This window comes from Pseudochaenichthys georgianus, chromosome 4 (genome assembly GCF_902827115.2).
Source record: "Pseudochaenichthys georgianus chromosome 4, fPseGeo1.2, whole genome shotgun sequence".
Taxonomy (NCBI): domain Eukaryota; kingdom Metazoa; phylum Chordata; class Actinopteri; order Perciformes; family Channichthyidae; genus Pseudochaenichthys; species Pseudochaenichthys georgianus.
In genome coordinates this window covers 27,886,498-27,958,586 of record NC_047506.1, presented here as the reverse complement: position 1 = coordinate 27,958,586, position 72,089 = coordinate 27,886,498, and the positions used below count along the sequence as shown (strand labels likewise).

Here is a 72,089-nt window from a genome sequence, read left to right as displayed (position 1 = left end):
ACAAGGAAATAGTGCTGCTTGGTGATTTTAATTGGGACTGGTTAACTTCTGTGTCAGAGGATTTTAAAAACCTGTGTACCTCTTTGAATTTTACCCAGATTATAGACAGTCCTACTCACCCACATATTAAGTCCCCAAATAAATCCTCCTTAATTGATCTAATTTTAACAAAATGTTCCACATAAATACTTATCTGAGGGAGTATTTGCTAATGATGTGAGTGATCACTGTGTTGTAGCCACAATTAGGGACACTAAGGTCCAAAAGGTTAAACCACGTATCATCACAAAGAGAGACAAAAAACACTTTGTGGAGCAGGGTTTTTTACATGATCTGTTTGATTTTGATTGGGGTAAAATCAATCTGTGTGCTGATGTAGAAACTGCATGGTCTTATTTTTATCTTGGTTTTATGAAAATTATAGATAGACATGCACCTCGTAAATTTAGAGTGAAGGGACGAAACAATCCCTGGTTTTCTGCTAAACTGTCCAGTCTCCTTCATGAGAGAAATAATGCTTGGGCTAAGGCTAGGAAATCAGGCTCAGAGGTAGAATGGCTACGTTTTAGGCAGCTAAGAAATAGCTTCACATCTCAAATAAAAAGTGCTAAATTAAAGTACTATTTGTCGGTTACCACAGAAAACCTGAATAATCCTAGGACATTTTGGAAAGCCATAAAATCGATTTCCACTGGTGATATCCCAAATGAGCTACCTCCGTGCCTTACCACAGCATCTGGCACTATATCAGACAGGGCTACTATGCTAAATTGCTTTAATAAGCATTTTGTGTCTTGTGGCTCTATGTTTGATTGACTCTGAACAATGTGGTCTGGAAAACCCTTTCAGTTTTACTCCTTTAACTATTGGTATTGTTCATGAAGCATTATCCATGTTAGATCCTAGGAAACTGGCTCGCCCGGACAACTCATAACCTTTCTTTTTAAAGATAGCTGCAGATTTGATTGCTCCACCTCTCTTACTTCTCTTTTTAACCTCTCCCTCAGCACAAATGCAATTCCAAAAGTATGGAAGTCTGCTTATGTCTTGCCTTTACTGAAAGGAGGGGAGGCAACTCTTTTAAATAACTATAGGCCAATCTCTAAATTGTCAGTTCTGGCTAAGGTGCTCGAACGACTTGTGAGTGAACAAGTAAAGGAGTTTTTATCTATAAATGATATCCTGTCTAAACATCAGTCAGGATTCAGAAAGAAACACAGCACCATCACTGCCACAATGAAAGTGGTAAATGACATTACTAGTATTTTAGATAATAAGCAGAGTTGTGCAGCTCTGTTTATTGACCTTTCCAAAGCATTTGACACCGTTGATCATCGCATCTTAAAGCAGAGGCTAATCAGTATTGGCATATCCAGCCTTGCAGTGGGGTGGTTTGTGAACTACCTCTCTGAAAGGTCCCAATGTGTTCATTTTTGATGGACTGTCTTCTGAGTGGTTAAACATTTCTAATGGTGTACCACAAGGTTCTGTTTTAGGACCACTTTTATTCTCCATATATATTAACAGCGTAGGTGTTAATGTGGATGAAGCTACTTTACATTTGTATGCGGATGATACTGTGATGTATTGTGCAGGTCCCTCCATTAAAGAGGCTGTTGTTAAAGGGATAGTGGAAATTGAACCACAAATACTTTCGTTTTAACTTATATACAAGCATAATTACGTACCAAAACAATCACACCTGATTAAAAAAATATAATAATTGCCTTAGAAGCACTTTATTGCAGCTTCCCCGAACTTTTTTAGAAACGAAATGATGAGTCAGCCAAACCGGAAGTGAGGAAAACTCAGGAAGACGAAACAATAACAAACCACGGCGTCTATGCAGAATGAACGTGGAAGGGCAAATATACCAGACAAAGAAGAAGGATTGTACGAGGTATCCAGTGATGATAGCGAGTCAGAAACATCCTCTCGGCTTTCCTGCGAAAATGTAGTTTTAGGAACTGAATCTGAATCCGGTTCAGTAAGCGACGATGGTGAGAATATTGAGCCAGACGATGGACCATTACGTCCTTATTTGTTCGACCCCGAGGAGATGGAGTTAGTTCACGGCATGGGCAATGGCGAGGATGACCAGGACCAGGCGCCAGATGATGCACCCCTACGCACAAATAATCTTGACTGGTAGGTCCCTAAGCATAGCTCACGCTAGGCGCTATATTATATATTGCAAAAGTTGGCATGCATGCACTGTAGGCCTATGGCTATGCGCGAGGATGACTGCATGTAGGGTACATTTCATAACATACCAGGGTCAGGTTCACATAAATTATCTTGTCACATTTATTATTGTATATGTAACAGCCTTATGGGCATTAATTACATGAATAAATGTAAATGAATTGTATACTAGCATGATATACAGCTAGAGCCAATCGGTCTTTTGACGTAGTATGGTCCTAATCCTAGGCTAGCCAGGCTGCCTGTCAAGTGTAGGCTGTACTCACAGTACTGTTAGTCTATCATGTCTATATGATGACTGTAGTGTACACATTCGACACTGTGTACCGGATTATCGGATGACGAGGCCTCCGGTCGCCTAATCGACAGGCAATAAATGGCGTTGTACACAAATGGTACAGGCTAACGATGCATTAAATCAGCCAGAAAACATAATAAAATACTCGTGCCTCGTCCAATGTTTGTGCCCGTCTTCCTTTGTTTTCGTCATCACCCGAAGATTCCCGAAGTATTTCGTTTCATTGAGAGGGCGTGGTCGGGAGCAGTAAAATTGAAAATAAAATGAAACTAGGCGCATGAATAATAAAAAAATTGTTTATTATGCTTATTTTTAATTAAAATACATAAGTTAAACCCAAAATTCGCGGATTTCCACTATCCCTTTAAATTACAGGCTGTTTTTAACACTATTCAGACTCAGCTCTCTGAATTAAAGCTTCTTTTAAATGTGGATAAAACCAAGGTAATGCTCTTTTCAAAAGCAAAAAAGACACCAGAGCCTGTTTTAGATATTGTAACTACGCAAGGAACAAAACTTGAAGTTGTTGCCTGTTACAAATACCTTGTTATCTGGCTTGATGATTGTCTCACTTTTAAACTTCATGTCAATAACCTGCTAAAAAAACTGAGGGTTAGGCTAGGTTTCTTCTACAGGAACAAGTCCTGTTTCTCGCTTGAGGCCAGGAAAAGGCTAGTCACTGTGACCTTTTTACCTGTGCTGGACTATGGGGATCTGATGTATATGAATGCACATGCCAATTGCCTGGTCAAGTTAGATGCTGCGTATCACAGTGCACTAAGATTTGTGACAAACTGTAAAGCATTAACCCATCACTGTACCCTGTATGCAAGGGCTGGTTTGCTTTCACTAACTGTACGGAGGCTCAGTCACTGGTACATCTTTATATACAAAGCCATGTTAGGGAAACTTCCATCTTATATCTGCTCCCTGATCTCTCGGAGAATTGTAAGTGGCAACTGCCTGAGATCGAATGCAGTGGTTTTATTAAATGTGCCAACTGCTAGGACTGTCTTAGGGAAGACAGCTTTTAGATGCGCAGCTCCTCTGTCTTGGAATAGTCTGCAAATTAAATGGAAACTGAACAATCTGGTGCCATTAAATGTTTTTAAAGCTCGGTTGGATGCTAGTCAATCGGAAGCTATTGGTACCTGCTTATGTGGATAATTATGTAAATTATGCTGTATGATGTCCTTTTGTTGTTCTGTTTATGTTTTTATGTTTCATGTGTAACTACATGAGCAGGTCTCCCTTGAAAAAGAGATCAATGATCTCAATGGGATTTATCTGTATAAATAAAGGTTTGAAATGAAATGAGGTACGGTCTTTGAGGTATGAGATGAGGAGGGAAAGTGCAGAGCCTGAAACTCCAAGTTCTTGGAGAGTGCGAAGGAGGATCTGATGGTTCACCGTGTCGAATGCAGCAGACAGGTCCAACAGGATGATGACAGAGGAGAGGGATGCTGCTTTGGCAGTGTGCAGTTCATCAGTGACAGCAATGAGAGCAGTTTCTGTAGAGTGGCCTGCCTTGAAACCAGACTGGTGCGGATTGTTAGGAGATATGAATGTTAATTAGGCCGCATTTCCAAATCTCCTCGCGTCCCTACACAAGCCATTATCTTACAGGAAGGGAATCCAGATCATACAAGTAACCGTTAAACAATAAACCACTTTAATGGTAATATACAATGCAATACAATCAAGTACAATCAATACAGTACAAATTACATACAGTTCTGTGGGATCCCACATTTACCTGATACTCACGTGAGCCAGCCAGCCAGCCAGCCAGAGGAGAAAGAGGCCGAACACAGCGGGGTTTCTGTCTATATCCCTCGCTGACCCAAGGAGGAGTTATCTGCGCCTCCCTTCCAGACCAGTGATTGGCTGCCCAAATTATCATCAACACCCCACATCAGGGATGACTGTATGTTAACTCCTGACCTTCCCCCTCTTCCTGTGTCCTCTAAAAACCACATGTTAGCAGGCCCAAAACCAGCCCAGTTTTCTACACAAATCATTTTCAAGCTTCTTCACAGTTTGCATGAATACATACAAATATATCCTTACAATTCCCTCTTTTGCACTCTTAAAAAAGAGAGTGCAATTTATACAAGGCACTTGCAAAAAACTGCATCCTTGTCTGCTGAGTCTCCATACTTTGTATTCTCAGTGTCCACAGTGAAGGGCACTCCGTCCAGGCTCTCGTTGCAGATGACGCAGCGGAAGCAACCGGGGCGGTAAGACTTCCCCAGGGCCTGCATGTCCATGATTAGATGTCCACCTGCGTTGCACTTGTCTGCAGACTGCTGGAACCCAGAGTACAGAAAGTCCTCTTCACAGAAAACCCTTCCTGCGTCATAGTAGAACGCCTTCCCTCTCAGCCTTCGACTACAGGCGCTGCAGGTGAAGCAGCTGTCATGGTAGAGGCTGCCCATAGCTTGGCAGGCCTGGCTGGCTCCATACACCGTCTTGTTGCACTTATCCCACACTCCTGTTTCAGCGGAGAGTGGAGTCCCCTGTGCCATCCTGGATTGCTGTGTCTTTGTCCCCTCTGACCCGCTGACGGCGGCTTCCGAGTCGATGCTGAATAGATGTCCTCCCGATCTTCCTTCTCCGGTCCGATGATGATGCCTCCCGGGACGACTGCTGGATGGATGATGGATGTCCTCGAGGTCCTTCTCCTCCAATCCGCTGATGACAGCATCCGAGTCGACCTCCATGACGAGAGCCAGATCTGTCCTGATGTCGTCTAGGGTCCTCGCAGGTGTTTTCCCCGCCGCACACTGGCTCCCGTGGTACCAGTTGTCCTCCTTTCCTTGTAGGCGGACGGCACGGGATGTCCTCGGGGTCACTCGGTCGGGGCCGGAGAGCCTGGGGTTGACAGTCAGCCTCCTGCGTCTCGGGTCCCTCTTTCGGCATCCACAACCTGTGTGGAGAAATCTGATACAAATCCCTCAAGCCTACGCTCCGGGCTCTGGGGCCCTCGGCTGTTTAACCCACCAGTGCGTGGCAACTTGGAGCCTGTTGGTGGGGTGTCTTAAAACAACAGACGTGTGTGCACAGGTTTTCTAAATTAATTGTGCTGCTTCAGAATCTTGGACTGTGCCCACTAAATAAGAACCCCAACATCTTTAGGTAAACTAAATAACATATTTCAATAGCTCTGAATTTCTGACAAGCATCTGTATTTATTTTTTAAATGAAATCCCTGAGATCCCATTAAAAATCTAAAAATATGATTTGAACTGCTAATGTTTCTGGTAAAGAAACACACTAATCTTATGGATTCAAAAACAACCACAATCACAATACTAACAAAGTGAATGGCTTCCTGGTGATACTGCTTCTACCCGTCAGTGCTTAGATATTATCCCACTGAAAAAATGAATACAGAATTCCCACCAACTGTCATCAAATGTCTTTCTAAATGTAGATGAAATGTATATCCCCATAATGACCTAAACAATAAAGTCTATGGCTTTTACTTCTTTACCAGACTAGTTACATGATGTTGTCCAAATTACATTGTGTCTCATTACATTACTATGTTTTAGCTTAACTGTAAATATGTTCTTTCTACATTTCAAACCTCAGTTACTTTAATACCTGTTGAAACATTAGTTGACACATTACTCACCGGTCAGCCTCTCCAGTATTTCATTCTGGACTTACATCTCTCTGGTAGCCCATTGGCCACTGATTCTCTACCTGTGTTACCTGCTATAACTCAATCAATACTATATACATGTCAACATTCACCAAACAGCCTCTTATCCCCAAATATGGAGCAGGTCAATTCTAAAACTGTCAATCAATGGTCAGATTGAACAATGGAGTTGGGCAGCAGGTTCCTTTCAGTCCCTAAATGAAAAATGTACATTGTAAAGTTTACACTCCCCCTTTTTTACACATTCTCTCATGTGTAAACAAAAACCTGTATGAGAAGAAAACCTTCAGGTCATAATGGATTATAAGACAATACCAAACATTTTTCCCAGTAAACACTTGAGAGTGTTTCTCTCCATCATTCAGTCCTAAAAGAAACAGAATTCCAAATTTCATAGTTTGAGTTTCACATTCTTCAAACCGCCACCTCCTGTGGGAGTGAAACATCATGAAGCAGATTAGATACGGTTTCCCCTTGTGTGCAATGTTAGGAAACCTCTCATTTCACACATTATTATCACACAAAAATAATGTGTTAGTCCAAAACATGCTTGATTAGTCATCGTTTTAAATCATGCAGTTGCACTGATCAGGTGCAGACATACACACACTCACACTGTCAGGTTGTAAAGTCAGGTTTGGTCAGGTTCACCGCAGAGTCAGTCATTGACAGTGCCTTCCCAAGTTACCCTGTCGGTCAGTTGGTCTCAGTCTTTTTGGCCATGTGTTGTGCTCTGCAGAGACTTTGATGTTCCAGCACAGGCCAGCATCCTCCGTCTATACAAATCTGTATATATGGAGCGCCATCATTTATTAATTCACAATTACAACTATAATGTTCAAGATATCTCCAACCCCTCCTTGCTGTTTCCCACATTCCCTGAAAAGTGTCTAGCCAAAAAAATGTCACTTCCTTATTGTACTATTACTATTACTGCAATTCATTTACACCTAATTAGTATTAAAATGACTAATAGATCTATTTCAGAAACATGTGTTACATCACTATCTTGTGTCAAAACATTACTAGGATCTGTAAAGATCTGCTATTTATTCCATAACTCATTCTATCAATTTATCTTCAATTCTGGTGCACTTAAAGAACAATGTTACCCTCTTTCACAGTGCGTGGAACTCTGGGTGTCTGAACATGAAACCAGTACCTCAAATTGAAATACTATATTTTGTTTAGAACCAGCTTTCCCTTCAACATGACCTATATAAATAAATATTTATCTGATCTTATAGAGCTGTTACTAAAACTCTCCCTTTGAACTGATCAATACTGTAACAAATTAAAACACTACCAAATTCACACACGAATAAAAATCCAGTGCATACTTCCTTCATGCCCCCCCCTTTTTTTTTTTCTTTTTTTTTTATCAGTGTGTATTAGACTGATTTTCCACTTCCCTTTAATAGTTCCCCTCTTTTCCGCTATTTTTATTTACCTCTTGACTAATTTATGGTCCATACATCTTCTTATCTTCACTTATTTATCAAGTCAATTCAAGTTCTTTACAATAACTAATCCCCTCTAGGATATGAAATCCATTCATCTTCAAGCAGATACTATGTCCATATTTATGTTTTGTTCACGATAACAATGGTATAACAACCACATGTCATCCATTCTGGTCCACCTAAAAACCAATGTTAAACTCTTTAGCAGTGTGTGGAACCCTGGATGTCCGAACATGCAACCATTCCTCCCTCCTTTATCAAGGATTTAAAAACAGAAGTCATTTCATATTTCCTATGGTAATAACTATGCTACAATGGTGAAATCAATTATTTAGATTGGAATACTATATCTGGCTTGGCACCAGCTCTCCCTTTAACATTATCCATACAGATAAAGATTTGTCTTATAGAGTGGTTCCTAAAACTATCCCACTACTTTATTCACACGTGAATAAAAATGTCAAAGAATATTTTGTTAACCTGATGAAAAGATTGAAGAATATGGTTGTATTCTGAACCCTCAGTGTGTTCTCATTTTACTCTAATAGTTTACTGCTATTTTTAATTTAATAAATCTTTCTGCCTTTACGTATTTATGCTTTAAATGTGCGTTTTGTGAATAAGTGTGTTTATGTGCAAACTCACTCATTCCCGTTTTCCTTTTCTCCTCCTCTGGTTTTCTCAAGCCGTGACCCCGGCCTCCTCACTTCTAATCGACCATGCCAACTCCTCTGATTCTGTGTTCTCTTCAGTCCATCAGCTGTAACTTCATCCGCTGTCAGCCATTGGCCCAGTTACATCTGCATGCGCCCTCATGCCAATGTTCTTGCACTGCTTTACATTGTATCCCCTCCTTTACAGTCTCTCTGCTGTTTTTATGGAGGGCAGATTCTGCTCTCATCTCCCACACTTTGCTCTTGTGCTCAGCTTGGAACTTCATGGTCCTGTCTGAGGGACTGATGAGCGTAGATCTCTGCCCGTCAGCATGCTGTTTGGTTCTGGATGCCACAGGTGGAGATAGTTCTGGCTGCAGTCTTGTTGTTGTCGTTTCAGCTCTGGTTCTCTGTCTGTTCGATGGAGAAGGAGGAGTTTCCTGTTGGGTTAGGTCTTTTGTCTGCTTGGAGGGTCGGGATCATAGCCTTTTCTAACTCAGAGGGGGAGTCCAGGTCTCGGGACGCATTACCTATAAAAAATCTAGCACACTGAGGTTAAATAAATCCAACCCTTTCCACTCTGACTCTTTGTAATCATACTATCTGTCTTAATTGTTAAATGCCATCTAAACAACCTAATTGATGTCTACAAATGATATTACAAAAAACTCACTCTAAAAATTGTTTCATCCATTGCTACATATTTACCCAACATAACTCTTTCAGGAAACCATTTTCTCCTATACATTGAAAAACGTACATGTTTCCAGCATCACATATTCCACACACTACGAAAGAACATCCACATATTTTCTCCAATATTTTAAGCTAGTTTCTATAGCAAGATTATCATGTGTGACATAATAATCAGATGTCTTGTTTGCTAACCAAGAATATTAAACTTTAAAATGTCTTTTGGCCAGTTGAAGTCCTGCTTACTTCATCCTTAAACTATTCTTTAATTTGAAACCAAAAAAAAGGTCTTCCTTCTCCACCATGATCCTATCTCTATATCAAAGTCCAGACAAACTGATGATTTATCTTTATAAACCATGAGGAATGACTCATAAAACACTATTCTCCCTTACTTCAGTTCTAAATCAAATGAGCCAGACAGGAAACCCCCTTTAACCACTTGCTTATCCTATTATTTTGATCAAAGTTGTGTTACAAGCAGGTTAGATCTGTAATGAATTAAAATCAATATTTAAAGACGCAATATAAGTTAAATATATTGTTAAGGTAATTACTGTTTTATTGTGAAGGCCTCTCTGGCGAACAGCGGCCTTCGGCTTTTATTTTGAAAGGCCGTTCCGGAACAGCGAGTCCGATTCCTAGAAACACGGCAAATTGACAATCGTTCTAATACATTAACTATAGTCGTGAAAAAGACAAGGAGGGGGAAGGCGTGTGGAAGCAAGCAATGAACTGAAAATGCCACCAATCCTGTTTTAACGTGATGGCGCACATTGAAAACCTAAACGCCCTGTCATAACTGACAAGCGTTCAAAAACCTTTCTGCTTATCCCTTAGGCCACTACTTTTTGTCTTATTCATAACCTAAAAATACAATTGTGATGAATAGCTTGCTTTTGTATCATTACATTTACCAACATAAAACAAGGTCTGTACTAATCAACAATGACATCCCACAGACAGCTCATTTAGTTAAATATACGCAATATATTGACTTCGCTTTTATTTATCTGACTTAATTAACGTGCTTCCCCCCCTTTCAGCCACTAGATGGCAGCAGCAGAGCACAAATGAGCTTCACTCTTCTGACTCAATGTCTGATATCCATAGACAATGCTCCTACAGGTTATTTAGGTAAAAATCACACAGATTTATTCCCCGTACAGTTTGTCCGGCTTGATAACGTGCTTCATATGTCGTCACGCAGGACTCTCTGCCTACCTTGCGATCAACGTTATGTTTACGTCAGCCTTTCAAATTAATTTTTACAGACAAGGGAAACGGGAGCCGGTCTCGTCACAATGTAGGTGACGTTAGCGCTCTCTCCCAAGGATTTAACAGATAAAAGTCCGCTGACACTTTCGCTTATTTGGTCTTGTACTCTTATTTTACCCCCAGTTATAAACGGCGGACCGATCTGAAATATCGATCATCCAGGTTTCGCCGTGTGAGACTTACACTCACATCCCACGAACTGCACCGCTCCTACGCCACTTCAGGACTAAAATACCTGAGATCCACGCAAACTGCTCTAATTTCTCGTTACGCAGGACTCTCTATACCTGGCGATCAACGTTCACGTGTTATATATAACTTTCCTAACATGGTAAAAAAGATGCATTGTATACTCCATTCAAACTTCAAAAACACTCTGAAACGCCTACAGACAATCCCACAGGGCCCTGCTATTGTCCGAGGCGTCTAAAAGTGCTTGTTCCCGACCCAGTGTGGTCCTCTGAATCCTTCCACAGCTCATGTTTATTCAGCGTCGAGTCACCATTTGTTAGGAGATATGAATGTTAATTAGGCCGCATTTCCAAATCTCCTCGCGTCCCTACACAAGCCATTATCTTACAGGAAGGGAATCCAGATCATACAAGTAACCGTTAAACAATAAACCACTTTAATGGTAATATACAATGCAATACAATCAAGTACAATCAATACAGTACAAATTACATACAGTTCTGTGGGATCCCACATTTACCTGATACTCACGTGAGCCAGCCAGCCAGCCAGCCAGCGGAGAAAGAGGCCGAACACAGCGGGGTTTCTGTCTATATCCCTCGCTGACCCAAGGAGGAGTTATCTGCGCCTCCCTTCCAGACCAGTGATTGGCTGCCCAAATTATCATCAACACCCCACATCAGGGATGACTGTATGTTAACTCCTGACCTTCCCCCTCTTCCTGTGTCCTCTAAAAACCACATGTTAGCAGGCCCAAAACCAGCACAGTTTTCTACACAAATCATTTTCAAGCTTCTTCACAGTTTACATGAATACATACAAATATATCCTTACAGAAGGTTGTTCTGATGGAGATAACAGGAGAGTTGTTTAAAGACAGCACGTTCAAGTGTTTTAGACAGGAACGGGAGGAGAGAGACAGGCCTGTAGTTTATAACATCAGACGGGTTGAGAGTGGGTTTCTTTAGGAGAGGGTTTACTCTTGCCTCCTTGAGACTGTTTGGAAAGTGACCAGAAGTTAGAGAAGTGTTGATGAAATGGGTGAGAAAAGGTAGAATATCAGGAGCGATAGTCTGAAAGAGGTTTGAAGGGATAGGGTCCAGAGGACAGGTGGTAGGGCGGGCAGAGGTAATGAGGGTAAGAACCTCACTTGGAGAGAGAGAGGGGAAAAGGAGGTCAGTGTGTGGGTGAAAGGAGGGTCTGGTGACCCAGCGGTGAGTAGAGGTGAGTCAGAAAAAGAAGAGCGAATATCATCAACCTTTTTTTCAAAGTGGTTAACAAAGTCGCTTGACAGAAGTGAGGAGGGGGGAGGGGCTTTGGGAGGGTCCAAGAGGGTGGAGAAGATGGAAAATAGTTTTTTAGGATTGGAATAGGAAGATTGGATCTTATCTTGAAAGAAAGTGATTTTTGCCTGATAGATCGAAGCAGAGAAAGAGGAGAGGAGAGCCTGATAGGTTAGGAGGTCGTCGCGGTGTTTGGATTTCCACCATTTCCGCTCTGCTGCCCTAAGGACGGTTCTATTAGCACGCAGTGCGTCATTTAGCCAGGGAGCAGGAGGGGACTGACGAGCCTGCCGAGATGTGAGAGGACAGAGAGAGTCCAGAGAGGATGAGAGAGTAGAGAGGAGAATTTCCGCAGCAGAGTTTGGAGGCAGGAGTTGGAACGAGTCAGAGGAAGGGAGGGCTGAGAGCACCGATGAGGCAAAGGTAGAGGGGGAGAGGGAACGAAGGTTACGGCAGACAGGTGCAGGATGAGAAGAGATTAGCTTGTTATGTTTGGAAAAGGGGTAGAGAGAATGAAAAGAAGAAGTGATCGGAGGTGTGGAGCGGGTTTACAGAGAGGTTAGAAGTAGCGCAGTTCCTTGAGAATATGAGATCAAGGACATTGCCAGCTTTATGAGTTGGTGGGGACGGAGAGAGTGAGAAAGCAAAGGCGGTTAACAGAGATGTTAGTTTGTCTATCTTCCCCGTCTGGAGGTTGAAGTCTCCAAGAAGTACAGCGGGAGGGCCAGTTTCAGGGATGTATGAGAGGAGATTATCCAATTCCTCCAAGAAGTCCCCCAAGGCGCCTGGTGGACGGTAGAGAACAACAATGGTTAATTGTATAGGATGGGTTACTGTGACGGCATGGAATTCAAAGGTGGAAGGAGTGAAGTTAGGTAGCTTGAAGAGGGAAAAGCTCCATTTGGGAGAGAGCAGGAGACCAGTGCCACCTCCTCTGCCAGTGGGTATGGGTGTATGGGAGAAGGAATATGCTGTGGAGAGAGCTGCTGGGGTGGATGTGTTGAATGGACTAATCCAGGTCTCAGTGAGAGCAAGGAAATCCAGAAACTGCAGGGAAGCGTAGCCAGAGATGAAGTCAGCCTTAGGAACAGCTGACTGGCAGTTCCACAGGCCGCCTGAAACTAGATGTTGGATGTCAGTGGAGCACGTGGGTAGTGATGGCAGTTTGACACTGAAGCTTCGAACGGAGCTTCAACCCTGGACTTCCTATTCCATAGAAGCAGTGCTTCGAAGCTTGCTTCAAATCACGTGACATATGACGTCCGAAGCAGCAACTGCTTCAAAACACGTGACATGTGACGTCCGAAGCAGCAACTGCTTCATTTCCTGAATGAATCACTTGACTGGTTCGCGGTCCATTCACGCGATTCAATGCACTGCCTCGTCTCGATTCTGACAGGTGACAGGTTGAAACAGTTTCAAACTTGAGTGCTTCAACACTTTATGACCGCTCTAAACAATGCGCAATGTGTGGGTTGTTGTCGTAGTTTGCGTTGTTGCTGTTGAGTTGTTGTTGGTATTGCATTTGAAGTGTAGTATCATTATAGAGCAAGCCAGCAAGAAAGATAGGTCGTTCTGGCTCGGAAAACACTTCGAAATGTGGAGAAGTTGTGAACAAAAAGACAATTATCAGTAATATAAAAACAGTTAACTATTTCAAGGAATAGATAGCCCAGTGGGTACAGCCGGCGGCCAGGATGCGGCGATGTCCTCCGCGCAGCTGGTTCAAAGCCCGGAATGGACGTATTTTAATCATTGCTTTTCAACTTTAATAACTGATAAAAGGCCCTCTCCGCCCAAAAACATGTCTAGCACTCTCTATTCTCTTCTCAATAACCCAATACACACTATCAATCTTTAATTGCAAATATAACATGCTATTCAGTCTTAGTGTGTATGTACATCGAACATTTTTCAAGGCAAAGATACGTTAAACCCACTGCAGCCTTGGACTTCGCCAGGAGAGGTCGCTGTAACTGTAGCTTCGAGAAATGAACCTATTTCCGACACAATTGTCCAAGTGGTTCGACGCTTCATTCAAAGCTTAATTTTGCCATCACTACACGTGGAATAGACGAGAGCAGGCCGGTTATAGCGATTAGGCGATACACGGGGCCAGTGATAATTGCGAGAAGACACATGAACAGGAATGGAGAAAATACACATGATTATAGCATGAGGGGCTAGAAAGTAGTGATGTTACGTATTGCGCCGAAGCATGTATCGAGGCTTGTATCGTTTTGGGCCAGTGACGTCATCGATGACAAACGAAGCCTCGCTGCCTGTCGATACCACGTGACTGCTTCAGGAAGCGATTCAGATCGGTTGAACCGTTGAACCACAACACTCATAATACCCATGGATGTATAATAAGAATCACATTATCCTTCCTGTCCCGGGCCCGGTGACACGATGGAATCAAGAGGGGCCCTCACTTACATAGGTTGGAACATGTCAATAAGTAGCCTATAAATGGATGCAAGCATAAATAAATGTAGGAATAAAAACATAAATGAATAAATACAGGAATACATATGTGTCAATGTTTTCAGGAAGATTTAATGTGTGTGCTGTGGCTTAGCTGGAAAGCAGTTGACTCACGACGGCAGGGTCCCTGGTGACTGCCCAATACGTATTTGTTGTTGTTTATAAAAGCTACAGCTAAATGAGATAATGTAGTTAATAAATGTATTCTTTGATATGGTTTAGCCTTTCTCCGGCAACAACATGGTTACGTTTATGAATATTATTAAGGAATACAAATCCCTCTTTGCAATGTTTACCAGCCTCCTTAGGCTTTTCAATCACAATCATTCAACTGGAATAAATACAATATTGTTAACATGAAAATAGGATTTTATGTTCGTTGTTTAGAGTTATTATAAGGCTTTACTCATTGGGAACTCGGTATGAGATAGAGCACACTGTTGAGATGTCCAATCTGCCTGTTTTACACACTTTGACCAACAAGGGGGTTTGTGTTCAAATGAAGCCCATGATGAAGCCTCATGAGATGAACCCTTTTGCGAACCAATTGGCTGGAAAGCTTCAAAGCTTCATAAGGCTTCATCTCGCCATCACTACTAGAAAGCTAAAGAAAAGAAAAATAAGACACCAGCAATACTTAGCTCAATCAGAGTAGGATTTGCCTCCTCTTTGACACCCTCGTGACTCCCGCAGGACTCCAATGTCTTCGGCGGTCTGACGCTGACGCTCAAAGAAAGAGCTACCTAAATGGACACCTGATTGCTGAGTTCTCACAGCTGTGGTGCCACGCCCCTCTAATTAGTTAACTCTCTACAGCTGATGGGCGACAGCCGAGAGGCCCTGCCTATTTAAATGCAGCCTTGATTGCCTACTGAGAGCAGTTTAACAGGTTCACGTGATCAGATCTGAGATTTAAATTCTCTCAAAAGCGCCGTTTTAGCTACAATAACTACAGAACAATTATACAGAGTAGAACAACTGAAATAGAGAAGTCTAATTAAACAAGAATAGTACTTACAGTGCTTGCGGCGTCAATAGGTATTATAGGTCAAAATGGACACTGAAAGTGGAGATGGCATGTGGTTAAGATAATTACAATTCACGTGTTACCTTTAAACGTTAGACAATAGATGAGACGAGTTGGAGAAAAACTCCCAGGTGTGTTGGTAGCAAGGTTCAGGTGAAGGGTGGAACAGGAACAACACACACACAAACATACAAACAAATATAAAGGACATGGAGGCCACAGTAATGGTTTGTAACCCAAATAAATACAATGGAGATAAAAGGGGCTCTTCCTCACCACCTTTAACATTCATATTTGATAAAATGATAGCACGTTTATTGTCATTTTGTTCATACATTTAACAATAGACAATCAACATCCTGCTTCCATTGTCCTACATTTTGTACGCCCGTTATACATCTTTCCTTTCACTCCATGTGAATGTGTTTGTTGTACACCCAGAGGACATTGAATTACCTTTCAAAATGCTTTGCCAAAAGAAAATAGTGTTATATACTGTAAATGTGACTTCTTTGTGACAAGGTTGTATTAAACTGCCTCCCCAATTCTCTGTCCAAAAAACATTGTAAGGCGTGTAAATAATACAAGTTTGAGTTCAGGAGAGAGAAGTTCAAACCCTGGCCTGCCCAACAGGTAAGTGTACCTGGCCTGTCAATGTGTCAGATTGTCTGTTTTGGAAACTTACAAAACTGTTGAACGCAACCACCCCAATTCCAACATTGAAGCATATGTGAGGAGGGGGGTTATAGTCACTGTTAAACAATCCCACCAGAATTGAATTCCGTACTGAGGCATTGAGGGCATATTGAAGCTGCCCCCCTTAGGATTCACATCCATTCCACATTGCAGATGTAAAAGTCAACAACAAAGTACTGTATGCTATAGTCTAAATACCATATAGATGCATTTCAAGTGATCACATCATCCGAGAAATTCCTGTCAGCATTTTCCTGACATGAGAATAATTGTTAGCAGCCGCTTAGGCTAAAGGGGTCTGATTTGAATTCTGCTTAGTCAGTAATTGCCGTCTTTTTATTATCAAGATTTTATGTTGCAAAATGGGCTCGGTCTGGACGACTGTACATCGCTTAACATTATCCCTGGAGTGCAGGGTCAATCAATACAGTGGGGCCTGTCCTTTAGGAAAATGCAGATATGCTGAGAATCGATACTACCGTGTCATCACCTCTCATTTCAATCAGGGTGGCTGAGATATGACACCGTGGCAGCTCTCCCGGGACTCACACTGGAGTGCATCTCAATGGGTTCACAACGTCTTAGCTTGTACTCTTTTCTGACCTTACTTAACCTAATGTAATCTTTATTTCCTGGGCTGTCCTCTTGTATTCTGTCTTTTCTCTGAATCACATATTCACATTAAAGTGGTTAACTTTAAAAGGCAGTTTAAGGCCAATTCTTTGTTACTATTTTTCAATTATCAAGCAAAAAAGCATGATTTTTCAAGTTCAAACCTTCAACATATTCTCTTTGTCAAACCCTTAGCCTGAGTAAAACCAAACCTCTGTCTTCTTTTTAACTTCTCTGCTTTTAAGCCTTAAACTATCTCTTTGTCCGAACCTGTATCTGTACCTGTTTCTCTGCTTGAGCTGTGCACTGATCTGTTTCTGTCCCTGAGCGTGAAGCTGTCCCGAGACTATTTGATTCATTATTGTTCTTGAATTAAGCACTCACATTCTTGATATTCCCAAAGCAATTTGTGTCTAACAATTTTGTAGCAATGAGTATGACATTGTTCTCAATGTTTTTTCTCTAGAAAGTGTACAGGATCGTTAAGGCTTGAGGTATGTAGAAATGTATGAAACATTCACCATCTATTTTAAGGGAAATAAGTTACTTCTTCCCAGTCAGAATTCGATCGCAATTCTATGAGCCTGAGATGTCAACTTTTTTCCACATCTTCTTTGCGTAAAAACCACTGACTGTAGAATGGACGGTCTTGGGTGTAACCCAAAGGATTCCTAGAAGCCATCTTGAAGCTCAATATGGTTGCCTATGAGCTCTGCCATCTTGGCAGTGACGATAACGCCTAACTACGGCCTTATCAAACATGGAGCTGGAGCTGATTGAATGTACAGTTGTCATTTTAACAGGATGTAAACTGTATTATCGTTGGAAGTTGAACATTAAAACATGGAGGTAAATGGAGATTGGCTCGCCTTTGGAGGTAGTCTCAAGTGGCCATTCGAGGAACTGCAACTTATGGCACTTCTACAAAATGTCTTCCTTAGTTTAACCTGTTAAGCCCGAAGGTCCCCGCCGACGGGGACCCTGTTTTTTTTTTTCACAACACTGTGTCTCACGGCATCTTTATATTTAAAAACCTATTAATGTGGTATACCAGATTAACGAGAAGAATCTCAGCTAACTGACAATACGAACCATTTTTACAGAAACAAAACACAAGTCTCACAAGAAGCGTTAGCATTAGCCCTTAGCTAATACGGGCAGATGCTACTTCCGGTGCTAACTAGCAAAAACGATCTTTACAACTTAATATTTTCTGCACAAACTACATATCATCTGAAAGTTGATACTCCACAGATTATTTTTGTTATACGTATCATCACTGTAAGACACAAACTCACTGAGCTAGCAGCCAGAACAGAGAAGAAAAAAAACAACAGTTTTCAAAACCATAACAATAATTATGTCTTACCGTTGCTGTTTTGTGATCAAAGCTCTTGTTCAAGGGAATACAAGCGCTGTTTAAGGTTAATCCAATGTCTCTTAGTCACTTTAGAATTGTTCCTGATAATCTATCATTACATTCATGGCAGCAGAGTAGGTATAACGTTTTGCAGTCCCGAGCTAATGCTGTCTCACGTGCTGTTTACGCAAACCTCTCTCTACTTGACGTAAGTGTTTAGCGGGACTTACTAACTATCACTTGATTCTATTGGCTCTAATGGTTCAGAAAAGGTGTCAATCACCCAAATCGACCAATGGGTTCCAGAGATATGATCCTGCGTAGTATAAACTATGCCCGCTCCGGCTCCATTACGCATTACGCAGCCAGAAGGGAGAGCTTCACCACCAGGTGCTAGAGATGCTAGCTGACGATAGCTATGATCATACCAGATGACTCTTCGTCGGATGATGAAGATCTCCTCCAGCCAGACCTGGATCCGGACAGTAGTGACTCGGATGTTGAACTTCCACCACGGGAAAGGTATGTAATCTCTCTGTTTTTATATATTACTTATGTATTTGGTGGAACTGCATCACAGTGCTAGCTTAGCCAAGAAGCTACAGGAATGATTAGGCAAAATGCTAAATAGTGTTACTTGACTTTTTGGAGTTACATTTTCTAAATGAAAGGCCAGTGAATGAATATATATATGTGTTTACTTATTTATTTGGTGTAATATTATTCATTTATAGTCCAATATTATCCTTTTTATATATTACTTATGTGTTTGGTGGAACTGCATCACAGTGTTAGCTTAGCCAAGAAATTACAGGAATGATTAGGCAAAATGCTAAATGGTGTTACTTGTCTTTTTGGAGTTACATTTTCTAAATGAATGGCCAGTGAATGAATATACATGTGTTTACTTATTTATTTGGTGTAATATTATTCATTTATAGTCCAATATTATCCTATAAGCCAGTGAATTAATCTAATCTCTTTGTTTTTCCACATGTGTTAGATGAGGTGTCACCCCAGCAGGACAAAGCCACACACCCAGAAGACGTTCAGGGAGCAGCTTGCTGCAGAATTGTTGGAGTTTGCTGAAGGCCCTGCACCTCCACCACCCCCTCCTCCACCACTCACATGCATGCCCAAGTATTATGGGGAAGATGCCACCAAGGTCAGGAAGAACTGCAGGAGGTGCCTAGATGCTGGACTCAAAAAGGTGAAGACACCTGTGTACTGCAGGAAGTGCCAGGTCCCTCTGTGCTTCACTGTCAAAAAGAACAGTTTCAGGGAGTGGCACGACCTAAATACTGGAACATTCAGGTAGGTATAACATTTTGTGTTTATTTAAAAAAAAATAGTTGTTTTTATATACCTAGTGTGATTGTATTGTATAGTGTGTTGGTTGTAGGAACTCTCTGTTCGCTCAGTAGCATTATTGGAACAATCTGTAAAATAATTATGAGTGGTTCTCTTTAATCTGGAATACTTGTACATCCCCTGCTCTTGACCACAGAGGATTCTGACTGAGAATCATTGATTGTTCCTTCTTTAAAATCAAAACTACATTATTCATAGTAATCCACAAGGAAATTAAACCGTACAGACTTTAGATACATCCTAGTTTTACATTTAGCCTGCGTGCTGTCAAGAGATGTTAGCTCAGATATGAATAGGACATGTGGGGAGAATGATAGCCTTGAGCATCTCCTGGTGTTCACTTTAGCTGTAATTTCAGACCACTGAAAGTTGGCGGGTACGGCCAAGTAGCCCATACACCTCTCTAATGAACAGAAAATGAATGAGCCTCATTGTGTGACTGTGCGAGTTCCAGACTCTCTTTCGGGTTCACTCAGCGTTTAACCGTGTTTTGCTTTGTGCTGCCCAGCCGTTGTCAAGGGTCAATAGCTTTTTTGGTCCAAGTCATGGTTTCCAGCTCAACTCATATGATACTTCAGTGGACACATCTGCGAGCAACAGAAGCGCAGTGATTGACACAAGTGTGTGTGTGTGTGTGTGTGTGTGTGTGTGTGTGTGTGTGTGTGTGTGTGTGTGTGTGTGTGTGTGTGTGTGTGTGTGTGTGTGTGTGTGTGTGTGTGTGTGTGTGTGTGTGTGTGTGTGTGTGTGTGTGTGTGTGCCTGTGGTGTAATTGTGTGTCTGTGGTATGTTGGTGTGTGTGTGTCTGCCTGTGGTGTAATTGTGTGTCTGTGGTGTGTGTGTCTGCGGTGTGTGTGTCTGCGGTGTGTGTCTGCCTGTGGTGTAATTGTGTGTCTGTGATGTGTCTGTGGTATGTCGGTGTGTCTGTGATGTGTGTGTGTCTGCCTGTGGTGTAATTGTGTGTCTGCCTGTGGTGTAATTGTGTGTCTGTGGTGTGTGTGTGTGTCTGCGGTGTGTGTGTCTGCCTGTGGTGTAATTGTGTGTCTGTGATGTGTCTGTGGTATGTGGGTGTGTCTGTGATGTGTGTGTGTCTGCCTGTGGTGTAATTGTGTGTCTGTGGTATGTTGGTGTGTGTGTGTCTGCGGTGTGTGTGTGTCTGCCTGTGGTGTTATTGTGTGTCTGTGATGTATGTGTGTCTGTGGTATGTTGATGTGTGTCTGCCTGCGGTGTAATTGTGTGTCTGTGATGTGTGTGTCTGTGATGTGTGTGTCTGTGATGTGTGTGTCTGTGATGTGTGTGTGTCTGTGGTATGTTGGTGTGTGTGTCTGTGGTGTGTGTGTCTGCGTGGCGTATAATATATATATTTTTAATCATGTATATTATTTTTTTCTCAGGTACCTGGCAACCGGTGACTCGTACAGGACCATAGCATTCAGCTATCGGGTCGGGCATGCAACAGTGGCTGTCATCGTCAAGGAGGTTGCGGGTGCCATCTGGACCGCGCTGGTCGAGGAGACCATGCCGGTACCACAGACGGAGGACTGGAGAGCCATCGCTGCTGGATTCCAGGAGCGCTGGAACTTTCCAAATTGCGTTGGTGCCATTGATGGGAAGCACGTGGTGATCCAGGCTCCAGCACATTCTGGGTCCCTGTATTTCAACTACAAGTCCACCCACTCCTTGGTACTGCTGGCTGTCGTGGATGCCCAGTACCTCTTCAGGGTAGTGGATGTCGGAGGTTTTGGAAGGAGCAGCGACGGTGGGAGCCTGCGGAATTCCGCTTTTGGAGAGGGCCTCCGAGATGGCAGTCTGCAGCTACCGCCTGACACCGTCATCCCAGGAGCAGAGCGGCTGGGCCTTCTTCCCCATGTGTTTGTTGGGGATGAGGCTTTTCCGCTGCTGGACAACCTGCTGCGTCCGTTCCCTGGACGTCAGCTCACAGGACGCTGTTCAACTACCGCCTCGGCCAGGTTGGTGGTTGAATGTGCGTTTGGCTTCCTCTCATCACAGTGGAGAATGTTCCGGCGTGTCATCACCACCAGCCCGGAGGTAACAGAGTTGTGTGTGAAGGCCGCCTGTGTGTTGCACAACTTCCTCCGCAGGAAGACAATAGGAAGGTCATCATGCACACCTGTCGTCGCAGAGTCGAGTGATGAAGCTCCAACCCTGCGCGATGCACCTATGATGGGCTCCAACAACGCCACACGCCGATCCATCCAACTGCGGGAGACCTTCTGCTCCTATTTGAATGAGGAGGGTGCAGTGTCATGGCAGCATAACGTGGTGGAGGGTCACCATGGCTCCTCCAAACCAAAAGCTCTTTTAAGAGCTACCCATTTTCTTTAAAGAGCAAATGTTCCAAATGAGCCATTTTAAAATCAAACATTCCTAATAAACATGTTTTTTGAATTGATATTATTATATTATGATATGACTAACAACTTCTTTCTTTCAGCCCTGTTTTTACTGATAAACCACTCATAATTTCAATAGGTTTTCACATGACCAATTACAGAAGAAAGCCATATAGCCATAACGTACTTGAAATAATGTTTTATTTGAGTGAAGTGTGTGTGATGAGTGTAAAAAAATGTAATGTGGATCAGTATGTGTGAAAAAATTATAAAAGTATACATTGTTCTCCTGGTCCACCTCAAAAATGAGCTGGTGTACCCCGAGGCGGACTCTTGCCCTCTGTGCCTTTGTCATCTGCCTCATGGTGGGCAAGAGGCTCTTGAAGAATTGAAAGTCCTCATCCTCCTCCACCACTGGTGGGGTTGGCTGGGCAATTGGTCACAGCAGACAGCAGACTTCTTTCATCTTTTCTTGCAGACGTTCTCTAATGAAATGAAATGAAATAATAAAGTTAATAAATAATAAAGTGAATTTCTCTAATTTACAAAATTATTCCTCCATTAATGAATGCTATTTTTATGCTACATTCCATGCTGGCTAAATATACTGTCTATGCTTGATAGCTGTGAATTAAATCAAGTTTTATTTATATAGCACATTTATAAACGATTTTTGGTCGAGCCAAAGTGCTGTACATATAATAAAATTAGCCTACAGTAGAGACACTTTACAGCAAATACAACAGCACAGATTGTTCAGAATATCAGTATGAGAAAAACGACACCCTCTGCATGTATTATATGTTATATATTATGCTTATACTTATATTATATATTATATATTTGTATTATTATATTAATATATATTATATGTTATGCTACATTACTAGCTGGCTAAATATAATGTCTATGCTTGATAGCTGTGCATGTATTATATGTTATGTTATATATTATGCTTATACTTATTATGATATTGTAGTGCCGAGAGATATGGGAGTCGGAGGCGATGCATCGAAGGTGGTCACCACAATATGTTATTATGCTACATTACTAGCTGTCTGTTCAATGCTAAAACGAAGTAAACTGGATATAAACTCTCCAAACAGTTGAAATTCTACCAGTTTCACCAACTGTCTCTGCCACCTCCCGCCATGCCTGGTTCCTCCGGTTTAGGTCCCGGTAGGTGAACAGAGTACAGTCATACAAGACTGGGACATTTGCCACGGCAATGATTAATTTTTCCTCCATTTTCTGACATAAGGAAAATAGTCGAGACCTGCATACACGCGGTTTGATTGGCTAGCGCTTGTAATGACGGGAATTAAAAAACGGGATTTGATTGGCTGACGCCAGCTTCGAGCAAGCATCGAGCCTCAAAAGTTGAACATTGTTGAACTTTTGACGCCGATAGACGCTCGCGAGGCTTGCAACGCCATGCCATGCTACCCACAATGCAGTTTTGACGCCTGTAGTGTGTACGGGCCGTCACAGGTTCCTCAACAGTGCATTACAAGACATCTATCAATATGTGTGTATACTTCCACCATTACACTGTCGTATTCTGCACATTTCTTATACTATCTACATACATAGGATTATAATTAATGTGTATAATATCAGTTAAAATAAGTGCTTCAACATAGTTAACATTGCAGGAAAGTTGATTGTCAAGTTCCAAAACAAACCATGCAATTTAGACTTTGTCAGGCTTAATATTTAGATACCCCCAAAGCTTTTTTCCTATTTAAAAGAAGACCTTAACCTAAAGTATTCTTTAATGTTTAAATAAAGCCTTATTAGTTAGCACATCCTCCTATCAGGCACTAAACTGTTTTATTCTAGATATCATTTGAGTATCTTCTTGATATGTTCTATTCTATATTTATATCATTGACCTTCTACTTTCCCACTATTTTGTATGTACTCTTAATATTTAAATGTTTTCATAAAATATAACACATTCAAAAGTGCTTTACAAAAATGAAAGACATTAAGAAAAAGGCATTTTAAACAGTCGTTAAAAAGCAACACAATCTTCCTGCATTGCAATTACTAACGTGCAATAACGTGCTTTAACCAGTAGGTGGTTTGGGTTAAAAATCTGTAAAGTTTACAGTGTTAACAAAATAAGATTTACTGCTGTTTCTGGTTTAGTTTACGACGAATATTATTTTGTTATTGTTTTGATATTTGTAACACAAAAGCGATGGAAAAAACCCACAGCAACACAGAAAAGATGGTCTGAACATGACCCAGCGGTCTAGTAGTTAATAAAAAGCAATAATATCAAAACAAAATATGACTACTAATTTATTGTGAAATTAAAACAGAACAGTAAAAGAATAGTTTCCGGTCTATTCTGAGCCCGATCTCTGTAGATAAATAAAGAACTACGACAGATGTGTAATATTTAATGCAGCCAAACCATTTATTACAATGCATTCATGTGATGACTTTCAAAGAGTAAAGCAAGCACTGCTGAATAAAGTATGATTTTCTCTTTTACGAAACGTTTATTTTCATATGGAATGCAGTTGGAGGTCAACCAATCAAAGAGCTTGAGGACTGATCACGGGGTTTGTCAAGCTAAGCACATGGTGTAGTCCCAAACGATAGCTGAGGATTCTGGGTAGTGTAGTGTCTTCTGCCGTCCAAAAAAAAAATATTTGTTTCTCCGAATCGAAGGGGGGAAATACAAAAGCATTGTACACAATTCAATCCAATCAATGTTGTGTAATTAACAAGGACAATTTGGTATTTTTTAGTCGATGAGTAGTGCAGATATCACTGTAAAATCAATCGACAGTAAGGAGAATACTTACTTCCGGGTGTAAAATTCTCCGTTATCCAATGGGAATGGACGCTCGTAATACAATACAGGGGACATGATCATTATCTTTTAAATAACGTTAACTAAAGGGAACAATCTATTTGACACACCTGAAGCTCTGGCCTTCCTTAAAAACTAACTAATTTAATAAAAATCACAGTTGCATTACACACAATGCACTGTTTTTTGAGAACACAAATTTGTAACTAATGTAATTTTTACATTCTGACGAAAAATAAAAATAATTATGAATACAAATAAAATAAAATAAGCCTCCCGTGAGTTACTACAAGCTATAAAGTCTTTACCAGCTGGGAAAATAACTTATGTTAACCACAGAGCTGATGCTTGAAATTCATTTTTCTTCTTCTTGCCATAGAGTGCTTAAAATAAGGCTTTTTAGCCTTGAAGTGGATGTTTTATAGACAGGTCCCTTGTATCTAGTTAAACATAACTAAAATAAAGACAAAGTTGCTTATCAAGACAAGGCAAGTAACATTGACTTGAATTAAGTCAACAAATCTTCCAAGCACTAGATAAGCTATTTAAACTCAAATCAAGACAAACTAGATTTAGAATATAAATATAGATTATTACAGTTGGTTAGATCTGCAGTTTTTGCAGTGATACTAGGTTGCAATACACAATTTATTTGTTAGCTAGATGCAACTTAACTCAAATATATAGTCAAGGAGCGCCTCGTTAGCCGAGTGGTTACAGCACATGTGGGACCATGTTCCATGTCATTCCTTTTTTCCATATTTCTACCCTGTCCTCTGTTAAAATTAAAGTGAAAAAGTGCCCAGAAAAGGGTCAAATAAGTAGACATTTCATTATTTTCAAAGCTTACAAGCACACTTAAAGACATACATTAGAACAATTACATTGTTACAGTGTGGATGGAAGACATTTGTCACACAAAACGGGCCTTTTTACATTTATCTGAAAAGCTTTGGGGGACAGTTAAAAAAAGTACAAAGTCACACGAAGGGCATGTGGGAATAAAAGAGAAAGCAGAGGGAGATAAAGCAGAGGGAAAGAAAGGAGCAGTGGGGTGTTTTGCTATCACCAAGAATAGTCGAGGGATATTTCCGCAGCCGGGGCGCTAATCCGGCTAGCATTAGCATCTTCATGAGTCCTGTATCCGGGGCTTGGCAGAGCATGTCACTGCCTCATTTGGTTACTTGTGTACACACTCAGACTAGCACGCACACACACAAGCACCCACCCACACACGCACACACACACACACACACACACACACACACACACACACACACACACACACACACACACACACACACACACACACACACACACACACACACACACACACACACACACACACACACACACACACACACACACACACACACACACACACACACACACACACACACACACACACACACACTCTTTTTCAATACCCCAACCTGTCGACCGACACACTGCACACAATCGCTCGCAGCCCCGTTTGTGTCTGTGCAACACACTCTCACTCCCTAAGCGTCCAGGAGCGACGTTTGGTCAGTGTCCGTGGCGTCCAATTGTGACGCTCCTAGGCTCCTTCAGCGTCATAAAGGGACGCAATTAGCTTTCAACTGATTGCAATGTATTCCCATCTGCGTCGGGATTTGACGCTCATGGAAGCACGGCATTCGTTTGTGTCGGCTGCCCTTAAAGGCAATGTGAGCGTCCATTCCCATTGGATAACGGAGAATTGTACACCCGGAAGTAAGTATTCCTCTTACTGTTGATTGATTTTACAGTGATATCTGCACTACTCATCGACTAAAAAAGACCAGATTAGCCTTGTTAATTACACAACATTGATTGGTTTAAATTGTGTGCAATGCTTTTGTATTTTTCCCCTTCGATTCGGAGAAACAAATATTTTTTCTGAGTAAAGGATGGCAGAAGACACTACACTACCCAGAATCCCCAGCTATCGTTTGGACTACACCATGTGCTCTGTTTGACAAACCCCATTTTTTTTCACCATTCATTCCAATGAGATGGGTCTGGCTGCAGACCGCAGCAAGGTGGCGGATCGTATAGGGGCGGATCGTATAGGGGCGGATCGTATAGGGGCGTTTCCTAACTTTTTTTATCCAATAGCAATTTAAGGGATTCCAGCTGCTTTTATAAATGCTCACAGAATAAGTCATTCGTTCTAGTGATGGGAATTCCGGCTCTTCTTGGTGAGCCGGATCATTTGGCTCGGCTCACCAAGAAGAGCCGGCTCTTTCGGCTCCCAAAGGGCTCTTCAGTTTACCACATATTATACCTTTTAATTAAATCAAATGTAGCCCTGTTTTGACTACTGAATGATGTATATGTGTACACATATATCACTTCAATTATTCAATACATCCTTTGTACGGTAGTATTCAAAAGTAAAAATTACATGTTTAATATAAATTATTTGCTGTGGCCAATTGTTTTCATTGCATGTACAGAGCCGTGTAACTCTCTGATACCACCCAATGAATGCATTGACTTGCTTGTAGAACCACGCTACACAAAACAGATAGCAACACCTATAAAAACTATTTAAAAAAGGGGCTACTGTATCAACCTATATAAAGTATACATATAGTTTTTCTCCCTGCAGGAGAGGGGAGCGTGCTTTGAGATCAGCTGCTAGGCTGCAGCGGGGAGAAGAGGGGGACAAAAAGAGATCTCCGTCCTCCGTGTTTTATTCTTATAGAAGTAAGAAGAGAAGTAATGGGGCAGAAACCCTCCTTTTTACGCAGCGGTCCAGACATAGACATCAAATGGCGACATATATTCAGTTGCCAGTTACTTTTGGCATTAGGGCAGGGATATCTACATACTTTCCAAGGTTTGACATAATGAATTGTGCTACTTTTAAAGCAAGTAACGATGTTTTCAAATCTGTAATCAAAAAGCTCCTCAAAAACACTATAGAAGCAGTTCCTGCCGTTGTTACGTTAGTTCAAACAGTAACAACGGACTACTTTTCTTAGCGGATGCATGTCAATTTAAATCAATACATAAAACTATTTTTTAAATCAATAAAATGTTTTTATAAATCCATAAAAGTAACGAGTCATGTCGTTACTTTGTTGAGAATGTGGCCATGTGTAATAAGCGGGATAATGTCCACATTGCACATTGCATAATGTGCCTTGATGCCGATCTAGATCCCTCTGCCAAAACAAAACAAAAAACGTCTCGTTCGCGGGCGAGAGCCGGCTCCCGTCGTTCACTATAGGATCCGCCCCTATACGATCCGCCCCTATACGATCCGCCTCCTTGCTGCGATCTGCAGCCAGACTCTATTGATTCCAATGGCTGGCGTCTATGTCACATGATCTTCACATTTCTCCCTGCAGAAAAAGAAAACATGGCCGAACTTCGTTTTATTCTCGGTGGAAAATGCCTATTTTAAAGTTAGTTTGGCCATTAAAATGCGTTTTGATGTTATTTGATGCGAGGAAATATTAGTTGTTATTTCGGATTATGTGTGCAGTGGATGTACATGATCTTTAGTTTGCTAGTTATTACGAAGATTACTTCAGGAAATCGCGACGTTTTCATTGTTACCAAGGTGGTTGCTAGGGACGCTGCTATCGATATTATTTCTGTTATGTTGTGTAACTGTTTAATGGTGTTATCTTTATTGCTACCCCCTTCCCCGTCAATGTATAGTGTTGGTCCACAGCGCAAACATATTAGTTTAACAAAATCCGCATCTAAAGATAGCCTACGTTATTTTCCCCTGTGCAATTCCAGTCTCACATCTCACAGCACATCGTCATTAACAAATACCGGAAACAGACCGAAAACATTTAAAAAAATAATAATAATACTTTATTCCGAGTGTGCTTGCTTTTCTCTAACGGCATTGTAATACACGGTTCGGCTGCATTAAATAATACATATCTGCCGTAGTTCTGTATTTATAGAGCCCTGATGAGAAGACCTCTAGACAAACATGAGGAACTGAAAACGTGACGTGGATCATAAATATATCAGCCATTAAACAACATCATTTATTTTCACACAATACGTCTCCTTGCAGTATCAACACTAATTCGGCTCACTTTTATATTTGATCCAAATTGGTAGATAGGCTGTATTTACACCATAAATGTGCACAGTTGATATAAAGGGACACCTAGTGGTTAAAGCATGTTATTGAATTTCATTATTTTTATTATTAGATATTAATAGGATCCCTATAAAGTATATTCATTACTCGTTATTCTCTACTAATAGTTAATTAAAGACTGTATATAATGACTATTTTGAAAATCCCTTTCAAGATTTCAAGATTTTCTAAGGTTTATTGACATATCATATAGGCCTACACAACTATGGTGTAGTTCTGCACTGAATGAAAAACTTGGGTCGCAGGTTCCTCAATAGTGCATTACAAGACATCTATCAACTATGTTGAAGCACTTATTTTAACTGATATTATACATAATCTATTATACTCTTATAATGTCAGGTATTGAACAATAAATAAATAAAGAACACAGAATTGTTGAATATAAAACACAGAATTTGTGTGATTATACTAAATGATTTTCAAATAAACACCACTGCATATTTAACTGTTACACATGCTGATGTAACGCAAATGTTCCAACTTGGGATCAATAAAGTATATATTATCTTAAGCTGATCGATGGCTACTGCCATATTTGCAAAATGTGCCTCTGAACCTTGACAAGTGCATGTTTCAGGCTCATCAATTAATGTAATGTTATCAATGAACAATAGGAGGGGTCACAAACATAAGACCAGCTGTTAAATAAAGCTCTTCTGACCTTAGCTGGCATGTGTGTATATATATTAATACTGCCCATTATGGGCACAAGCAATTTTCACCCATTTATTAATTATATTTTTTAAATGTGAGTGTTTCCTATCCCCTAAACCTCCAGGGATGTACACAGTTTAATACTGGCAACTTCTTATTATGGGAAATACGAAAACTGTGAGAGAAACTTCTGCTCAGCAATGTTGATGGAAGAAATGGAGGCTGGAGTCCGCTTTATATCAAACACTGAGTTTAATGATGAGCTTACGGCCGGAGCATTGGCAGGGTTTTCACACGACTTCATCATGTGATTCCCCAGCCAACACTGAAGATTACACAGAAACACAGCGCAAATCTACACAGATAATCAAGGAGGAGCCTCTGTTCGCGCCCTTTTCATCCTAATCGATGCAACACATGTTGAGACCAAGGACTGATCCATTAACAACCATCTGTGCATTTGGTCACACTTCCCCTCAGGGAGGCAGGACCTTTTGACCTGTGCCCTGTGTAAACTACAAACAGGACACATAGGAAAAACACCAACAGTCTCCCATGCACAGATCCCACATTAAATATTTCCTTCACAGATCCACCCTTTTATCAATTTATTGATAACCAATTAACATTAGTCTAAGAATATTTCAGTCACTACTTAAATTAAATAAAACGTCCTCAGAGTTGTGTGTGTTTCTCATTACATTAATCACATCAAAAGCAGAATAAGATTGAAACAGTCAATCACAATGGTTGATACAGACAACCATAATAGAAAATCATCTCTCTTCAGTGTTTGATTTCTTTTGTCAAAAAGGCACAATAATAACACATGCAATACAAAAATATAATAGTAAAATATATGTTTAAAAAGCAAGATCTTTTATCATTTATCACTCAGTTAATCTCATTCATCAAACACAAATTCAAATTCAGCTTACATCTTAAAGATTCACTTCAAGGCAATTACTTATTAAAACACAATTAGAATGTAGGATTATAAGAAATCCAATTGAGGTATAAATCAGAATCAATAGGGATTCAGTTAAAATTCACAGTTAAGGTATACATTCACAGTGATGAATCGATCAATCTGTAATCTGTAAAGGTACAGTGTCCTCAATCTTTAGCATTACTTTTCGTTTACTTCAATACACTTATTCAAGAGTAAGGCACTTTACTACATACATTTTATTCAAATACATTTGTTTAACATCTGAAAAGGAAAAGTTAGGCATTTTATTTCAACAACCTGAGGAAAGAAAAGTCAAAACATCTATTCATTTGAAACCGTCAGGCAGGTAATTGTATTTACTGTATCAACAATGAGAGAGACTAGGCCCTCGTACTGTTAAGATTGCTCAGAGTCTGTGGGGAAAAGTTGTACCAATCCTCAGCCTCCTCGCTAATTCTGGATGCTATGTCCAGCTCACTAAACCAGCTTTCGTGAAAGGAATTGGGCTAAACATAGGAGAATGCATAGATTCTGGCATATTTTGGCACAATAAACAGTTGCTAATATTGTGTTCATGTGCGTAGTCTAACATTAAACTTGCTGCAAAATTAGTTTTAGTTCGTTTAAAAGGAGTGATTAAGGCCTTTTTGAAAAATCTACATCACCTGCTGAGTATTTAAGTGGAGTGGATAGAACATTTGTTTTTCTATCTAAATGTAGCATGCAGTAGCACCTGGATTGGGAACCTGGTAATCTGGTTTCCTCGTTGTGCATTTTACCTGGTAATGATTAAGGATAGTAACATTGTCTGTTATAATATTAGAAATATCTTATTGTTCAATACATTATCAATCTGAAAATATCAATTAATTAATTTTGTTTAGTGTGAAAGTGTAATCTGATCTGACAATTAATAAAACATTTTAGTGTGAAAGTGTAATCTGATCTGACAAAATATATTTGTCACCACTATGTAACACATATCTGTTCATCGGAAATATAAAAACAATCATTAATTGTACATCTGTAATCATATGGTCATTCAATTCAAATGTTATCTTTGTACAAGAGCTAGAAGAACATGTCCTCCTGACTCGTTCTCCTCCTCTCTTTATGACACAGAATGTCTGGTGTGTGAAGGCATCCTGATACTGTAGATTAGCACTGAGTGCTGATTGGCTCAAAACTCTTCTTCACCAGAGCACCATATTTCAAACCCCCCAATTGCTCTGCTTTTTGTGGCTCTTTCAGTGAGCACTTTATGATCTCCCAGTGAACCAGAGGCTCATCTGCCTGCATTCCTTCTGCTATCTGCTTGAGAGCAGAGCCTATTCCAAATGGCACATTCCAGATGCCACCCCCCGTGATGGGAGAGGTTAGGAAGAAATCTGCCCCTCCAAGAACCATGGAGCCTCTGAAGCCATCGCTCGTCCTGCAGAGTTGTCTGTTTGGCCCCCCCCCCGAGCAGTAAGATGAAAAAGCATCCCATCCCATCAGAAAGTTGAAGATTAGAATCCTCTCATCTCGAAAGACCTCGTGCCTCCTTGCCCGTGGCTGGGGGTGCTCTCTGCAGCCAGAGGGTGTGACCCTCTCTCTCTGACCCTTGACCTTCAGAGCTGTCCTAGTGATTGGGTTAACACTTCATAGAGATGTTTTCCTGGGTGCAGACAACTCAAAGTAATGGATTAGCACATTATCATTCAATTACAGAAATAGGATAGGCCCCTCAGAATTATTTGGGAGCCTTCCTGACACATGCACATGCATACATGTAAGGTTTGTGTTAGTCATTTAACATGCAATAATCATATACTCATCAGTCCAAAGCAGAGAAATGTTATTTTAAGTTAAATGTGAGCTAGTCCCTGTGGATATAACCCCTTCTCAATGATTCTAAATGTTATATTAATTCACCATTTACCGTTTGATAAAAGATTAGTTTATCAGAAGTACATTTCCTCTTCCATAAACATAGGTTTGAGAAATGAATGTTTCAATATGAGATCAATTACTCAAATATAATTGACTCTCCCCTCCCTTTTCTTACATATGTCACATAATGTAATAACAACGTAGGAGTCTATTTAAACATGGTATCGTCTATAAGCTATTAATCGAGAAAACTCAGTATCAGCATGCAACTTGCAAATAACTCTTCTCTCTTTCCTATCCCTCTCTTATCCTCATCTCTCTATTCTCTCCTCCACATCTCTCTCTATTCTCTCTCTCTATTCTCTCTTTCTATTCTCTCCTCCACATCTCTCTCTTACTTCAGTTAGATATGAAATAAAACATACGAGTCCATGTAAGCATGGTAGAGGTCATAATCCATCACTCGAGAAAACTCAGTATCAGCTGTGCGCAACTAACAAAAACAATTGTGAGAACCATATATTATGCAGGAAATGCACACCTTTGTTGAAAAAAAACAAACAAAAACAAAGCATCTCTGATTTGGGAGCAAAAGCTTCAACCCCCTTAACATCTGAGTTACCACTGAAGGCATAGCATGAATGATAGTGGGCGTCTGAGGGTGTCTTTACTGAGAAATGTCAAACAAATTCAAAACCTTACATTTGAAAACAGGTTTGCATTCCTCCACTTAAGGTGACGTTATCATTGGAAACAATAAGAACAAACTATTTTGATATAGAATCTATAAATTGAATCTTTAGAGCAGAACAGAATGGTTGTATTTTTAGCCTAAGCTCCGTGCAGCCTCATGGTCTATATAATGTGAATATATGTAGTAGACAGTAACAGGCCCCTGACAACAGGCCTATACTAAAAATGGTAGGGGCTTTTCACAGCTTGCCAACCTGCAGGCATCCTCTGCATAGCAGTATGGATAGCCTTAAAAACAAACGAGAATCATATTTCTGACCCCTGTGCCCAAGTGAAGCCGTTTGACTCATCTGACTGACCCAAGGGTTTGGAGCTGGTGTGACAGGGAGGCTTCCAAGTGTTCAGAGCAGACGTCAAGCTTTCAGTTCATGGCTCGGTGGGGGGAAGCAGACCCATGTGAGACAGTATCAACGGCTGTAAAGTTCAGTTTGAGGAATGTCATTCTCTCTGTGAGCAGGAAATGGTGTCCATTCTCGGACCAGACCATTAATGTCATGTAGAGCAGCCATAGCATCTCTGTGACTGCACACAGCCGGTCTGTAGTAGGGCAGAGCTGGGTGACTTTTAGTGAAGCCGCCATAGACAACAAACGGAACACAGGGTCATCAATGTCTCTCTTTACCAGTGGCTCAATCATAAAAGAAATTAGTGGGAAAAATGTGGAACACTAATCCATCATGTGAAATGTTGAGTTAATTTAAATAATTATTTATGGGATGAAATCAAATTATCATTAATATTAGAAACTAAAGTCAGTTAAAATAGGACTTGCACGGATCAGAATCCAATCAATACACCATTTTTTCAGCTCTGTAATAAAATGGATAACAAGCAGGGATGCAAACTTGTCACCTTTTGAATCCAAAATAGGTCGTTTGTGTGATTCATGTAGATCTGCAATACAAATATTATTTGGGGTATGGGCAAGGTTGCCAACTCTGGGTACCTGGCTGGATTGAGATTTCGATATCATGGGTTTAATTACAAACATGCGCACGAAATGACTGCTATCGTGTCAGTAGCGGGACCTTAGCATATATGTAGGATATGTATATAATATAACAAACAAACAAACACCATGTTCGAACATAAGGATGCTCATAAGTGTACGTGGTACCAGAGCACCCTAGGCAGAAGGTCCATGATCGATTTCGTTATCGTATCATCGGACCTGAGGCCGTATGTTTTGGACACTCGGGTAAAGAGAGGGGCGGAGTTGTCAACTGATCACCATCTGGTGGTGAGTTGGGTCGAGTGGCGGGGGAAGCCTCTGGATAGACCTGGTAAGCCCAAACGTGTAGTTCGGGTGAACTGGGAACGTCTGGAGGAGGCCCAAGTTCAGGAGGCCTTCAACTCACACCTCCGGCGGAGCTTTTCGGGCATTCCTGTGGAGGTTGGGGACATTGAACCAGAGTGGTCGGTGTTCAAAGCCTCTATTGCCGAAGCCGCGGTGGGGAGCTGTGGTCTCAAGGTCTTAGGTGCCTCAAGGGGCGGTAACCCTCGAACCTCCTGGTGGACACCGGTGGTCAGGGAAGCCGTCCGACTGAAGAAGGAGGCCTTCAGGGATTTGTTATCCCGGGGGACTCCCGAAGCAGTTGCAAGGTACCGACAGGCCCGAAGGGCAGCAGCCTCATCCGTGGCCGAGGCAAAGCAGCGGGTGTGGGAGAAGTTCGGAGAAGACATGGAGAAGGACTTTCGGGCGGCACCAAAGTTGTTCTGGAAAACTGTCCGACACCTCAGGAGGGGGAAGCAGGGAACCATCCAAGATGTGTACAGTAAGGATGGGACGTTGTTGACCTCAACTGATGGAGTGTTGGGACGTTGGAAGGAACACTTTGAGGAACTCCTGAACCCGACAACTCCGCCCTCTATGTTAGAGGCAGAGCTGGAGTATGACGGGGGATCAACGCCAATCTCCCGGGGGGAGGTCACTGAGGTCGTCAAACAACTCCACAGTGGCAAAGCCCCGGGGGTGGATGAGATCCGCCCGGAAATGCTGAAGGCTCTGGGTGTTGAGGGACTGTCTTGGTTGACACGTCTCATCAACGTTGCGTGGAAGTCGGAAACGGTACCGAAGGAGTGGCAGACCGGGGTGGTGGTCCCCCTTTTCAAAAAGGGGGATCAGAGGGTGTGTGCCAATTACAGAGGCATCACACTACTCAGCCTCCCCGGGAAAGTTTACTCCAAGGTACTCGAAAGGAGGGTCAGGCCGATTGTCGAACCTCAGATTGAGGAGGAACAATGCGGATTCCGTCCTGGTCGTGGAACGACGGATCAGCTTTTTACTCTCGCAAGGATCCTGGAGGGGGCCTGGGAGTACGCTTATCCGGTCTACATGTGTTTTGTAGACTTGGAGAAGGCGTATGACCGGGTTCCCAGGGAGTTACTGTGGGAGGTGCTGCGGGAGTATGGGGTGAGGGGGTCTCTACTCAGGGCCATCCAATCTCTGTACTCCCAAAGCGAGAGCTGTGTCCGGGTCCTCGGCAGTAAGTCGGACCCATTTCCGGTGAGGGTTGGCCTCCGCCAGGGCTGCGCTTTGTCACCAATCCTGTTTGTAATATACATGGATCGGATTTCGAGGCGTAGTCGTGGGGGGGGGGGGTCTGCAGTTCGGTGGACTAAGGATTGCACCACTGCTTTTTGCAGATGATGTGGTTCTGATGGCTTCATCGGTCTGCGACCTTCAGCACTCACTGGATCGGTTCGCAACCGAGTGTGAAGCGGCTGGGATGAGGATCAGCACCTCCAAATCTGAGGCCATGGTTCTCAGCAGGAAACCGATGGACTGTCCACTCCAAGTAGGGAATGAGTCCTTACCCCAAGTGAAGGAGTTCAAGTATCTCGGGGTCTTGTTCTCGAGTGAGGGATCAATGGAGCGTGAGATGGGCCGGAGAATCGGAGCAGCGGGAGCGGTATTGCAGTCGCTTTACCGCACCGTTGTGACGAAAAGGGAGCTGAGCCGGAAGGCAAAGCTCTCTGTCTACCGGGCCATTTTCGTTCCTACCCTCACCTATGGTCATGAAGGATGGGTCATGACCGAAAGAACGAGATCGCGGATACAAGCGGCCGAGATGGGTTTCCTCCGCCGGGTGGCTGGTGTCTCCCTTAGAGATAAGGTGAGAAGTTCGGTCATCAGGGAGGGACTCGGAGTTGAGCCGCTCCTCCTTCGCGTCGAAAGAAGCCAGTTGAGGTGGTTCGGGCACCTAGTTAGGATGCCACCTGGGCGCCTCCCTAGGGAGGTGTTCCAGGCACGTCCAGCTGGGAAGAGACCAAGGGGTAGACCTAGGACCAGGTGGAGGGATTATATCTCTTCGCTGGCCTGGGAGCGCCTTGGGATCCCCCAGTCAGAGCTGGTTGATGTCGCCAGGGAAAAGAAAGTTTGGGGCTCTCTGCTGGAACTGCTACCCCCGCGACCCGACCACGGATAAGCGGGAGAAGATGGATGGATGGATAAATGCACAATATTGGACTCAGACTATAAAAGGGCACACAGTTTCATTCACTAATGAAAGTCAAACACATGTTTGTTTCCACTGTTTTATTGTGTGCCTGTCATGATAAGCAATTAATTGACTTATCAGCTCCTGAGTATTTTTGTTGGGTAATCTATGGTAGGGCTAACTCATACAGTGGTGGGGCTCAAGTCAGTATTTGAAATGTAATTACATATTGATTGATTGATTGAAAAGTTTATTAACAGCTTGTATATTGGGTACAGTACAGCTAAAAAAATACAATTGTCAAGGGGATGCAGACCAGAGAAAGACTTTCGTCTTGTTTACATCAGGGTCCCCCATTTCCAATTCATCATGTCATTTAAGACATATAAGACATATTTGACATACAGATGGCTATATCGCCCCCTTGACGGTGAAACGCCACGCATGAGGTTTGGATTATTTCCCTGTCTTAATCCAAATGGAACTGTATGAAATAAAAAGGCACATTTGTGTGACAAAATTGACATGCTGAAAACCCAACTCCGCAGCGGCGCTGTCTGGGGGGATTTTTTTTTTGAAATACTAATACTAAATACACATTCTCTCTTGAGATGAAAAATAAATCCATCTACAGTATTACTACACGACATATTTAAATGAAGCTGAACCTGCTGCTCCTCACAGAGGAAAAAGGCTGTGTGAACTACTTTACATTTGTGGATAAGGGTGGATATCCCCCACTGTCCTGTGTGTGAAAAATGGAAGACAGCCCACACCTATCAATCATCAAACCGTGGGGTCCTATTTCATTTTCAGCATGAAGCGAACTGAAAAACCTTTCCGGCTAACGTTAGCTTTAGTACTCTTGTTCTTGAGTAGAAGTACCAGAGTGTAGGAATACTACGTTACAGCAAGAGTACTGCATTAAAATGTTACTCAAGTAAACGTATAAAGGTATTCTCATCAAAATATAGTGGACATAGCGACAGTAAAGGTAGTCATTGTGCAGATTGGTCCATTTCAGAATAATATATGATGTGTTTTATAATGATTGATCTGGTAGACCTGCAGCTAGTCTGAAGTACTTTGTATACTGCAGGGTAGCTTGTGGATTTACTCCAGGTGGAACTAAAGTCTGATTTAACACTTGATTAGATTTCACATCATTCATCCAGATCCGTAAAGTAACTGAAGGTATGAAATAAATGTAGCAGAGTAGAAGTACACCATGTACCTCTGAACTGTAGAAGTAGAAGAATAAAGTGGCAAAACATTTAAATACTCAAATAAAGTACAAGTATCTCAAACTAGTGCTCAAGTATAGTACCTGTTGAGTTTATGAACTTAGTTACACCAGTGGCTATACAGATAGAAAGACTAAGCCTTGCACAGAGGCATGAAAACACATCTATGAAAAATGCTCAACAATGCTGCCAGAACCACAAACTGACTGCTACAATTAAAATAAATGCCTCTATCCATCTTGATCAGATGTATATAGCACCTTTCAACGCAAGGCAATTGAAAGTGCTTTACAAAAAATGAAAGACATTAAGCATTAAAAGAAAAGCTAATAAAATAAGCATTAAAAGGACAAATACATGGATAAAAGTTACAGTGCGGTCTAAAATATGACTAGTTCAATTAAAAGCATAATAACTGAACGCTGCTTCTCCATGTTTAGTTCTGACTCTGGGGACAGAAAGCTGACCAGTCCCTGAAGACCTGAGAGATCTGGATGGTTCATCATTTAGCAGGAGGTCAGACATGTGTTTTGGGCCTAAACCATTCAGTGCTTTATAAACCAGCAGCAGTATTTTGAAATCTATTCTTTGAAACACAGGAAGCCAGTGTAAAGACTTCAGAACTGGAGTGATGTGATCCACTTTCTTAGTGTTAGTGAGGACTCGAGCAGCAGCGTTCTGAATCTGCTGCAGCTTTCTAATATATATATATTTTTTTTTTTGAGACCTGTGAAGACACCATTGCAGTGTCCAGTCTACTGAAGATAAAAGGCATGGACAAGTTTTTTTTTTTTTTTTTTTCAAATCCTGCTGTGACATTAGTCTTTTAATCCTAGATATGTTCTTTAGGTGATAGTAGGCTGATTTAGTAACTGTAAATCACTTACACGTGTGTGTGTGTGTGTGTGTGTGTGTGTGTGTGTGTGTGTGTGTGTGTGTGTGTGTGTGTGTGTGTGTGTGTGTGTGTGTGTGTGTGTGTGTGTGTGTGTGTGTGTGTTTGTTCGGTTGGGGGTAGCCAGATGTTCCTCTTTGTGCCTTTAGGCCATAAAACCCCCAATGGTCGCTCTGTGGTCTTGCTCAGATTCTCTGCCCCTCCAAAGGTCACGCCTGTGATTGACCTCGGGTGCAGGATTTTAGGAGCAGAGGAAAGGGGAGATTCCGTCCAAAATGCAAAGCTCTCCATGACTTGTCTTTAAAACGTTCTTTAAGTCCTGTATTAAGTCTTCTGTAATGTAGCGGAAAATCCCATTTAAAATGAAGAGCAAAATAGTTTAGTTTACTTCTCTGTCTGTTCGGATTTGGAAATGTTTATGATTTATTTTGTGTGCTCGTGAATGAGAGAAGGAGAAAACAACATCTACCTTTGAACTGCAATTACTTATCTTAAAAATTGCAACATTATACTCCTTTAAAATTGCTCAATTCATCTAAACACATTTATTATGTGCACAATAAAACCTCAACAAGTATATTGATCCTGGCTTAACCAGCGACCTTTACTCTATTGTTCATAAGCTCAGTATTTGACAACTATTAGGATTGTAGTCATGTCTGTATAGACCAATTGTACTAGAAATAATTTGAAACAGTTTAATAAAGAATGTTGAACCTTGAAGAAAACAGAACCATATAAGTACATCAGGTTTCATAGAGCCAAGTATTTCATGCATGAGTCTGGTTCTGTCTTATCCTCTTTGTTTCGGAATGTGTTCAATACATTAAGTTTTGTTATTCATTATTACCATACAATACATAGATTTAAGAATAAATTAAACAAATAATACAACATTGAGCTGTTTGAGCTTTTCATACGTTATCATTATTGTTTCATTCTTTCTGAAGTCATTTAATTTTGGTGAGATAACTAAAGTTTAGTTCATTTTACCCTGGCTGTGGACTGATTCATTATGATTTGTTACAACGCATGCACAAGACGGCGGGTAGACAAACAAACACGAAACAATTATACAACACTGCAATTAGACAAACAAACATAAAAACTCTCAACAACTCAGCCTGACAAAAACTCTTCCAGCCTATTTTAATCCGAATTAGGGAGACTTTCAGAGGGGTTTTTAATTATGAGAGCCTTCTTTTACTCATAATTCTCGTGTATCAGCAAACACAGCCAAATTCAGCAATTCATACAACATTCTCATACCACACATTGGCCACTTTCTTTAGTTCAAAAGTGGCAATAATCGCGGATAATGCTGTATGCTCCTCTCTCTGCATGCTGTTCTCCACAGGGGGCGGAGAATCAGCACCTCAGCAGAAATGCTGTTGATTTAGGCAATTTATCCTCTGAAAACTCCTAAATTCGGCGATTTGTTTAAATACAAATCTTGCGATATTGCTTCTAATTCAGAAAATCCACTTTGCTGGTACATCTCTTAAAAGTTTCTCCGAATATTTGCTGTGTGTAATTGCCTGGTGGTTTAATTCCAAGAAGCACACACAGAGGACATCGATGAAATTCGATATTCCTAGGTTATCATTAGCCCCAAATATTCTCATAGTTTTCACATAGGCCGTGCTTGCTCGTAGACACATGTCCCAGCAACAACCACGGGGAAATTGGCCAGGACAAAAGTCCCCCATGACACCGATTCCCGAGGTTATGATTAGCCTCCAGATGTAAATGAGTAGAGAAACCCAAAAAAAAGGCAGCAGCTCAGTTCTCTCAGGTAATTTTGATACACCGTTGATCTCAAACGCTGGCGAGTCAATCTCAAAATAGAAATGTACTCACCAGCATCCGAAAATCTGTTGGTGTCCTGTTCGCGACGCCAATCTGTGAGAGAAACTTCTGCTCAGCAATGTTGATGGAAGAAATGGAGGCTGGAGTCCGCTTTATATCAAACACTGAGTTTAATGATGAGCTTACGGCCGGAGCATTGGCAGGGTTTTCACACGACTTCATCATGTGATTCCCCAGCCAACACTGAAGATTACACAGAAACACAGCGCAAATCTACACAGATAATCAAGGAGGAGCCTCTGTTCGCGCCCTTTTCATCCTAATCGATGCAACACATGTTGAGACCAAGGACTGATCCATTAACAACCATCTGTGCATTTGGTCACACTTCCCCTCAGGGAGGCAGGACCTTTTGACCTGTGCCCTGTGTAAACTACAAACAGGACACATAGGAAAAACACCAACAGTCTCCCATGCACAGATCCCATTAAATATTTCCTTCACAAAAACGTCTTTTAAAACTACAACTCCCAGTAGAGACGTGCCATAGAACATGTTGCGAAACACAATAGCCAGCATGTGTAGTTCTGGGGACAGGGTGGGGGAGGGGGACACACGGGGGACACGGTGGACCCGTTCAAATCCAGTGTTGGACAGTCTGCCGTGGTTCCATCCCATTTCAAGTGCTGTTCGAGAATCGGCTTAACCCTCGGAGCACACTCTCCAATCACAGAGCTTGAGGACTATCACGGGGTTTGTCAAACAGAGCACATGGTGTAGTCCAAACGATAGCTGGGGATTCTGGGTAGTGTAGTGTCTTCTGCCATCCTTAACTCAGAAAAATTATTTGTTTCTCCGAATCGAAGGGGAAAAATACAAAAGCATTGCACACAATTTAAACCAATCAATGTTGTGTAATTAACAAGGATAATCTGGTGTTTTTTAGTCGATGAGTAGTGCAGATATCACTTTAAAATCAATCGGCAGTAAGAAGAATACTTACATCCGGGTGTACAATTCTTCGTTATCCAATGGGAATGGACGCTCACATTGCCTTTAAGGGCAACCGACACAAACGAATGCCGTGCTTCTATGAGCGTCAAATCCCGACGCAGATGGGAATACATTGCAATCAGTTGAAAGCTATTTGCGTCCCTTTATGACGCTGAAGGAGCCTAGGAGCGTCACAATTGGACGCCACGGACACTGACCAAACGTCACTCCTGGACGCTTAGGGAGTGAGAGTGTGTTGGTCTGTGTGTGTTTATGCGTCATGCACACCGATATCGCGCTCTGAGCAATACGACAGAGCCGGGGACTGCTGGCAGCACTTCCCCTTATCTTTCAAAGTACTTCTCATTTCTTCTTTAAAATGAATTTCTCCTCTTCACTGCTTTCCAGCCTGAGTTGTTTATGAATTATAAGCGTCTTGCTTGTTATTATAAGTGAACAAAACTCCATAATCCAAACTGCAATTTTTAAAAAACGACTTACCACATGACTGCGGAGGCCATCATTTAAAAAAAAAAAAAAAATTCATTAACTTGACTTTAATGCTTGATTCTTCCATTTAGTATTACTAAAATGTGCTAATACTGCAGCTTGTGTTTGGCACTTGTAGTGAGAAAGCAGACCTTTGATTTGCGGCTGTCACATCCCGTCCAAGCCTCAATTAAATAGTGTTTGCTGCACAAAAGGTTCAGAGGTAGTGTGTGTATTATCTAGTGCCTCCAGTAATGACAGGGGTGCACAATCAGTGGGATTTTCGCTAATGGCCTATACTGTAAGTTAAAGCAAAAGCAACACAAAAAAGCAGTGCACTCTCCTTCACATGGGTGACGTTTATTTGGCTATTGAAATCTCTATTTTCTTTCTGGCACCGAGCACAACACATCTCCGAAGGGAACCAGAAGTCAATGAAATCAGTCATCTGTGGTCAAACGAACGCATTTTCATTGCTCAAGGGTTGGCATCCTCCAAGAGACGCCTCAACACTCAACATAATTCAGGAAGCTTCTCGTCAAGTAAACAGCATTTATTAATAAAGTGATACAATACGTTTGCAGAAGTACTCGGCCGAGGTCTTTTCTACTTCAGTGATAGACAGTCCACTTAGCGCAGCTGTTTCTCAAATCTGTAGAATAAAAACGGCTGTTTCTATATTAAACATCTGGTTATATACGTTCACACTTGTATATAGTCTTCATCGATTGGCTGGCGTAGACGGGGCGGGCCTTCCTCCGTAGTCCTCTGATGACGTGGCATTGGCTCGTCTCTCGCGAGTGATAATACATCAGACTCATTTACAGAAACATAAAATAATAAATGTAGATCAACATAAATGTCTGTTTGATTAACAGCTTTTATTTATTTATTCATGTAGGTATACATTTCACAATATTTATTTCATAATTTGGTTATTATTGTATTATTTCAGAAATTATTTAATCATTCATAAGATTATCTTTTAACAAGTTTATAAATACCGGGCCCAATTTAAAAGATCCAGAGCTCTTGGTATTAAGAGCTTTTACAACTCCATGTCTGTTAGTGGAGCATATTCTGAAAAAAAAGGTAAAGTGTGTTCACCTTCACTGTGTGCACTGCTACATAAATGTTGTATTGTAATCTGCAGAAGGTCATTAAAAGTTTTTTTTTTTCTATTTACTAGAATGCGGGACAAAACCGGAGTACCCGGAGAAAACCCAAAATGACAATCAAAGCTGAGATGAGATTGGAATTGGAAATGGTGTTTGTAGCATTATTGCAGCCGGCTACGTGTGGTAAGCTGTACTTTCTCAGTGAGTGGAGGTAAACGTAATCGAGGTGTCTGGGAATAGCTTGTTTTTAAGCTGCTGACACCTCTGATGAGCGGGCTCTGAGGCGGATGTGGCCTGAACTGGGTCTGATTATGTGTGCGCTGAACACCTTTCGGGATGGTTGGCAAGAGTGAATGCTTTGTTGTTAGCTCAGACCGCTGCTGGCTTGGCACGATGTCAGGTGGACAAGGTGTTGGGACCCTGCCTTGTAAAGGGTCTTTATTCTGATGCTTGATCACACGGCCATGTTTAGATCCAGGCTGTTTCAAATCAGGGTCTGCTGTCTCGCCTCTGATGAGCGGGCTCTGAGGCGGGTGTGGCCTGAACTGGGTCTAATTATGTGTGCGCTGAACACCTTTCGGGATGGTTGGCAAGAGTGAATGCTTTGTTGTTAGCTCAGACCGCTGCTGGCTTGGCACAATGTCAGATGGACAAGGTGTTAGGACCCTGCCTTGTAAAGGGTCTTTATTCTGATGCTTGATCACACTGCCATATTTAGATCCAGGCTGTTTCAAATCAGGGTCTGCTGTCTCGCAACTGATGAGCGGGCTCTGAGGCGGGTGTGGCCCGAATGAACTTTTACTATTCATGAGCTGCACTTTAGAAGCTTGTTCTGCCTCCTGCTGGACCACACTAGCACATTGCTTGGCAGAGCGTATGGACTGTTGTTGTTTGAATTTCTCATGTATTGTGTCAATACTTGGTTGTATGTTCATTAACCGTCTAAAGATACGGTCCATCTCTTTATCAGTTAGATCATCCCGGGGTAGGAAAGGAAGTTCATCATCTATGTCGTCGAGGTCATCTTCCAGTTTTTTCTTCACTTCCCTTTCTGGCCTGAAATACTTAAATGGTATCTGTTTTCCCTTCCCTGCTGACACTGGTCTTCTTTCCTTCTGTGTAGTTTTCTTTGCATCAGCATCCCATTCATCTTTCCCAAATAATCCAATGTGGTCACCTGTGTTTTTCCACAGCTGGATATTGCAGTCCAACCCTGAAGTAATAATCTTTTGACAATCAGAATCAAACTGAACACTCACCACCCCTGAGAGGTGAGATTTCCAGGTGCCCAAAAGAGGAGGTGGACACAATGACACGCGCCACCCTCTTATGTCTTCGAATGGCCCTGTGTTTGCCTTATCTTTAAATCCAAATCTCTGAATGTCCCATTGACAAATCCTGCCAGTACTATCCCCAGTCAGCAATATTTTTTCATTGACATCAGTGGACATTGTGGTAATGATTGCATCTTCATCATTTACTGCCCTGAACTTCCCTAACAAACCTCCCTTGCTTTTTATCGACCAGGCACTTATAAAGCCATCGGCAGAAGTCAGCAGTGTGGCTGTGTGCACATTGACCTCCCTTGTCTTTAAACATAAAACAATAGGACCAGTGTTCACATCAGTGTTTTTCCTTCCAGTTTCTTCTTTGTGTGTCTTCCCATCAGGCAAACACCCTGTCCTGCCTGTTATTGTTGTAATGTAAGTTTGAGGGCTCTGACTGCCATTCAGCCAGTAGAGAACCTCCCTAGATTCAACATCCCACATTACAATATTTCCATTGCAAGAGGCCGCAAGAAGTGTTTTGTCGTGCACATCCATGGAGCAAATGTCATCTAAATAATCATGTTCCAAAAATATGTTGTCATAACCCTCCAAATCCACGACAAAAATGCTGTTGGAGTTCCTTCCCGACACAAACACACTATCGTCCATGCAGACAATACCTGTCACCTCACTTGGCAAGGTAACAGGAAATTCTTCAAGCAAAACTCCAGTGATGAAGTTCCACAGTTTTAATTTCCCGTCCTTGGAAACTGTGATTAGTCTCCGCTGTGGTATATGTTAGGAAATTTGAATGGACAACTTGTCCGCTTTTTCAAATCTCCGCGCGTCCCTAAACAAGCTGGTTATATTACAGGAAGGAATCCAGAGCATACAATTAACCGATAAAAATAATCTACTTTAATGGTAATAAGACAATGCAATACAATCAATACATTACCATACAAAACCATATCATATCATATGCATAATGTCAGGAGTAGGCCCACTCCTGGCCCCTGTTCACAGGCCGCCACGACCTTCCCGTCCAAGTGGCGCGAGAAGAGAGAGGCAGAACAGAAAGCTGGATAGGCTTTCATACCAATGATACAGGAAGGGGTGGAGTTTAAGGACAACTGGTCGTCTTTTCCAGTCATCTCAAACAAACACCTCTGACACTCACTGTCTCCTATTTCTGCAGCCTCCACACATACACACATCCCCCCCACATTCCAGAGACCACAGTGGGGTCTTGCTCCAGCTCCCCCACAGCAATAAAACCCTTAACAGCCCTTTGTCTACCGCCATTTTAGTCCTCACATTTATGAAAGGATGAAACAGATAAATCAATATAAAACACAAACACAGGTATTGTTTGAACAGTATTCACTTAACTGCTACTATTTGATAATTACCAGAGGAACTCAAAGGACCTCTTTTAATATCTGGAAATTGCAACAAGACTTTCTGCCATTTTCAAATGTAACACACTTCTTAAATATCAGATGCTGCATATATCAAATGCAATGGCAGTGTGCCCCCCATATGGAGTGACCTGAAACTGCATGACAGCCATTCCTGTTAAGACATCCCAAAGTGTAGCCTCACCTTTTCGACAAACAGAGACAACCTTTTTGTAAATGCTGTGATAGAGAGCATTGCACAGGGGCTTGTCATGGGATGTTAATGTTTCTTTAAAAGCATCTGTTCCCCTACCAACATATTTGACTAGATCTGTGTTAGCCAGAACTAAATCATTGTTAAGTATGTTGTAACACATACTGGAGATACGAGCTGGTCTCATGCCTTGAATCTCGATGCTTTGCTTACACTCCAATCTCTTCAAAGACCAAACAAGAACATTTTTGTCATCAGATAAAGTGATGACAGTTCGGTCCATTCTGTTTACGACAATGTTTGTAATGGGCCTGACGTGTCCCACCAAAGACTTTTGGCAGGTGTCTCTTTTGTGGGGTAACCACAACCGTAGTAAGCCATCTGTACCACCAGTCAACAATAACTCAGCAGAAGGAGAGTATTCAACACAGGTGAAAAACCCCTCATCTCCACTGCTCTTAAAGATTGATTTTGAAAAAGTGGTTCTGGGTGGGGTTGGTAGGGCAGCCAGGACCATTGTCTTGGATAAACTTCCACAAATGGCAAATGAGTTAAGAACCGGAAAGTATTGGATCTGGCTGCATATGTCACTATAAATTGAGACTTTAAGACAAAGAAAGTATTTTGAATGGTTGTTTAGAAGGTTGGAAATGTATACTGTAGGATAATCATGAGAGAGATTTTTTCAAATGCGTCACGGTTGAAGAGGCCATTTTTCTTTACGTTGTAGGAGATGAAAACAGTCAAAAACCCTCGTACATCACCAAATGAAAACATTGCTTTAGTGCCATTTGACCAGTAGTTAATGGTGTTGACAATGCTTTCCTCTAGAATCAGAGAGTGGTTAACTGCAAAAAGCGAGGGTATTTCAGAGCAGTCATAAAATAAAAGCTCTCTGTCAGAGGTGGAGATCGCCAGCTGTTTCAATTCTTGAATGTACTGCATGTCATGAACAGACATTTTCTTGTGGTGTGAAAAAGGAAGTGCATTTTCTTTCACATATAGAGGTATGGTGAATGGATCTGTACAGCTGTCCGTCCAGAAGGTGAGTACACCATCGGAGCTGACAGAGATGTATTGGCCTTTCTGGTAAGTGGTGGTTTCGTCTAATTCTCTAAAACTCAAATCAGGTTTGACGTCCTCGAAGGGACGGAAGATCACACCAACAATTTATTTATAGTGACCGACAGGTATAAATTCAACAGGTTTAGGGAATGGTCTTTTAAAGTCCAACCCTGCCGATGCATTGCCCTTAGCTATTAAGAAGTCTAAAAGCTCTACCAGGTCAACTGTACCGTCACAGTTGGTATCTATCTGCATATGTAGGACTGTAAGTTCCTCCTTCTTAACAGAAGGGTACATCTTTTCAAACAAAACACAACATTCTTCCATATCCAAACCTCCACCACCATCTTCATCTGCCTCCTCAAATAATGCAACAATTTCAGGTATTTGTTGCGCTGAAAACATTCTGCTGCAGGCATTTTCTTCAGCAATTGTAGCATTCTCATCTAGGTCCTCCTCTGCTGAATTTGCGTAACTTGCCATTACTACTTCGATTGAAATCAATTAAACACTTAAATGTGTAATGAGTGTAGGTGAGTTTTTTTCAAATTAGTAAATTGTGTAGCTCTGGATCTGTTGTAGGCCTATAATGTTAATTTTCACCTGGTATTATAAAGTATATTAAGGGGGGGGGGGGGGGGTAGGACACGTTCGATTCCTGTTTTGAATAGTGTGCCGTCGATGGGTTTCATTCCATTTCAAAGTCCTTTTTGACGCTCTGTGTAAACTTCGCACACTGCCACTCCAACATCCAATCACAGAGGTTGAGGACTGATCACGGGTTTGTCAAGCTAAGCACATGGTGTAGTCCCAAACGATAGCTGAGGATTCTGGGTAGTGTAGTGTCTTCGGCCATCCTAAAACTCAGAAAAAACATTTGTTTCTCCGAATCGAAGGGGAAAAATACAAAAGCATTGCACACAATTCAAACCAATCAATGTTGTGTAATTAACAAGGATAATCTGGTGTTTTTTAGTCGATGAGTAGTGCAGATATCACTGTAAAATCAATCGACAGTAAGGAGAATTCTTACTTCCGGGTGTACAATTCTCCGTTATCCAATGGGAATGGACGCTCGTAATACAATACAGGGGACATGATCATTATCTTTTAAATAACGTTAACTAAAGGGAACAATCTATTTGACACAGCTGAAGCTCTGGCCTTCCTTAAAAACGAACTAATTTAATAAAAATCACAGTTGCATTACACACAATGCACTGTTTTTTGAGAACACAAAATCGTAACTAATGTAATTTTTACATTCTGACGAATTTTTTTAATTATTATGAATACAAATAAAATAAAAGAAGCCTCCCGTGAGTTACTACAAGCTATAAAGTAGATTTAAAAAAACGTTTTATAGAATAAAAGCTCACTGCGGGACGTTGTAGAAATGCGTGTGTGCACCACGACAAAGGAGCCTCATTCACTTTACATTGGGGTTGTTTGCGTGGTGCCGACACGCAAATGTAACAAAGTTCGTGACTCCACCACGCATTGTGGTGTTAAGAAGTCGTGGTGGAGTCACGCATTCTGGTGAGATCAGGTTGTGCAAAACAAGCCAGAGGAAAAATATTGCAGTAATAGTTTGCTTGAACACTTGCTGCTACTAACACAGCTCTTAATTGGCTTGATTGCATTTGTTGTGGATAAAATCATATTGTGCTGGCAACCTGCTGCTGTTTTCCTCCGACGCACATAGCATATCTCTCGTAAGCATATCTCTCGTATTCTATAAATATATTATTTCCTCAGCTGTGCCCTCCATCTGACAAGTGTTTGCAAAAGGTGCGTTGACATTAACAATAGCAAACCTGTCAAAGTGGGATTTTTTTTTAGGTAATCCCACTGCTAAAAGGTTTATTGTCGGGATAACAGCTGCTTGGGCCGTTAAAACATGCAATACAAATCTTCCTCTTGCAGATGGAGATATTGTTATGTTTATGAAACCTAGTCAGCGGCTCAATCTCAGCTGCCAATACATGATACTCTATACATTCCCTATTGAGTGGCAACGAGGAACAGGACTGGCATCAAACATCCAAGTGGAACCCAACCACAGGCAGCCAGTGTGGACATTGAGCGCATGTGTGCTAAAGGAAATTATTTACAATAAAACCATGCTCAGATGTTGACTTGAGGGCATTTCATGTGGCTCCTGATTGAACTGAACCAGACGGAACACCTCTGTGCTATGAAAGGACAAACATCAGATGATGCCATTTCATTTCCTCCAGTATTGAACCACAAACACCATTAGTTCTGCAAACTGACCGCAAAACAAGCAGACACCATCCATAACCCAGGGTCTGTAATATGTTGTTTCTGCTCGAATAATACCATCGTGAGCCTCTGGGAGCCTTGTAAAGGTGATTGTTATTTGGTATTTCACAAACATGACAGTGGCCTCTCTTAGGGTCAGGGTATTGATTTTCTTCTATTTTTTTCCATTTTGACACCAGGTGCCAGTGAAATGTCTTTCTTCTCCCCACTTTGTTGACAGTTCGTGTCAATTTTGACGATCCTGAGGCTGCCGTGGTCTTTTTCAAACCGATCCGTTTGATCAGGGGCTGTCTGATGGAGGCCGACAATTTGTCACCACCGGCTCTGTGCAAACTATATGTCATTGGTCTAATATGGAAAGTCATTATCGAAAGGCTGATTCACATTGTTGATGACAGGCTTCATTTTCATTCTGGGACATGATTTATTCCACTTTTAAATTGAACTATAGTTAAACTTTCTGTTACTTAACATAATTGTTTTGTTTCCTCATAATTCATATTGTGTTCTCTGAGTTTGACTGTGCAAGAAAGTGGTCCTCATGTCATTTAATCTCTGGCCACTTAGTGTTCAGCTAAATGAGGAAATAATTTATCCAGAATGTGCTTTATTTCAACTTGGTTCATTATTTCATTTAATTGGAGCAAGGAAATTGACAACTATTTGGCTGAAGGGCGAGCAGATGGCATTTTTAAGGCAACAGTGTTTAGTTGAATAGTTAGACTGTAGCATCTGCTGGGCAATGGCATTAAGGAGGCGACTAGAAAACAAAGCCTGGAATCATTTTGATTGTGGATGCAGGATGACATTTTAAGCACTTAAACCTCAGCGATTTAGTTTTTAGACACCACTGTCAATTTATTTGGATGGCTGCTAATTTCTGCATACATATTAATGCAAATATACAAATGATGAGCCTAATTCTCATTTGCGAGAGTGACAAAGCCAAGACAAAACCTGACAGTGTGTCTCATGCTGCGTTTTGCTATGTGCCTTAACTCTTCTTTCTTCTCTCCTTAGGGCTTACAGAAAAACAAACATTATCCAATAACAGCCTAATGGGATGGAGGCTGATGATGAAACTTTTACTGTCATCACATACATTATCCGACTGAAAAGTGAGAGAGGGAGACAGTGAGATAAGTCACAGACAGTAGAGGAGGAGACACAGAGGGGGAGGCGTGACGCATTTCGAAGAGGAATACAAAAAATAGTGCTTATTCAGTTGAGGAAGATTTATGACCTGATTTTGATGTGCTTGTGAACTCTTTAGTGCTTTGCCTCTCTGGAAATGTCCCCATCGTGGCGCTCAGTAACTCTGCAATCCCACAATCAACATCCTGTCTCCATGTAAATGTGCATAAATGGCTCCCAGCACAATTCAATTTACGGTCCAGACAACACACCTTCAGATTTTGGATCAAAATCGCACTCAAAGTATTGATTCACACGTCAACTTGGGTTCCCGACTTTGAATCCTGGATACTTATGCCCCTAACTCAGTAGATATAAAAATTATTATGGCAAGTGAATCCGTGATACGTTATATGGTATGCTGCATTAATGAGACCTATTAGGATTAGGATTGATCATTTCAGATGATTTCCAAGGTGAAGATAATAGGTCAATATGTTTTGTTTAAAGTGTAAATATATTGCAAGCTACATTTGGTCGTGATATATCGTACTAGAGCTATGACTACTACTGTTATTAATACACATAAAACATTTTCCAGTTGATATGTGAGTTGGGATGAAGGGGAATGCCATCACACTTATTGGCAAAACAACAAGCAGAGATGTGTTTTAGTTGAATATGCGGTGGTACTGTAATAATGTAATAGTGTACTAAAAGAAACATTTTAAGTTACTTGTAATTTTAATACTATAATTTTCTGTTTAATACTTTAACTTTAATAAACAAATCAACAATATTATATGTGTAAAGTATAAGATCCATTTTATAGATCATTGTTAAAATTCAAAAGTATATAGAAAAAACGTTACTAGCTGCAACATTTAAAGACATGAACACATCAAATCACATCAATCATGCTATGGCTCTGAATAGGCAAGGCAAGGCAAGGCAAGGCAAGGCAAGGCAAGGCAAGGCAAGGCAAGGCAAGGCAAGATATGTTTTTAGACTCGATTTAAAAATAGTAAGCGTTTCTGCGGACGTGCATGATTTGGGTAGTTTGTTCCAGATTGTCGGGGGATAATAGCTAAATGCTGCCTCTCCATGTTTTGTTTTTACTCTCGGAACCGATAGCAGACCCGTCCCAGAAGACCTGAGGCACCTTGATGGCTCGTAATTATGCAGGAGTTCAACAATATACTTTGGTCCTAAACCATGTAATGATTTAAAAACTAGCAATAGTACTTTAAAATCAATTTAGATAATTTGCTGAGAGTGACAAAGCAGCAGCGTAATTGTGATTTGTGGTGAGCAACAGGTTGTTATTAGAAATGAACAAATTACCTACTTACTCTCACTACAAGTGAGAGTAAGTACTTCTTCCTTCTCTCTGTCTATACCTGCGTACTCTCATGTTCCGATTAACCCAGCTTCCACAAATGTCTTTCTTTTTGGTGTATATATACGCCGGGATCTGGAGTCATGGATGATCCTGCGGTCCTGTGTCCTGGATCGGAAGCCCTGGATCGCGAGTCGTGGCTGTGGTCCTGGATCATCGGTCCTGGATGGATATCCTCATGGATTAATCTTCCTATTATACACACATGCATTTCCAAACATTTGGACTACCTATGTTGCAAATGTATTATCTTTTCAATTTACACACGGCATCTATTGCACGTCTGTCCGTCCTGGGAGAGGGATCCCTCCTCTGTTGCTCTCCCTGAGGTTTCTCCCATTTTTCCCTTTAAACTGTGGGTTTTCTCCGGAAGTTTTTCCTTGTACGATGTGAGGGTCTAAGGACAGAGGGTGTCGTATTGTCATACTGATATTCTGTACACACTGTGAAGACCACTGAGACAAATGTAACATTTGTGATATTGGGCTATATAAATAAACATTGATTGATTGATTGACAAGTGCTTTGTTTCAACTACATATGCAACCAAAAACAGAGATACTGTTTAAACCTGAAGCTAAAGCAACTCTGCATACAGTGTTTAATCAATGAAAGGAAAACAAGTGAGAAATACATTGATTAAATAAGCAATATTATTAAAATGTACCTTGGAAAATAAAGGCAGCTGAGGGTATAGGCAGTGCAGGTCACCCACGTATTGCTACAGTTGGCTGGCCTTTTGATCCCTGTCTCCTCCCGTCATTGTGTCGCAACACACTGCACCCCAAACTGGTCCCCAGTTGTCTTTCTAGTGTGTATGAGAAGGCTAAAAGAGAATTACAATGCAACATACTCTGGATAAAAGCATGACATTAATGCATTCATCCATTAACAAGAGCCAATGACGCTGCTTCTAATGTAGAATGATGGCCAGCCAGCATTTAAAAAAATTGTCCATTAGTGTGTAGTGTTAGCAAATCAGTTAAGTGCAGCTATAGCTACTGCATGTATCACTAAAACTATAACTTAGAGCCATGAAAATTACACATATCATTGCTAATGCTGCCTCTCTTTAGTAGAAACCAACTTATTTTACCTCCATTGAAAGCATCCGGTGGACTCCTGCTAATTTGACGCATCCTAACATAATAGTAATGCTCCAAGTGTGTTTCAATGCCGGATCGAATTAACTACAATTTGCACTTTTCTTTTAAAACAAGTGCTCCAGTTATTATGACATCTCTATCTCTATATAGAAGTGGTACTCCGTAATGATGTGTTTTTCATCATACCAACAGGCTTTTACTTAATTCTTACATTGGGTTGCCCTGCATAGTACACCAGATAATGTTGTATGTTTGTTTCCATTGGAGAGAGGAATAGCTGAAATATTTAATATAAAAAGTTAAATTGGGTTTTTTGCCTTATCGGAATGATTTCTGTACTATAATACTTTTCTGTTCCCCGGGAGGGAAAATTCATTGGACGCTTGTTTTTTGTATCCTCAATCGGACTGCCAGAGTTAGTTTTTCCTAACAAGTGTGGCACTCCTGGGTCTCACTCCACTCTCCCTACTGCTGTCAGTGCCCTGGAGGTGCCCTCCAGCTATGTGGCTTTGTAAACTTGAACCATGGCATTGTCCTGTACAGGAAGAATCCCTGACATTAATATTTTAAGGACTGGTTCACTGACACTTGAACAAAAAAAGGACCATTGACAGGTGGAAGTCATGCAGAGTCCAGGTTTGATTTGCTTAACTTGAGATACTACTTACTGAAACTGCAGACAAAGTTGTTAAATTGTACTTTATTTCTGATGCTCATAAAATGAGTTATGAGTTATGTGGGCCTTAACAATCATTGTCGATAAACAGAATGTACCATAGTTAAGACACCAATCAAAAGCTAAAGCTAAATTATAACCATAATGGCAAGGTGTCTGCGTACTTTTATTAATGTGACTTCAGTAATACTGATGCAATCATTTGTTCTTTCCAGGTGTCACAAGCCACAAATATTTTCTAAATAACTTATGTGACAGCAGATAACTTGAGCCAGTTCTATTTAGACATGATTTGAGAAAAAATGCGCTTTCAATTGCCTCTGCTGTGTGGATAAAGGGCAGATGGCCCTGGCGGTGGGTTTATTAGTTTTAAAATGAAAGTCTATCAGAAAGAGGTTTAATTTGAGGCAGAGTGCAAAGGAAACGGAATCCCATAAAACCGGCCTGGGAAAATAAACCATAAAAATAATGAATACTCTGAGATGTATTGTGTATAAAGAATGTGCGTGCATGTGCATTTGTGTGTCCCTTGATATTTGTCTCCAAAACTACCCAGTGGAACTTGGTAGCTATTTATCTTCAGATTTAAACAGCAGTGAGTGGAGACAGAGTTACTCTAAGCTCCCATGCCAGGTAGTATTCTCTCTTCCCCTCTGGCACACTTTGCGGGCACCCACCTCCCATCATGCTCCTCTGGCATTCAAAGTAATATTTTCGGCAGGAAGTCGTGCCAAGCCCAGCTTCTCATTGGCCGGCCTTTGTAAGAAGTGCCAGCAAAGAAAGGCCGTTCGCTTCCAAAATGTATCCAAGTGAATGTGTGAATTAGAGGAATGAAAGTGTTAATTATTACTTGTGATGGTTTAGATGATGGGCTTGGTGTGTGTTGCTCGACATCTCTGAAACCTGTTGACTTCTGTTGCAGATATTCATCTTTTTGAGATAGCATTTAAAAAGGACACCTTTAGTGGAGCCCAGTTTCAGGCTCTGCTTCTTATTGGCTGGCCTTTGAAGGTTCCAACAACTGAACCCATTTATTGGCACTCTGATATGGCTCTCTCATGGCATAATGTGAATGAATCACCATCAACTATCAGATGAGATTTTACCTCTGCCGAAGCAAAAGGTGATTATAATAAGTAAATACATTGCAACTGTGAATGTATGAAGTGGTGTTTTGGAAGTTAATTAGAGGGAGATGCATGTTTACATTGAAAATAAAGAGCATCACAGAAAAAGCTGCCAAGTGCAAACATGATTGAAAATGGCATTTATAAAGATGTATCTAATGCATGTGAATAAATAAATGGAAATGCAAAACAACCGCTTGAACACAAACAATGGACTTTCCAAAACAATGGAGGGAAAACAAAATAAACTGGATTTCCTGTTTCGCCTCAGTGTTTCTCCGCAGCTCAGCAGGCAGGCAGTTTGGGACTGAAGATATATTTTATTTCTTTTTTTTTGACAGGACGGCGATCATGTTACAAACAGGTTTCTTTACATATTAATTACATCTACCAGCTGGTGCGAGAGAGAATGGGCTCCAGATATGTTGCCCAAGCGGACTCATTAGTTTTTTATATACAGATCTTAGCAGCTGCAGCACAGCCTCGCAAACTGGTGACATTTGAATATGGAATTTCCTTTAAGTGATGCACTATTGCTACTGCTTCTCTAGTGATATTATTGTAACCACTCTATGCATGTTATTTCCATCATATTGGCAGCATAGAGCCAAGGCTTTGACTACATTGTGCATTTACGTCTTAATTTAAACAATTCATGTGTGAAAAGGTCACTTTACTGTAGTTTGCAAAAAGGGTGACCCTATCTGTAGTTTGTCAGACTTTATATGGATATATTAAGTTATGGACCTCATTACTGTAGCTAACAAAATCCATCAGTGGCAGGCAGCTAGCAGGGTGTGGGGCTTACAAAAATAATAACTATTCCCTGAATTTAAAGGTAATCTATTATGCAAAATCCACTTGTGTCTTTTATACAAAAACATGTGTCCCCTCTGTGTAAAGAGATTCGGAAAGTTTCAGGAAAAAAGTAATACTGATCATAATTCTATTGTTGAGGTATAGAGTGGCGAAGTCCCTCCCCTTCCGGTGGACCTCCATGGGACCTTATTTCGGAAAAAGTATGTATTGAAGTCAATGGAGAGAGAAAGATTATCTTTTGATCCCGTTTGAATTGTGCAACGAAATACACATATGATGTTTGTCAATTTAAAAGATAATTTTGAAAGTCAAAAAAATTAAAATGTGTCGTAAAACTGTGAAGTAACACATTTTTTTGTGTGAAGCGCTCAATGAACTACAACTCTGGTCTTGCATACGTCACCTACAAGTCTGGCCATGTTGAGAACTGTACATACACAAGAGCCAGCATGCAGGACCGGCTTTACAAGGTTTCGGTGAGTAACACGAGTGTAATGTGTAACGTTAATGTCAGCTATCTAAATTCACTTAAGCGACTCTGGGATTTGTAGTCTTTCTGGTTGCGTATTTTTCATAATCTTATATTTCAACAGTTTTAAGACAAACTGTGACCTTTTTGACATGGTAATGATTTTTTAAGATTGACAAACATCATATGTGTAATTCGTGGCACAATTCAAACGGGATCGAAAGATAATCTTTCTCTCCCCATTGACTTCAATACATAATTTTTCAGAAATAAGGTCCCATGGGGCGGAAGCAGTGTAACATTAGAGGAGACTGGGCCAATTGTACATTCTCAAACTGCACCACTTAGAACTAACTAAACAATGCAGAGATTATTTTTATATAATTGTATTCAATATCCGTAAGAAATTAAACAGTATGAAGTGATTTGTAAATAGGAATACAGATTTGACTTAATGTTTTCATAAATATATTTTTCTCCCAGTTTGTCATGGGACTTATTTTTACCCTCTCAAAGAACCGGAATCGAGAACCGAAAATAACCGGAATCGAAAAGCAGAACCGGAATCGTTAAAATCCAAACGATACCCAACCCTATGTGTGATGCAGTAAAATGTTACCGCTCACTTACGTTAGCGGTGTTTTCTGGACAAGTGAAAAATGTATTCGGACAAGTACATTTCCAAACTCACTTGTCCATGGACAAGTACTCTCTAAAAACGTTTTCTCACGCTGGGCTGGCTATGAACTGTTCATGAACTGTTCATGTACATGAACTGTTCATGAACCATTGACTGTGGGTCAATTGGCAACCATAGAAAACAATAATTATGTCAATCACAATGGAACTTTACTCAAATTAACAAACAAACAAACAAACATACAGGTGGAGCACTACAATTATTCCTATCACTATTTGAAGCAGTTCTTGACACTCAGCTGCACAAAAAATGTTGTTACGGGTCCCAAAAGCTTGGGTACCACAGCAACAATAAATTATTTCTGTAGAAAACAGAAAAGTGCAGCAGCAATAATTATACACAGGATCCGGTTGATCGTCTGGATTGCTTCTTATTCAAAGTACACAGTTACATTCAAATAGCTGAACTTTACAAACATCACATTTCTCCATTTAAGTTATCTGTCTGTCACAGTCAATTACTGTATCTCAAGGAGAAATTCAACATAGTCAATATAAATTATTACATTACATTGCATTTAGCTGACGCTTTTATCCAAAGCGACTTACAATAAGTGCGTTCGACCAACAAAATACAAACTTGAAGAAAACAGAATCATATAAGTACATCAGGTTTCATAGAGCAAAAACATTTCAAGTGCTACTCAACTGGCTTTAGGTAAGCCAGCCCTTTATTAGTATATAAGTGCTTTGTTAATAGTTCTATTGCTCGAAGTGGAGTCGAAAGAGATGAGTTTTCAGTCTGCGCCGGAAGGTGTGTAAGCTATCTGCTGTCCTGATGTCAATGGGGAGCTCATTCCACCATTTTGGAGCCAGGATAACAAACCCACGTGTTTTTGCTGATGGGAACTTGGGTCCCCTTCGCAGCGAGGGTGCAGCGAGCCGTTTGGTTGATGCAGAGCGGAGTGCACGTGCTGGGGTGTACGGTTTAACCATGTCCTGGATGTAGGAAGGGCCAGATCCATTCGCAGCATGGTACGCAAGTACCATTGTCTTGAAGTGGATTCTAGCAGTTACCGGAAGCCAGTGGAGGGAGCGGAGGAGCGGAGTGGTGTGGGAACATTTAGGAAGGTTGAAGACCCGACGAGCCGCTGCATTCTGGATGAGCTGCAGAGGTCGGATGGCACATGCAGGTAGACCAGCCAGGAGGGAGTTGCAGTAGTTTAGGCGTGAGATGATGAGAGCCTGGACCAGAACCTGCGTCGCTTTCTGGGTCAGCTGGGGACGTATCCTCCTGATGTTGTAAAGCGTGTATCTGCAGCAGCGGGTTGTAGCAGCTATGTTTGCAGTGAAGGACAGGTTGTTATCTAATAACGCTATCAAATAATACTTTCTATCAATATATCTATCTTTACCAAATATAACATATTATGGAGATCACACTGTCAATTTTAATAAACAAAAAACAAGGCAATGTGCCTGCAAGACTGCACTACAAAAAAAACATATTACCTGTGCGCAGCAGCTAACCTGCCTGCGAGCCTTCGCTCAGGTCACATTTACCCAGGCGCGGCTGAAGCCCGCGAAAAATGGCATCTATTGTTGCCGACAGTTTAGTATTTTTAAAATACCGTTACTATGTCAAACATGCTCAAAACCTTCTGACACACTCTCCTAAACATCTCCAACATCATATCTAATTCACACAAGTTAACATTGATCATTTTCATTATGTACTGACCTGTAGAAAACAGAAAAGTGGAGCAGCAATAATTATACACAGGATCCGGTTGATCGTCTGGATTGCTTCTGAGGGGGCGGAAGTGTCCCCCCTAAAATAACCCAGATGTCACCGCTCACCTGCCAAAGGTTCCACCTTGGCGCGACTTACTCGTACTGCTTCTCAAACAGTACAGATAAACCATAAAATGATATGAATGTCACCAAAATAAATACAGATAATGTTCAGTTTCAAATTCACTATTGTTTTGTTTTAAGATTAAAAGTTTTAAAAAAGAAAGAAATGTTCAAATAGTAGATGAATATTCAAGATGTCTTTAAAAACATCACACTGATCATCAAAAGTTCATAAAATGCTCATGAATATTCCAAAATATTCTGAACTTGCCACAATCATCCAAAATTCATGAAATGCTCATAGTCATGAAAAGTTCATGAAATACTCATGCAAACTTTTTGGGGTTTTAATTATAATGTTGTGATTGGCTGGATCATGAAAAGTTCATAAATTGCTCATAAAAGTCTGTCATGAGCAAAACAGGAACTTTATATGAATGAACAATGTTCATAAAAAATTCATGAACTGCTCTTTAAAATGGTTCATGAGCATTTTAAGAATTTTGGTTCATGAACATGACAAGTGAACATATAATGAGTTGTTCATGAATGTTTCATGAGTGCTCATGAACAGCTCATAAAGTCATGAACTCCATCTCGCAGGGGAATGCTTCAAACTGTCCATCATCCTAAATAGACTAAAAGCAGTTTTTTGTTTTATATAGATCATTGGCTATGTGGGAAAATACTGTGTTTGAAATGTATAATTTAAATTAGATGTTAGCTTTTTGTTATATATATATATATATATATATATATATATATACCTGCTCCACCTGTCGTGCTCTACGGTGCCGAGGACGTTTTACCATGGGGATTCGCTGAGAGACCGGAGCGCCTCTACGCCTCGAGCTGGTCCTGCTTCGCCTATCCTGCTGTAGGCCTACTGAGGAGGTTCTGCACCGGGGATATCGCGAGGAGAACGGAGCGCCTCCACATTTCGGGCCTGCTTGCACGCCTATCCGGATGCTCTGCTGGTCTGGGAAAATGGCATATATCGGGATTCTGCTGTGCCTGTTAACTGTTTTGGACTATGAGAAGATCTCTAGTCATTCTGAGAAGACTACTGGATTCAGGTCTGTTCTGCCACCTGCAGTGGGCATCCCCTGCAAAGGTTTGGATGTGTTACACAAACAATTACCGGTTGCCTTGTCACAGACAATCTGCTCGACACAATATGTTTGTATTTTTTATTTTCCTGCGATGATGGTTCTTCAGGACTGCTTCTTAAGCTCTAATCACACTCTCGCAGACTTTTCCGGTGTTTCTAAATTAGATGACAATGTATGTGTGTCATTTAAGAGGAAAAGATGCCTGTTTTTTTTGTTGTTATTACTGTCAGGAAATGTACAACCTAACCCTGGTCCGCCCAGTAGTAATAGTCAGATCGCTACTCCTGCTGATTTTAAAGCTAGGTCTGGGTTGGGTTTCATCCACTTGAATGTGCGCAGTCTGTTAGGTAAACTAGATTTTGTCCGTATCTGGGCAAAATCGACTCTGCTTCTGTTAACACCACAGTCTGTGACTCTGAACAACGTGGTCTGGAAAACCCTTTCAGTTTTACCCCTTTTACTGTTGATGTTGTTCATGAAGCCTTATCTAAGCTAGATCCTAGGAAACCGGCTGGCCCGGACAACCTAGAACCTTTCTTTTTAAAGATAGCTGCAGACTTTATTGCTCCACCTCTTACTTCTCTTTTTAACCTCTCCCTCAGCACAAATACAATTCCAAAAGTATGGAAGTCTGCTTATGTCTTGCCTTTACTGAAAGGAGGGGAGGCAACTATTTTAAATAACTATAGGCCAATCTCTAAATTGTCAGTTCTGGCTAAGGTTCTTGAACGCCTAGTGAGTGAACAGGTAAAGGAGTTTTTATGTACAAATGACATCCTGTCTAAACATCAGTCAGGTTTCACTAAGCAACATAGCACCATCACTGCCACAATGAAAGTGGTGAATGACATTACTAGTATTTTAGATAATAAGCAGAGTTGTGCAGCTCTGTTTATTGACCTTTCCAAAGCGTTTGACACCGTTGATCATCGCATCTTAAAGCAGAGGCTACTCAGTATTGGCCTATCCAGCCTTGCAGTGGGGTGGTTTGTGAACTACCTCTCTGAAAGGTCCCAATGTGTTCATTTTGATGGACTGTCTTCTGAGTGGTTAAACATTTCTAATGGTGTACCACAAGGTTCTGTTTTAGGACCACTTTTATTCTCCATATATATTAACAGCGTAGGTGATAATGTGGATGAAGCTACTTTACATTTTTATGCGGATGATACTGTGATGTATTGTGCAGGTCCCACCATTAAGGAGGCTGTTGTTAAATTACAGGCTGTTTTTAACACTATTCAGACTCAGTTCTCTGAATTAAAGCTTCTTTTAAATGTGGATAAAACCAAGGTAATGCTCTTTTCAAAAGCAAAAAAGACACCAGAGCCTGTTTTAGATATTGTAACTACGCAAGGAACAAAACTTGAAGTTGTTGCCTGTTACAAATACCTTGGTATCTGGCTTGATGATTGTCTCTCTTTTAAACTTCATGTCAATAACCTGCTAAAAAAACTGAGGGTTAGGCTAGGGTTCTTTTTCAGAAACAAGTCCTGTTTCTCGCTTGAGGCCAGGAAAAGGCTAGTCACTGTGACCTTTTTACCTGTGCTGGACTATGGGGATCTGGTCTATATGAATGCACCTGCCAATTGCCTGGTCAAGTTAGATGCTGCGTATCACAGTGCACTGAGATTTGTGACAAACTGTAAAGCATTAACCCATCACTATACCCTGTATGCAAGGGCTGGTTTGCTTTCACTAACTGTACGGAGGCTCAGTCACTGGTACATTTTTATATAAAAAGCCATGCTAGGGAAACTTCCATCTTATATCTGGTCCCTGATCTCACGGAAAATTGTAAGTGGCTACTGCCTGAGATCGAATGCTGTGGTTTTATTAAATGTGCCAACTGCTAGGACTGTCTTAGGGAAGACAGCTTTTAGATGCGCAGCTCCTCTGTCTTGGAATAGTCTGCAAATTAAATGGAAACTGAACAATCTGGTGCCACTTAATGTTTTTAAAGCTCGGTTGGATGCTAGTCAATCAGAAGCTATTGGTACCTGTTTATGTGGATAATTATGTAAATGATGTTGGATGATGTCCTTTTGTTTATGCTTTTATGTTTCATGTGGAACTACTTGAACAGGTCTCCCTTGGAAAAGAGATCAATGATCTCAATGGGATTTTATCTGTATAAATAAAGGTTACAAAAAAAAAATATATATATATATATATAGTATTCTAGTCTCCCTTCAGATATGTTAAGTGGTATTCAACACAATGCTGCTCACCTCCTTCAGTTTGGAGAAAAGCTGGTTCAGGTTGAGCCTTATGGGGGGACAGGGCTGCTGAGCCTAAAGATGGATCTGTTGGACCTGGCACCAGGAGGAGGGACAACTGATTTAGTATGAATAGCCGCTAAAAATGTGCCTGCATTTATTAAAGGTAGGTAGGTAGGTAAGAATGGAGAAACCAGCTCGAGTGCGCTAGAATTTGAAAGTACACAACCGAAAAAAAATCTGCCCCTTCTTTCAGAGTTCCTTACAGAGCCCCTCCTCCAACACACACAAATGTGCACATGACCAATGAGGGCACGAGATAAGTTTGTGCACAGATGTAAGGCTGATAGGCAGGTAGGCCATCCAGTTATTTTAGCTGGGCCGGCTCAGATGATTGGTCGTGCTTTTTACAGCGCCACGGCTTCAATTTTTTGTATGTATTTATTGTCAAAGCATTTAATATATTCATTGCTATCGGGATGTTAAGAGCATTCCATGGAATATAACAAAAATTGCTTCTGAAGTGAATTACCTACCATACCTTTAAATGTCAGCTAAAAGAGCAGTGAAGAGCAGTGGATTTGCTGTAAAGATATTAACAGTACTTAATGTCAGCTTAGTAAACAAAAAAACATTAGCTAACAGACACATTTCCACCACTCATGGACCACACCCACCTTTTCTTGTGAAAAACTGGGTGACATACTGTCACCCTTTAGTCCCTCTCTCTTGTCTTTCTCTCCTTTCTCTTCTTTTCTTAGAGCCTGACTTTGTGGGTCGTTGAAACATGGTACTACACAGTATGTATGCTAAGTACTAGCATCCCTCCTCACATGCTTTCACTCTCTGCAAGTGCCGGTGCCGCACCTCGTTTGGAGGCAGGACCAAACCATTACACGTACATAGAAGGGGGTGTACAGAGGCTTTGGGTAATTAACTTTTGGAAGAAAATAAGTTAAATGAATCGTAAGTTTAGTGAGTCATTTATCAATATAACGTTCTATTAATGTTAATTATTGAGGATTGATGAAAGGTTACTTACATTTTGTTCTTAATGTTCGGAACATTTTGGGGCCCCTGTCAGTCACGGGCCCTTAGAATCGTCCTAACTTTTCACCCCCTTACGGCGCCCCTGCTTACAGAGGCGTCGGTACAGTCGTATATGTTATACGCTAACTAACCGAACTGTACCTACAACTGTTGTTATTTAGGTGCACTTGTGGAAACTGCGCCATAATGCCTACCGAAGTGGAAAACGTCTGTTGCAAAGAAATTAGAAAGGTAGCCTAGCTGACAGTTACAACATTATGTAGCCAGCTAGCTGAAAACACCAACAGTAGCACACAACATGATATGCCAAGATATACACAATTTTTAGGACGAGGCATCAGAGTGGTCATCCCGTCCTGTGTTGTCCGCCAGATACTCCAGGAGTTTCCTGATCTGGCTGGACGAAATCAAATGCAAATCACAAAATATTAGAGAAACTTAGTTATTTTAGGTTCGTTAGCTTGCCAGCTAGATTAATATATTAATATGGTAGAGAAATGAACATTCAATTCACGGGCAACAGCTCTGGTGGACATTCCTGCTGTCAGCATGCCAATTGCACGCTCCCTCAAAACTTGCGACATCTGTGGCATTGTGCTGTGTGATAAAACTGAACATTTTTAGACTGGCCTTTTATTGTGGCCAGCCTAAGGCACACCTGTGCAATACTCATGCTGTCTAATCAGCATCTTGATATGCCACACCTGTGAGGTGGGATGGATTATCTCGGCAAAGGAGAAGTGCTCACTATCACTAGAGAAATGGTTATTTTGTGTATATAGAAAATGTTTTAGATCTTTGAGTTCATCTCATGAAAAATGGGAGCAAAAACAAAAGTGTTGCATTTATATTTTTGTTCAGTGTATAATGTACGGACCGTATGTGAGTATTTCGTGTGTGAATGCAGACATTCTCCTGCTATGAGATACATGTGTGTAAGGCCATCTGCTGACATTGGAGTTGATATATGGAAACGCTAGCAACTTAGTTAGCCCAGTTAGCACTGTGTCAATGGCTTAGCAGCCCGAAAAACGTTTACCCATTTAAACAGTCGTGGTAGATACCTTGTTTGTTTTAAACATCATAAATACACAAACAACAATGGATACTTACAGGTTGTGTACCCGAATATCCTTCTGGTCCAAACAAAGTAGGAACAGCATCGTCCTTCAGTGTCCTATGCTGTGCATATCCGGCATGAATCGCTGCAATGTTTGCAAAGCTTTGGTCCGTGAAATGCCGTGCACACTGTACAATACCGGCTCGAACATCTGAAGGAACAGTGTTAACAAAAAATGTCAACCACTGACTTCGTCGTGGTTCTGCCCTCGGTATGGCATACATTGAAGATTTCCCCTCACAAGACAGGAAACAGACCCTCGTTGGCATGACTGGATACAGTTTTGAACTGAACCTGAGCTTCCAACAGTGTGTTCAGCTGGCAGAGGGTGCGGCCAAAGCTCTGGGCATGGCTACTGGGTATCCCTACGTAGCGATACCCAGGAAGAAAACATTGGAAAATGAGAAATCTCCAACGAGGCATTTTGGGGAGGTCTTTTCTGTGTTAAGAGTTTTACTCCATACCTACTTTGAGGGTACTTTGACTCTGCAGACCGTTTACATGCAGAAAAGCCTTCATAACACACAAGGGGACGGGTAATAACCGGAAAAGCATGACATGGGACCTTTAAGTCTGCATTATTGAATAAATGTGTGTGATTCTTACAGTAACACAGCTGCTAGTATATAAAGGTCCTTCACTGATCACTTAACTTACTCCCTCCTGCTGAGGTACAAAGGTTAGTATATAAAAAGTGTGCACATTTATTTAGTATCCTATCCATGTGAATATGTTTTAAGTGGGGGTGGACCTCACATCCTCTAGGGGGGTCCGGAGGCCCCCGGGAAGTTAAATGCATCAATCTTGTGCACTGAGGGCAAAATTAACTAAATCTATGGATACATCTGTCAACACCCATATGAAACTTAACTGTATACATTTCAATAATTAAAAAACGATAAGAATATGAATAATATTTGTTTTAATGTCTCTTTGTGCATATTTAACTATTTACTCATTTTTTAAACTGTATTTTTTATGTCCAATAGTATGAATTGTATTGATTTCATCGATGTTTTACATGTATTCAATTTTTTTTAAATAGATATAATAATAACGTAGCAACCTTGTATCATGGATGTATAATAAGAACTGGATACAGCGTCGGAGGCGGGATCTCGTTCTTTCCTATGAGAGCCGCTCATTAGCGCACAATGACAAAATGGCCCAACTTTTGAGAGAGCAAAACGTCATAGATTACCCGTCATGCCTAGCTTTCAGAGCTCCCACTCTCGGCTCAGTAGAATGAATGGAGACAGGAAATAAATCTATATTCGGCTTTTAGTGCATTTTACAACTTTAAGGACCTAATGTTTATAATAAGAGCTATACAATAGTTCATACTGGGTAGTTTATTTAGTTTAAAAACATGTATCCGCTGATTTACAGACGTTTCTTTCCCAATGTTATTCAATGGGGGAAAGTCTTTCTGGGCCCAATTAAGTCACTGATACGGAAATTGTAGTACCGCCGTTTGGACACAACGAATATTTTCATCAGAGTCCGGCGCACTTCCTGGGGGCTTGCCCTGTATAGGGTGCTGTGTGATGTTGAACCTGCGACCCGCAACCTGTGACCTATGAACCTGTATTTGTATGCTACCAAAGGAGATATTAAACCTAAGAACTTGAGGCCTGTTTCCGACTCCTATTGTGAAACATTACAATAATATAAAAGTGTGCCTTGGAACTATTTGTTTCCATATATGGTGACCAAACCGATTGAGACCCACTGAGATAACTTAGACTAAAGTTAACTGTGTAAACATTACATTACCTGAGCTGAAGTTATCAGAGCCTCTCAGCCTATCTGCAGTGTTGCCAACTTGGCGACATTGTCGTTAAATTTGGCGGCTTTCCAAACCCTCCGGCTACTTATTTTTGTCAAAAGCGACTAAAGACTAATCTAACGACTTGTAATGTTGTTATTAGGGACTTTTCTGGTGTTTGGAGACTCGCATATTGTTCAGCAGTTAACGAGCCGCGGGTGCTGCCGTGAGCCCCTCTGCCCTCCCATAGTACTCACAGGCGCTCAGACTCACATTTGCCTTCCGCAGCAGCTCAGCTGCAGTCAGAGCAGAGAGGAGACAGCCACACTCTCCTGTGTCGAGACAGCCACACTCTCCTGTGTCGAGACTGCAAATGAATTGCGCGTGCGCCAACTGCCAAGCCGCCCTGGTTTTTAGCAGGATTTAAATGTAACATGTAAATGTTTCTTTACTGTCACACACTATAATAAATAACTGCCTTTGCTTTACTTTGACTCACATAGCCTCATCCACTGTGTGTGTGCCTCTCTGTGACAAGCTAAACATTCACGTAGGTCATCATGTCACAGTCTAAACTATATTCACAAAAGTACAGAAAGGAGTGGGAATCAAACCCTGAGTTTAAAGGATGGTTGAAGCCGAGATGACACACGGGCATACTGCCTTTATTGTAAGGGAGATTTCTACTTTCTACTTTGTCTAATAGAGACATTTCTGGGGGGTGTGTGTGTCTACAGAAGGTCAAGTTGTGATAGACACGGTTCGCCCAGAGCCATATAATAGAAGAGTTACGAAATCTCCGTTCACTCCAATGGACCACTTTTTTACAGCAATGTCGGATCGTGGAGCCTCTCAATCGTTCCCCGGAAGTTAGCGCCAAGGCTGGCAGAGCTGTAGAGTTGCAGCATAATAGACCGTTCGTGACGGAATTTTAAAGGTAAGAAGAAGTTTAAAGATTTATATTGCGGATATTATCAGTACATCTGATTGAAATTAACATGTGTATTAAAGGATGTCAGTGGATTATCCCTAAATTAGTAGATTTAGGGATAACAGATTAAGCTAGCATACCGAAGCAAGTTAGCAACACACGTTGAACAGCCTTTTAATTGTAAATTCCGTTCTCTTAGGCTGCGGCCACACGAGGACGAATTCGGTCATTTGCGTTACTGTTTAGTGTCATATAGACCGTTCGGCCACACGAGGACGACTGAATACGGCACTAAACGACTGAGGAAACGATAACGGGTCCCAAGGTAGATACAAAGGCATACGCAACTCTCTGGGGGGTCAAACGGCTCCGTGTGTACGCCCTATCCGAACATTTTCAGATCACTGATAGTGATTGCGCATATAGCCCCGCCTCTCCCCACCTCTTCTGCTCACCTCCGCTTACCCCGCGCCATTGCTGAAGTGTTTCGCCACCAACAACAACAACAATGGTGGATCGCAGAGTTGCTATCGTGCTCCGGACGCTATTGACCATGCTACAGTTGTTTGTGCAACATCTACAGCAATAATGATGAGGCAATAGCCCCGCCTCTCCCCACCTCTGCTGCTCACCCCCACGTCAAAGTAAACTGCACCCTGAATTCAGATTATTTATCTTTCTCTCGCGAGTGAAGTCTAATCTGACAGGACGGAGACACGCAGCTCTGCTCACCTGCAGCTCCTCCCGCTGCAGCAAAACACACACTTCAAGTCAGATCATCACCCTTAGCTATTTTAATTACCTCTCAAACTACCTAAACTAGTTATAAATATGTTTATTTTTACAGTCGGCCGGGTCACTGATTACTGGATGAGCTGCTGCATGAGACAGACACTGACGCTGTCCGAAGAGAGGGAGGAAAAAGAGAGGCTCCGTGTATTTTATTATTATAATATATAGAGTCGTTATTCATTTGTTTTAAAGCTCAATACATAACAAAGAAGACCTTTGACCGGCACTTTTATAATTTTGTCCGGAAGATTTAAACTTTAATACACGTTGACTGGCGAAAAACTCTGCCCGGTTCCCTCGGCCCCCACCGCGGAGAATAAACAGAAGGGCAACCATGACAACCATGCTTCTTCGCTGCTTTTGTGGAGGAAGTTACAGCGCCACGTACAGGCTCCTGCATATGTACTGCAGCTTCTCCAGCAGTTGGATATAAACGGAGCGGTCTCGTGTGGACAGACACTATCCGGATAACTATTGCGTGTGGACGGAAGCTTGTTTGCGTTAATCCTATGCGTTTAGCCGTGTTCGTCCTCGTGTGGCCGCAGCGTTAATGTCATTTTGTCCAACATGTTGAATTAGAGAAGAGGGGCTTCTAAACGGGATTGTATGCGGGGGTGGAGGGAGTTAAATATTAGATAAATATAACTTTGGTGCGTGTAAGAGTGAGTGTTTTTAGCAGAGCCATATTGTGTCCTTGTGATTCTGTTGATTATTACCTGTCTGTATAATATTGCAGCTCAGCTGCATTTTGGATTGATGCCAAAGGGAGAGGGACTTAAGTGAGAGTGAAAACACAAGGTAAGTTTAATACTACTGTTTTATATAAGTAAACACATTATCTCCCCAAGGCATTTCCCATCCAATAGGTGTGCTATAGGTGTGTATAACCCTTTCTCCTGTCTGTTACTCCCTCTTTCAGCACAAGAACCAGAGGGGGATTCAATGGAGCCTGAATACCTGCACTGAGACCCTCACCCTGCACCCTGAGTCTCAACTCTCAGTATTTTTCAAGCCTTTGCCTGTTTTTTTGTATTAAACAAAACATTAAGCTTTCCCAATGGTGTGGTTTTCGTTTTGTGAAAAAGTGCAAATGCAGTGTTTGTATATAATTACATCACATATTTTGTTGCTGTTGGTCGTGAAATTGCTCCTGCTGACTTGAGCCAGCCATTTTTTCCTCCGCTCTGTGTCAGTGGGGAAGCCGTACATTCGTACTCCTTTCTCTGAGCGATTTGAGCACCCCCGGGCAGCACAGCAAACCATGGTGGCGACTAGGAGGCAGCACAGCAAACCAGGACAACACGGAGGAAAAGGCACCGACAAACTGCATGATATGCTATTCAATGTTTATTGAATTCCATGTATTTGCAATGGATGTTCCTAAAGCAACACATTTAACATCATCATCATCATCATCATCATCATCATCATCATCATCATCATCATCATCATCATCATCTGCTGCTGCTGCTGCTGCTAGTTCTTTGATAGTCACCTGTCGGTCTCCTGTCCTTTCTGAAAGCCATAAAGAGGACATTAGTCATATAACTTGTGTCCTCAATTACCAGGGGATTACTGAAACTACCATGAATTTAAGAAAATGGTAGAAATGAATCTAATCTGAATTTTAAAGCATTACTTTAGATCCCCTCCCTCTAAATGTATCAATAAACATTAGAAAGTGATGCTCCTGACTACCATACAAGTTTAAGAAGATAATATTGGTTTGAAAGAATTCAAAGCTATAAATAAACAGCAACAGGCTCTTTAACCAAGGCACTGTTAGCCTAATATGTAAACTAGTTGTTCACACTAATCCTAATATTAGCAAATTCGATTTTATTTTTAAAACATATTGATGTAAATACATACACATATCAATTTGCAAATCAAAACCTTTATTCACTAATAATTACCAACAAGTGTAGTTCTATCTCCTGTTATCAATGCATTCACATTGCCCGCCATGAACTTCCGGGGAACGATCCTCGTCTAAATGAACCACCAACACACTCTCACTCCCTAAGCGTCCAATAGTGACGTTTGGTCAGTGTCCGTGGCGTCCAATTGTGACGCTCCTAGGCTCCTTCAGCGTCATAAAGGGACGCAAATAGCTTTCAACTGATTGCAATGTATTCCCATCTGCGTCGGGATTTGACGCTCATGGAAGCACGGCATTCGTTTGTGTCGGCTGCCCTTAAAGGTAATGTGAGCGTCCATTCCCATTGGATAACGGAGAATTGTACACCCGGATGTAAGTATTCCTCTTACTGTCGATTGATTTTACAGTGATATCTGCACTGGCTTAAATTGTATGCTTTTGTATTTTTCCCCTTCGATTCGGAGAAACAAATATTTGTTCTGAGTAAAGGATGGCAGAAGACACTACACTACCCAGAATCCCCAGCTATCGTTTGGACTACACCATGTGCTCTGTTTGACAAACCCCGTGATAGTCCTCAAGCTCTGTGATTGGAGAGTGTGCTCCGAGGGTTAACCCTCTGAGACCCACGGGGCCGTATACGATCCCAAAGATCACGTTGTGTTCAAAGCGTCATAACTTCTCAGCTGTTTCAGCCAGAGACATGCCGTGTTTTTCCTCTTCAACTACAGAAACGGCACTAAACAACTCTATTCAGTTTTTCATTGAGAGGCGTTTACTTATTTCGGTGAAATGAATGCATAAAGTTGTATATGCTGCGGATGGTCTCACCTTGATTCTGGCGCATCGCTCATCATTTATAGATCTATTCTCATCCACCATCTTTGTTTCTGACGTAAAGAGTGAAAGAGTCACGTTTCTGAATCGGACACTCTGAGTGGATGCAGTCACAGCCAATCGGAGTCTGATTCAGAGGGTTGCCTGTCTGTTCTGATGTTATGTTTACTGAAATGAGAGCCGGTATAATTCCACGCGCGAAATAAATAAATAAAAGTTGGAATACGTTCTTTTAGTGTTTTGAAAGTAAACAAGGACGGCAAAGACGTTTACTACAGCTGAGGCTTTGGAGCAGATTTTTCAAGGGGACAATGTTGATGAAAATTCAGACGAATCTGCTCAGCATGCCATGTGTGATTGAGGACATGATATATCATGTGTACTCTTCAAAATTGGCAGGACAGAAAATGACAATTCTTCGCAAAAAAACGCCCATGGACACTGCCCAAAAGAATGGGCATAACTATTGAACAGAATACGTTAGAATCTTCTAATCAGTTATGATACAATGATAATAAATGTGTGCAATTTTCTGTGTTGAATGTTTCTTTCAATGTTATGGTTAGCAGTTCTTTTTAATGAAATAAGTAAAACATTCAAGCTCCGTTTTTTATTTATTTTTTATTTATGGGCAAATATCCCCTATTATAGTGTATATAAGTCTCTAATGAGTGACACATATCATTAGCTGAGGTTGTGTTGATTTCTGGGATGTGTAAAACTTGATTTTACTGCAAAGAAATGACAATTTATTAGGCAAAACACAAAAATATACAAAAACAGAAATGTCCTGTGGGTCTCAGAGGGTTAAGCCGATTCTCGAACAGCACTTGAAATGGGATGGAACCACGGCAGACTGTCCAACACTGGATTTGAACGGGTCCACAACGTCCCCCCTACCCCACCCCGTCCCCAGAACTACACATGCTGGCTATTCTGTTTCGCAACATGTTCTCTATGGCACGTCTCTACTGGGAGTTGTAGTTTTAAAAGACGTTTTCGTATTTCCCATAATAAGAAGTTGCCAGTATTAAACTGTGTACATCCCTGGAGGTTTAGGGGACAGGAAACACTCACATTTAAAACATATAATTAATAAATGGGTGAAAATTGCTTGTGCCCATTATGGGCAGTATTAATATATATACCCACATGCCAGCTAAGGTCAGAAGAGCTTTATTTAACAGCTGGTCTTGTGTTTTTGACCCCTGTGAGAACATTACATTACATTAATTGATAAACATGCACTTGTCAAGGTTCAGAGGCACATTTTGCAAATATGGCAGTAGCCATCGATCAGCTTAAGATAAGATATACTTTATTGATCCAATTTGCGTTACATCAGCATGTGTAACAGTTAAATATGCAGTTGTGTTTATTTGAAAATCATTTAGTATAATCACACAAATTCTGTGTTTTATATTCAACAATTCTGTGTTCTTTATTTATTGATTGTTCAATACCTGACAAGGCCGGAGATGAAATATCTACATACATCTTATAAGAGTATAATACATTATGTATAATATCAGTTAAAATAAGTGCTTCAACATAGTTAACATTGCTGGAGGTATGCTCAAATATTGATAGATGTCTTGTAATGCACTATTGAGGAACCTGCAACCCAAGTTTTTCATTCAGTGCAGAACTACACCACAGTTGTGTAGGCCTATATGATATGTCAATAAACCTTAGAACATTTGAAATCTTGAAAGGGATGTGCAAAATAGTCATTATATACAGTCTTTAATTAACTATTAGTAGAGAATAACGAGTAATGAATATGCTTTATAGGGATCGTATTAATATCTAATAATAAAAATAATTAAATTCAATAACATGCTTTAACCACCAGGTGTCCCTTTATATCAGCTGTGCACCTTTATGGTGTAAATACAGCCTATCTACCAATTGGATCAAATATAAAAGTGAGCCGAATTAGTGTTGATACTGCAAGGAGACGTATTGTGTGAAAAGAAATGTAAGATGTTGTTTAATGGCTGATATATTTATGATCCACGTCACGTTTTCAGTTCCTCATGTTTGTCTAGAGGTCTTCTCATCAGGGCTCTATAAATACAGAACTACGGCAG

General features: G+C 41.1%; 1 pseudogene; it reads right to left on the bottom strand.

Annotated features, from left to right (window-relative positions):
• Positions 1-40,434: 40,434 nt before the first annotated feature.
• Positions 40,435-47,256, bottom strand: LOC117445004 (WD repeat-containing protein on Y chromosome-like; annotated as a pseudogene).
• Between the last annotated feature and the right edge of the window lie 24,833 nt (positions 47,257-72,089).